The 58,504-nt window shown below is 28.8% G+C and overlaps 2 protein-coding genes across 2 annotated transcripts; one reads left to right on the top strand and one right to left on the bottom strand.

The window, feature by feature from the left end:
* The first annotated feature begins 4,991 nt into the window (after positions 1-4,991).
* LOC107457086 (uncharacterized) lies at positions 4,992-20,764 on the top strand. The gene is made up of 5 exons (XM_016075147.5): positions 4,992-5,160; positions 7,356-7,503; positions 10,284-10,426; positions 16,382-16,499; positions 20,075-20,764. The coding sequence occupies exons 1-5, from the start codon at positions 5,121-5,123 to the stop codon at positions 20,490-20,492; spliced, it is 867 nt and encodes a 288-aa protein (XP_015930633.1). The 5' UTR covers positions 4,992-5,120; the 3' UTR covers positions 20,493-20,764.
* A 2,228-nt stretch (positions 20,765-22,992) lies between these two features.
* LOC107457093 (uncharacterized) lies at positions 22,993-38,783 on the bottom strand. Its single transcript, XM_016075154.4, has 5 exons — positions 38,424-38,783; positions 31,933-32,059; positions 29,828-29,970; positions 26,134-26,257; positions 22,993-23,274 (listed from the first exon to the last, which is right to left on the bottom strand). The coding sequence occupies exons 1-5, from the start codon at positions 38,446-38,448 to the stop codon at positions 23,049-23,051; spliced, it is 645 nt and encodes a 214-aa protein (XP_015930640.1). The 5' UTR covers positions 38,449-38,783; the 3' UTR covers positions 22,993-23,048.
* Between the last annotated feature and the right edge of the window lie 19,721 nt (positions 38,784-58,504).

Here is a 58,504-nt window from a genome sequence, read left to right as displayed (position 1 = left end):
ATAGGAATATTTAGAAAGGTCACGAATAGGTGTATTTAGGAAAAAAATTTAGCAAACCGTGGTCTTCCCAGAAAATATTTTATGCGTACAAAGTTCTTCTTTATTAGATTAAAATGCTTTTTTAGATATATTCTTTGTCTACGAAATTCATTTAGAATAAAGATGGATTTTCTAGAAATAACTATAAACTTACATCAATATCGCTCTTTATTATATTAAAATGCATGAAATTTTATAGACTATACAAGAAGGCTAAACTCCCTGCTCGCTGACGCTCTCCAACCCGATGATTGCTTCGCAATAATTGTTGTTTCTCGGAATAAAACATTTAAAATTATTCAAGTAAAAATATATGTACTAAAAAGAGAACACTTGAGCCACCACTTCCCACGTCCAAATATTCCCCTTATGATTAAGATCTATCATTGAACAAAAATCATCTTTCTAACCAATCAGTTGTTTTTGAAATAACACTTAAAAGTAAAAACATTGTTGCGAAGTCAAACTTTGAATTTTATACCAATATTGGACTACGACTCACAAGAAGAAGAAACAGGTTGTTTTAGACAAGAGCACATTTATTTACTGGACGAGGACATTTTACATAGGAAGACACATAGGAAGAATAACTGTTTTTAGACATCGTTTTTCTTTTGACTTATCGATTGTTTGTTCTATATTCCTTACATTTTTGTATTATGTAGCCAATTTATTACAACTAAAATATTTCTTGTTTTCTTATGAAATATCGCTTATGCGAACCCGCAACATCCTCCCCACCAACAAGTAAATTTTAAACTTTAAGTTTTTTTTTTGTAACAACAATTTCTGATTATAAAGATATTTTTAACTCTTAATGTCCTAATGTAAAAATGTTTTATAGTTCACAAGTCCAGTTTATTTAGTATTTTTATCTCTCTTCCATAACCAGTAATATTCGCCCGTATTCCTTCTGAAACAGGGACTGCTGATTTCGGTTTGTAGAAATCTGTTTCTTTTGGCGAAATTTCCAAGGGAAACAGCTCTGGTAAGGGTCTTATTTTTTCTCCATGGATTGTTTTAAATTTCGCAACTCTCAATATGCCATCTTTGCCGGGATATAACTCTAAGACAAATGCTGAAGGCCAATTTATTCGCGATCGCAACGCTCGAGTACGCCGTCTAGCGGGAGCCTGTAAATATCGGACATTAATTTATCACGTTTTCATTTAGTTCCATCAAAGTCATTGACTGAATCAGACGCCATTTTTTAGCAGCAAATAAGAAACAAAATTTCCCTCAGGAAAAGGCCGAAGAACTTGAAAAAAATCTCCAGAATATTAGTAAATCTTTCAGGAACAGAACACGCCAAACATTTGAAGAAAAATTCCTCAATAATTTTTAATTTCTATTATCAACAAACTTGCAACTGATGACTTCCGATTTCGGATACTGTTACAGATGTGTGTATTAAGGTAAAATGCATTTCTTCTGTCTTCAATTCATTACGAATTAAAGTGAAGTCAACATTGCTTTCGTCATTCCAGTGAATAAATATGAATTCAAAACATACAGAATTGTAATAGTTATAGCATATTCTTCTTCGTTATAGAATAGTATATATTTCTGTATCCATATAATTCGGAAAACAACAATAAAAAATTATCCAAGTTACTTGAAATAGTGCCATTTGTGCTGATTCTTAATTAATTTAAATCGTTTTCTTGGTAAGTTTTTTTTTAATTTTGAAAGAATAAGTTCAACTAGAATTCAGCTATTCTGTTTTTAGCTACATATTCAAATTCATATCAATTATAAAATTTTGCTGTGTAGTATGTTATCTAAAAGTAATGAAGGTATAAACTATGTATCTATTATTTGAGAATAAAGTTTTCGAACAAGGAACTTATCATTTTGGACTTCTCCGGGAATCATAAATCAGGTAAGTGCAATGATTTTTACAATAAAAAATTTGCTTGTAAATATTTTTTTTTCATTTGATGATGGCTCTCTACAGAATGGTTTTTTACGTCTGATTAAGAACTATAAGAATAATAAAAAAAGAAACAATATGAAAGTTTTTATTTCAATGTTAATAATTCTTAAAATCGTTTTTTTATCCTAAGAATTCTTTATTTTCCGTTTTTTAGTTTATAATTTTTTGATAAAAATTGTTCTCAAAATACTTTTGAAAAATTAAATGGTATAACATTATGTGTTTATGTATACTTCTTGTATATTCCAATGTTTGAAATAATATGATTCAGAAAAGTATGGAATAAAAATTCGGTACTTACGACGTATTAACGCCACCGCCGCTACAGATTTGGCGGTTTTTAAGTGCCGCCAATCTACACTTAAAATTTTTGCGACAGTTCATAAAATAAAACACTTTATTTAAAATCAAAATAGTTAATTGGATTTCGGTGGAAAATGAGCCGATATAGAGTTTAGCATAGATTCAAAACAATCATATCGCCATATGAACTCTGATGAATAAGATTCCAAATGAAATAACATTTCCAAAACGTACGTTTGCCAAGATAAAGTTTTATGTTGTGGGAATTGGTACATTTTCGTTTTTTCGGTAAAATATTTCCCTCCTGAAAAAATAAAATTGCATCTTGTTTTGTTTTTGGCAAATCCCAAAGACGAATTTTCGCAGCACTAAAAATGGCGACAAAAAAAGAATTGTTTTTTTGTTTTTGTTTCGTCAGCATTCTTTATTTTACGTTTCTTAGTTTCTAAATAATGATTTTTATTGAAACTTGAAATTTTTTGATAAAAATTGTTGTCAAAAAACGTTGTTTACAAAATTAAATTTCATAAAATTATGAGACTTATGTATACTTTTTGTTCATTTTAATTTTTGAACTAATATGATTCTTAAAACTATAGAATGTAAAGTTTAAATGGGCCTTTCATGTTATATCATTAAATTTAGTAATACTATTTCTCGGGCATTAGGTTTTAACTCTTATAAGAATATACATATTTTTTTCTGTTAATGTACAAATATTTTTCCGATGTGTTTTGGATATTCCTTCTCTAATAAAAAGAGATACCATTTTGTTTTCGGTTGTACAAGAAAGAAGATCAAGCATTTTTCTTTTTTAAATTTAATAAGCCACATTAAAGAAGGAACGTTGCAATGCTACACGCTACATTAACGACGTCTCCAGAGTAACTGAATGACGGTTCATATGGAAATCGCAGGTAAGCGTCTCATACAACAACGCCCCCTATAGTTCGTTGCGATCGCGAATTCTTTTGACATTATCATTATTTCTTGCTTTCTTATGAAATATCGCTTATGCGAACCCGCAACAAACATATTGTTTTAACAAATTTAGTAGGTTCACAACTGTTATTTAATATTTTTGCTTAACAAACGGACGGATATATTTTAAATATTATTTTTTAATTGCTCCATCACTTTGTGAATGAAGCTGAAAGTAAAGTTCTAAATTGTGTAACGAATCTCTTTAACCGCATTCATAACAGTATATGAATGCAATTTGTATCAAGAAATAATAATTGTAAAATGGCTTATAAGATAATAAATAAATAACTTTTATCTTAATATGTAACGTAGAATTACTTTATTCTAATAATAATAATAAAAAAATATATCCTTTTAAACTCGTAATTTAGAAAACAAACAAAATTAAAAAACATGATAATAACAGTTCAGGTAAATGCCTTTAAATTAGAGATACTAAAATATTTATAGGAAAACAATATCTTTTTAGCTTTTACCAATTTTATGCTGATGACAACCAAATCAATATGAAAATTAATGTGGGTAAACTGGGTCCTATCATGTGATTTTCCGGTGAATAAAAATGCACCGATAACAATAGAAAACTGCGTTAGACCATTATGTTTTTATATTACATAAAAATATTCTTATGAATATGCATTGGTTTTTTTTTAGCAAATGATCTAAACTATAGTGAGTCCCATAACAAAATCTTTCTTTATTAGAATAAAATTGCCAGCATTTTTTGAATGAAATAATTATAGATTTTCTTTATTTAGTCTCATGCTTTCCCTTTTTTTGTATTTTGGCACTTAAATTGGTAAAAAATTGAAAAAAAGAATCATGATGAACAATAAAAATGAATAATTGTTAAAAAATTTTAAGAGAAGTCTTTTTGACAGACTTGTTAACATAGACTTTTTTTATTGATTTATTTAGCAACTCGTTTTCTCAATGTGGTTAATTCAAATTCGTTTTCTCGTTTTCTTTTATTATAATTTTTTTTATATATTTTTATTATAATTTTCAAAATCCTTTAAGTTTTATATAGTGCATTAAAACATCTTCTGTTTTATTACTTTTTTTTTTGCTTATTTTTTGTGCATTTATTAACTCGCTTTCATTTCTGTAAAAGTGGATATTTGCAATCGATGTATCAAAACTTTTTAAACTCGCTAAAGTACTTAAATCCCAATTGAAGTTTTGAAACTGTTGACATATTTTCCTAAATAATGCGAGCAAAATGTATCACCATTATTAAGTTAATAATCGCCATTATTATTAACATGTTTCTGACACAAACATAAACTAAAAATATTAAAATAAAATGAAAAATTTAAAATACGAACTTATCTAGTTGATTTAAGAGAGGTAAATTATCTCATTTTTGTCAGACATGAAATAAAACAAGGAGGAGTAACAATTTTATAATAAACACCTAGCGCACTCCAAAACTTGCCCTTCGTCTAATTTTTTCTTTTATATCAAAAAAAAAATTTATTTCATATCCCAAGTCTACATAAACGCAGTTTTAAAAGTTTTTATTTCATAAAATTCTTTTCACTTTTATGGGCACTTTATTAAAATAAAGAAAAAATACTGGATTCATAAATAAATCCTTTTAACAGAAAACAAGTTTCGGATATCGATACTTGGTCTAATTAAAATAAATATCTGACGCACACAGTAAAAGTTAGTAATGAAGTTACCATTTTAAGAAAATTTCTCTTCAGAAATCGGAAATAGTGTCAACGGAAGATTGTCATCCGGTGATGTTGTTCCAGTCTGAATCACTAAAAACAGTTGTGTCATTCTTTTGAAGAAAAATGATAGCCAATATATTTTTGTCTAGATTTATTCACAACGAAATTGCTAAACCATGATTGCTGTATGGAATATGATACTTTTTCTATTGTATGGTAAGTTAAATCTCATTTTTTAGCCCTACAAACTTTATATTTGTTTTCTTTTCCATGCGTTTTTATTAGATCTAATTCTGTATTTAGGAATTTTACATCTTAAAATTTCTCAGAAATAATCTTCTGAAAATCCATGATTGAAATGGAATTTTTTAGAACAATTGCTTTATTTGGCAAAAACGTCTTAGTAAAAACAACGAATGGATATATCAAGCCTGAAAAGTAAATTCATGCATTATTTTCTGACAGGGAAGTTTAAATTTGTGTAAAATATTAAAATAACTCATATTTCTATTGAACAAAAGTTCTAATTTGTAACATCGAAAACAAAAACTCCATTATCAAGAAAAACTCATTTAAATGTTCTGTTTTCGGACTATGACCTCTGAATAACTTAAGTTTATTTAAACTGTTTTAGCCTATAGTAGGCTATGACGCATTTGAAAAAGAAGTATGTCTAAGATGACTATAGCATATATGACTATAATATAGCTATGAAAAATGCAGAAAAAAGAAAGTAATTGAGTTATCGAATTTGTCAGCTGTTTATATTTTAGTGGCAACCTTCTACGGAAAAATTTTCAAGTTTTCAAAACAACATGATTATAAGGGAGCGAGGTTAAAGTGTGCGCCACCCAGTGAGGTGGCCTAGGTTTGAATCCCAGCGCTGGTGTGTCGATATGAATTCTGCAGCCGGTTTACGCTGACCCCAGTGCTGACGTAAAAGTTTTTGAGGTTTTCCTTTCCATATTGGGTTGTGTTAAAAATTACATGGCTACAGAGTTAAACATTGGTTGTCATAAACTCAGAATTGGGTCAGCAGTTTAAAGCTCGTTATAAATATATATTGATCTAAGTTCTTCGCACATATACACCTGAAATATTTCTCAAGTGCTAACTAGTAAGGGAGAGGAGATCGATGCTGTTAATTTTTTTTATTGTAGTAGTAGTACTTTATTTATGTTGCGCTACAGCTGCACCATGGGCTATTGGCGACGATCTTCAAAACTTTCATGTGGATGATTCGAAGATATACCATCACATTTTTTTTGCCTTCAGCACGTAGAATAACCCGAACGATCTACCACGAAATCAGGCATTAAAGTTTTTGATCAGCAACAGAAATTACTTTAAAATGTATACTTTAAATTGTAAGAAAGTATTTTTGACCTGATGAAATAATTTGCCATTTGTCTCGAAATTGTTGAGCTTTAACCTCTATGACCACCCTGGCCAGCAACGGAATGTTGAGGGAATGCTTTACGTCATGCAAAAATTAATATCATATAATATTTCTACTCAAAAAAAGTGACATTTCAGAAGGACTTTCAACCAATTTAGGAATAGTTTCTGAAGTGATGCTTTATATTTTCATTAACATTTTTATACATTTCGAAATAGAAACATTTGTATTTAAAGTTACTGTGTTTTCTATTTTTGGCTGGTGATTTCTTAAAAAATTCAAAATTGAAACCATCTGCATTTAAGCTCAATCTAATGTTACCTTGTCTAATATTAATCCTATGCAGAATTCGAAAATTTGAAAAGTCGCAATAAAATATTCAAACAAATATACGTTTCTAGGAGCCCTCATTCAGGTATAGATTTACTACCATATTAAATTTCATAACTGTAAGTACCCCCATGTATCCTTAAGACATCACGCAATCAAACAAATACTCACGCTTGTCATTTGCTATATGCAGAGATGTAAAAGTGCTCTTTAATAACCATCCTTAATGTACATATTTTAGGAATACTTGTCAAAAATAAAATAACAGTATACACACATTAAAGGTAGGAAAGTATTATTTAACCGAGAAAGTACTAAAAGGAGGAAAACCTAATAAAACATTGAAGAAGGCATGATGGAAATCATCACAATCAGTTGGTTACTAAGATAAAAATTAAAAGGATTTCTAATTAATATTGTTTATTCCACCTTATAGTTTCTTTCATAATCGGTTAAACTTTAGCCTTCATCGTTAATTGCAGACTAACCGATTCCGAACCTGGCATTCTTCTTCGAACATCATGACACTATTTCAGAAGGACACTCTATGTAGCATTAAAAGTTCAATTTTTGAAAGAAAAAAATCCATCTACTTCTAAATTAATATATTTAAGTTCGTCCTACTAACTTTACTCTCTCATCCTTACCAAAACTGGTACTTATAATTTATCCTATATTTCAGACGCAGTTTCTAGTGAATGGGCAACTATCAAAGAAAAGGAAGGAACAGAAAAAGCTATACAATGTTATTCAGACATGCTTATTAATGGCGATATATCCCACTTGTTTTTAGACGTCACGAGTCCTGAAAAGATCGATGCCTTTTGTGGGTAAGCACTGTTAACTAATCTAAGCCAACTAACCTGATGGAATCATGTAACAATTTAAAATATTTCGCAAATCATCCTTAGACAAAATGCATGCTCTTCTAACTATAAAGCGCAATAATGTATGATTTCTATAATTTAACGGAAAAAAATATAATAAAATCGAAGCATGGTAAAAGTCCTTTATAACGACAATGGCAAGGTTCGAATCCCTTCGGATGTTGGTCGGATGCAGGGCTAAAGAGTATAGAAGGGCTGGTTCACTCCTTTGAAGTAGCTCTCGCCGCGCCGATCCTCCGATTTTCTCTAGTGACGTCACTTTGGCGCAAAGCTCACACTTTTACTTCAAGAAAGGAGCGTTCGGCCTTACTAGCTCTAACTAATATTGGAGCATTTCTTTTTGCGAGATATTCTAAGACATTTGTTATTTTCTATAATGACTTTCCTCAGTTTCTGCAGTGGATTTACAAGAATTTAAAACTATTATCGAAATGCCAGTTTGCGCGATTGCAAATTGAAGACAAAGGAAAAAAGTATAATTTTCCGCGTGTTCCTTAAAGTAAATGAACTATGTAAGGAATGGATTCCGAAATGACACAGTTAATATAAAACAGCAATACGTTTATTCTGTCGTTAAGATTTTCTATAAAAATTCATTATCTAAATAGAAACCGCCTCGTTACTTCAAAAAGAAAGGCAGGTGAAAAAAATTAAAAAATGAATAAAGTCAAAGAAAATTAAAATATAAATAAAAAGTATAAATAAAATACATAGTATATAGTTGGAATTCTCCTAATTTCATAGCATATTTTTTATTGCAGTTAATCTAAATATGTATGATTTTGTTTAAAAATTATATTCTCTTAAATTTAAATATCTATAAATTATATCATCGTAAATTTAAATATCTATAAACGATTGTAAAATATCTAATGTCATTATGAACCTAAATTATTATTTTGTTTCAGCAATTAGCGTTTAAGGTTGATGTTTCCTAATGATTAAGTATGAACAAATTGCTATTAACGGCACATTTTAAAATCAGGGATTCTAAATTTAACTCAATTTATTGTTATAAAAGAATATGTAGATAAAAAAAGTGTCGATATATGCTTTCATTTTTCTTAATAATTAAAATTAAAACTGAACTTTTTAAAATAAAGTATTTATAGTGTCATTTTCACCAACTAGTAAAACATTTTTAGAAGTTTAAAATTGTATTTTTTTTAATATTATGGCCAAGAAAGTTTTTTTGAACTATGTTTATGAACGGAAATAATATGTTAATTACGTAAAGTTTGAAAGCTAATAACCAGAAAAAGTCTGAACTTATTTTTACAAAGAGAAAGATACAAAGTTATCATAATATCTTTGCTTGCGATCTCCGAGATCTGTGGACACAGTGACGTCATGAGGAGGGAAATCGTAGCTTCAGCTCTAAGAGCGGAGTGAACTAGCCCTTCTATTCTCTTTAGCCCAGGGTCGGATGGCTTCCTGCACGCCGACCACAGGGCTGACGTAAAATATCGTCAGTGGTAGAGGGATCATGGATTAGAATATCTTTGCTGTCTGGTTAACAGCGTGGAATTTTCAACTAGTTTTTCTCTCCATGTAAAGCAAATGCGAGTCAGTTCCATCAGAAAATCCACCACTAAGGCTAGTTTATTCCAATGCATGATCCAGGAGTTTCCTTGTCTACTGAGTTGGATTCAAAATTACACGACTGCAAAATTGAACATTGATAGTTGTAATATCAGAAATGGGTTGACTGTTCAACGCAAGTTATGAAATAAAAATTCACAATAGCAGATTAAATTGTCGTTATAGCGAGTTTGTCGTTGTAAGAAAATACTCATATTTATTCTTAAATAGCAATTTAAAAAAACTAAAAGTGAAATAGGCATATTTACCTCTTTTTCTTTTATTTCAAATAACCATTTTGATTTAAAATACATAAGTAGAATGGACTTTTCGCCTACAAATTGTTGACTGAACTTAGACATGTATATTAAGAATGGCAGAAATGCCCGTGACAGGAATATTTGAACAAGTTTTTGCAAAAATAAAATAAACTACAATTTCTGTCTTTCATCGATTACCATGAATATGGATTTGAATAGTGAGTTGTGAAATAGGAAAATCGGGGATGGGGGGCATATTTTCTTTGTTCATGATAACACACGATCAACAAAGAGTACATTCTTTCGAAAGTGCAGGATTTCTATAAATAATGGGGAAAAAAACATTTATTTTGTTCAGAAGATAACTTAGCCGGTGGTTATACAAACATTGCCTTATAAATATAAAGTGATAAATTATTAATTTTTCGCTTTTCTGTATTGATAGCAGAATAAACAGATATGCATTCCATTTGAACCTTTTTCATTTATAATATTGTTCATTTAAACCATAGAAAAAATTATTTCTCTAATAACAGTTTTGTCGTAATAGTGGAAGGAAAACAATTTTTAACTCGTCATAAACATACTACATTTGTACCTTTAAGATTGGCCTTTTGACGGTGATCCCGGAATTTGTTGTAATAACGGACTCCTTATATGGAGCTTTTACTATAATTTTCCCCCCTCTCCGAGAAAATCTTTACGCGAATTAAAAATAATAGTAGTATGATTCTCAACTCAAAACAAGTCCAGTAGAAACAAGCAGTAGTATGAGTTATTTTTCAAGACCCCCGAAGTGGATATGGACCCAGATTTTAATTAAAAAACTTGTTCTTTTTTCTAGTTTGTAGTTAATTTAAATATTCGTTGTTGCTTTTACAGACGAATATCACGGTTGAGGAAGTGCATTGCTGAAAACGAACATCATTTATCTGTTCCCCAAAATACCCAATACCTTCAAAAAGTAAGAGGAGTGGAAACATTTTATCTCAATGTTTGTCCACCAGGAACGGAAATCACAACCCGTAAGTATTATTATACGTTCTTAAACTTACTATTTGAATGAATTAAAACATTCATCTACCGAAGAGAAAATTCAAATTCAAAGCACGAAGTCACTTATTCTCCACTGTGAAAAATACATTTTGATATGCATGATAGAAAAATAAATTGGTAAAAAGTAACGGGTATTTTGCCAAGAGGATTATTAAAATCTTAATATATTGTAACGAACTATTTCATTGAATCCGGAAAAGCTTTTGCATTTTGTTTGTTTGATTTTTAAAGAAAAATGATTTGCTTTGAAATATTTTTTAAAAGAAATGTTTATGCAGAGTTGAATGTAGACATTTAATTCAGCAAATTTATTTCACTTGACGAAATAAAGTTTAAATGAATTTTAAAACTAATGTAAATTATTTTTCATTTCTAAATTTATGTTATCTAATGCGAAATGCATATTAGACGTTAGATTTGTATTGAACAAGTCAAAAAGATTGATCAGAATCACAATTTTTTTTCATATCGATCGGTCGAATTTATTTAAAGCATCCGACGAGGCAATATCGACGAAATATTGACTGAATATAGACAATATCGACGAAAGTTTGATTTTTTTTCTTAAGTTCTTTATATAAATGTGTAAAATATATGCTAATTACTTATTTTTTCGATTTAAAAAATCATGTGAACTGCATTCTGTTGTCTGCATTTGAATTTCTGTTCATTATCTTTCTAAATCTCTTTAAATGGAGAATGTGTGTTAAGATTTCTATATATTTTATTCATATAAAAAATAATAGTTATATAAAAAAAAAATTTAATATGAAAGAAAATAATACTTTAAATTCGTTTTCAGAACAACGTTAATTTTACTAAAATCTCTTTATGATAATCCACATTGCCAAAAAAAAATTTATTATAGAATTCTTTGAAACATTGTATATAGATTTTTTAAAACGTTAACTCTGTTCTCAACTATAAGCTAAGGTCTAAGTGCGAATTTATTATTTTTATTGTGCTTTAATTAAGAATGTTTAGAATTCTTTAAAACAATTAAATATTGAACAACATATTTAGTTCTATTTAAGTGTACACTTGAAATTTTTTAAAGATTTTAGTTCTAAGCCCTGGCAACAATATTATATCGAGAATTTTTTTTTATTGATACTGATGCATTGCAATTTATTGTAGTGCTTCTAGCGTAACATTAAAAAATCTGTAGTTTTTATGCTAAATTCATCCTTATTTTTTAAAAAAAAAATAGTTTATAAATTTTTAAAGTTCACTTACATTTATAGTTTTGATCCCTCCTGTTTACCAAAAATAAAATAAAAATTTAAGGCTGTTATCAAGAAAAAAACTGCGTCAGACTCAGTTCTAAATCTCTATAAACATAATATTTATTAGTTAATTTCGCAACTTAAAAATGAGATATATTCTCTACTCTAACTATCTATTATAACAGCATTATTTAAAATTTTAAAACAAAATTATTATTTTTTTACCAAATTTAAATGTCATATTTTTTTCCATCATCTTCAGAATTTTTTCTCTATGAAAACTGATATTTTATTTGTTCTTCATTTTCTTTCATAAAAACTTTATACTAGATCTTTAAATAAATAGTTTCTTTCCATTTTAATATCTTCAGATAAATTTAGCTTCTTTCCATTTTATATTTGCTGATTTTTATAGTAAGCAACATTAAATTTTGATTTTTGAAAAAAAATTCTTTCCTTTAACTTGAATATGTACAGTAATTTTAGAGTTCCTATGTTTTAAAATTAAGTTTTAAAAATGTTTTCAAATGTTCTTGAATTTAATCCATTATAATACAAAAATTCCTGCACATTTTAGAAATCTTCAAATTAATCAGAAAAATTTAATGATTCGAATAGCTTTTACTAGACTGCAAAAATCATGAAGCGCTCCTTTAACGATTAAAGCAAGAATTTATCTAACTCAGATAAAAAAATAATTATATCTCAGGCAATATATTTTTTATCAAATATCCAAAAATATTTCATTAATCTAAAATGTTTTTACTGTTAAGTAAATTACAGAGAAAAAACCCATTAAGGTTGCGGCCTACGCCACAATCACCCATTTGGCATCATTAAACAACATATTATGGGAGTTAATTCAATTAAATCCTTGAACGTAAAAGTGTAAAATTATTTAAATAAGTGTCATTAAAATGTTCTTTACGATCAATATCTTAATTTATTCTTTTTCCGGAAAAATGTTATGATACTATAGCATGATTAAACTAACAGAAACTTGAATTGATTATCAATTCTTTTAGGTGTCCGTTAAATTCGAAGACATTCCCAAAAAAATTTTATTCTTAGAAACACAAATTCCATTTATTTTTCATAATTTTCACATTAACTTTAAAGTCTATAACATCTAAAGGTTATTCAAGATTCTCTTTAAATGTTGAAATCTTTATTTTTCTATTTTTCTTCATGGTTGCCAAATTAATTGAAATATTTTCACGGATATTGCAGCAATTTTTCTATGCCATTGTTCCAGCAGCTCCCCGTCCGACTGAGAATTGAAAAAATTTATTACAGAGCATATGTAAATAAAGGGAAAATAATTTACAATTCATAAAAATATAAATAAATTATTTTAATTGATGAAAACTAAAATTTTGAAAATCGGATTAAAGATTCCCGATGAAAGGAAATTCAAAAATACTTTTTCAGTGTTTCTATTGCAGGAATTATTTAAGAAAATTTCGCTCAAATTTTAAGATTTGTACTTATACAATTTAAGATGTATTAGTTCTTATTCCTAACAATCTAGCATTTTTTTTCAATTATTAATGAATTAAACAACAAATAATGACAAACAATAATTAAAAAACAATTTTTATAGTGGAATTCAGTGAACGAGTATTATAAATAAGTGCAAAGCCTTTTTAAATCCCGGAATTAATTCCGAAGATACGAACTCCAAAAAAAAATTAGGGAGATTTAACTTTCTAATTCCCCCCTGACTATTGAAACTATATTTTCCAGATTGTAATAACCCCCATCAAAAAATTCAAAATATTTATTAAAAGCAACTAAGTTTTAATTATTTCGTAACTAAATTTATCTAATATTATACTTTGCACTAACTATTTAACATAGATTAGTTTTACATCGAATGTATCAGTTTCGAATATATGTTATTATTGTATATAATGCAATAATTGCATGTATATAATAATTGTATGTATATAATAATTGTATCTATATAATAATTGTATGTATATTAATAATATATTACACACAACAATAATAAGTTCGAACGGTAAAATATTATTGATGGTATTTTCTGTATTTAACTTAATTCACCATATTTTCACCTTTGATAATATTAAATCTTTTAATCGATTTTTGAATCTCGTAATTAAAATAATATTAGTTCTCTATGCAAAAAATAAGTATTAAGATAATAAATGCTTGCGATCGATTTTTTTATGTCACGCAATTTAAAATAACACAATTGCGCTTTCCTCGAGGAATTTTTTTAAATTCTTCAGTACTTTAATGTCAGTTTCGCGTTCAATTCTTTCTTTTGAGCTTGTTCCAACAAAGGTCAGGTAAAATAGCTTTCCTCATAAATAATAATGAATATCATTTTTTTTCTCTTAAACATCGCTTATTTTCTTATTCTTTTGAAAAAGTTGCATAAGCTATTTATGGACTAATATCATTTCCATCCACTTTCAAATAATAACTTTCGATCTTTATTAAAGTTGCTCAAGTAGTAATATATACAAAGATCAATAGAGTAATGCTGTCTTAATTTACTATAAAAATGTAAAAAAAAAAAAATAAATTCTGCTGAGCATCGTGAAGTTTGCCCTCAAAAAATAGGGGTGTAAAATTTTTAAAAAATATTCGTATAAGTTCTTGCCCTGAAAAAAATATTAGATTTATACAAACTTTTATTGTTAGGATTATATATATATATATATATATATATATATATATATATATATATATATATATATATATATATATATATATATATATATATATATATATATATATATATATATATATATATATATATATATATATATATATATATATATATATATATATATATATATATATATATATATATATATATATATATATATATATATATATATATGCTTTTTACGTTTTACTAGACCAAAAGAGAATGCTTTAACCCAGATATATTTAGCAGCTTGACGTAATGAACATAAACTGCGCAGTGGGGGTTATACAAAAGATGTCATTGAGTTTGAACAAACCCCCTTATCCATCGTTGATACTGACTTAACATGAAACACCCAGTTTCGAAACCCCGGTTTGGCAATATAAACCATGAGTTGAAAAGTTTAGTCTTCATTATTTTTTGACTATTTGTTTCGATACTAAGGGTTTTTTAATCCGCTGTTAACTTCCACTCTGGTGGTAGATTCATAACCTTATTAACAGTGCTTGTTTTCAATTTTCGTTGCTATTCTTGAAACATTTTTTTGAAGAAAAAAAAAAGATTATATTGAGTAATTAAATTTGAATTACTCTTTTACTGGGCAAGTGAAAAATATGTTAAGTTTCGTTTTTCTAACTGACTTGTATTGATGAGGGATGAGTTTTATTATTATGAATTTATATATTTTATTATTATGAATATCATAAAGCCGCACACAAATGTAGAAATATTACTGAAATTCAATTAGAAATACTTTTATTTCAAACTGTTATTTAATACTTTTATTTTACACAACGATCTAGCTAACATTATTCGCATTTTTAATCTTTTATTTTTTAAAACATATTAACGATCACTCAAACTATTGAGAAAAATTTTCTTTTTAATAAACTTTAAATGAAATTGTGTCAAATAAACTTCTCAGATAAGCGTATATCTACACATTCCTTTATTCAGAAGAAGTTCTGATTTTTTTTTTCATTTTCAAGGACTAACATCACTTAATTCTGTGCAGAATTCTGAAAATATATTTCAATATGATATAATTTTTAATATGATATGATATATATAATTGTCTCACAAAAATACAAACTTCAAGAATGAAAGAAAGAAAAAAGCAAAATTAGTTGATATTTGGAATATATTTGAAATCGAACGCCTCTATCAAAACATGAAATACTATGAACTTTAATTTAAAATTTTCTGAAATTTATTGAACTTCAAAATTCATAAATTATTTTTGCTGTTTCTTTTATTAAAACGTAACATTATGCGTTTACTTTACTCGAAGTAAATTTTATTCTAATATCAAAATGTTAAAGCATGTTACAAATGCATAAAACTTAATTTGAAGTTTAAAAATTTTATGTCATAGAATAAAATGAGATATTAGTCTATGGAAACTTCAAATACTGATTTTTAAACATCACTTTGTTACTCGACAAAATCCTAACATAGAAAGAGTTCAAGGATAAGATAGATGAATTAGAAAAAAATTCCGTCAAATTCCCGACACAATTTCCTGATGAAAGAATCACTTTAAAGTGCTTTGCGTTTTTAAAGGATGTTTTATTTTAATTGGCGTTATAAATATTCTTATGTGATTACTGTTATAATTATTTTTATAGGATTAATGAGATGAATATTTTTTTTGGATTGTTGTGATAATTGTGATAAATATTCTTATGGGATTATTGTAATAAACATTCTTATGTGATTGATGTTATAAATATTTCTATGTGATTGATGTGATAAATATTCTTATAAGATTGAAATTATAAATCTTATATATTGATGTGATAGTGAGAGCGAAGTGATAAATAAGGCACTTGATGTGATGAATATTTTTACGTGATTGATGTGCTAAATACTTTTATGTGATTGATATGAAAAATACTATAATATAACTGATACGATAGAAAGGTATTCAATATTCTTACTAAACTTTGATGAGTTTTAAGTAATTTTTATTTCAATTGCATGTTAAAGAGGATTATTTATATTTCATTCTTTAGAATACAAAGGAAATTCCCCATGTTTTCAATTAATAAAGAAAGAAATTTTGTTCTGTGGATCAGATTTACCTGACGTATCAAGTTACGCAATGCAATACGAAGAAACAACTCGATGCTGGTATGTGATAACCAATTTGGAAAATAATGAACTAAATAGCTTGAATTGCATTGTTAATTCTAAACTTTTTTTTTAAGATAGTATCATTAGCGCTTTTGTCAATATATTATTTATGAAAACAAAAGATCAGTATAAAAATCTTCTCAGACCTAAAGTTAAATTCAAAGTAATCAAAGAATAAATTTTTAATGAAGTATATTTTCCAATATTTTCGAATGCGAAGATAATGTAAATGGGAACAATTATTCATCATAAAATGAAAATGATATTTTCTAAAAAGTTTGGAAGTATGCGTAACAACTTTAAAAAAAACAAAACATATTATTTCTACTTACAGAAATAATATTCTTACTATTAAAATAACTATTGAATTTCAGGTGGTTGAAGTATTTTGATAATTAAATTAACACATTAATATGCGTAGAAATAAAATTAAAAAGAATAAATAATAAAACAATAAAAATGATTGAATCATTTTATTGTTAAAATGATTCAATTAATCATTTTCATGAAAAATTATTATTTAATCATTAAAATGATTCAACTATTTCTTTCATGAGAAAGTTAATGTGAAATATTATCACTTTACCAATCATAAAGAAAACTATCTGAGAAAAAATCCAAGAAAAGTAGCAATTTTTTAACAATTCGCTGAAAAGAGTATCGTGAATTTAAATTTAATTTACAATTTAACGAGAAAAAAAATTTCAAATTATTATGTGAAGAAGAAAGGATTTCTACAATTAGAACAGATTTTGAATGCAATATATGAAATGCTTCTTATAATTAAAAAATCTGCATCTTCTAGATGCACAGATTTGGTGGAGGAAATTAAGAGTCGCAACGTATTTAACTATACTACACAAAACAAAATTTAAATCTTTTTTTGTTTGCTGTTCCCGATCTTTACGCTGATTCATTAGCGTCTGAAAAACTTGAATATCATTTTACAATCACTCATGAGCGAAACTTTACTTCATGTTTTTTTTTTAGAATGAATTTAAAAAGAGCCGTGATGCCTCAGGTAATAGAACGTCCTCCTTCCAATTAGGTAAAACGGATTCGAATCCCAGCGATGGCTGGTTGATACGAATTTCGCAGCTGACTCACACCGACTACAGTGCTGACGTAAAATATCCTCTGTGGCAGACGGGTCTTTGGTTAGAGTCCCTTTGTCGTTAGGCTAACTGTGGGAGGTTTTCGTGGTTTTCCTCGCTGCAACGCAAATGTGGGTAACTTCCATCAAAAATTGTCCACGAAGGTAAATTTCTCCCAAAACTTTATCCAGGCGTTCTCTTGTCTTCTGAATTGGGTTCAAAAGTACAAGACTGTGGAGGTGAACATTGGTAGTCGTAAACATGTATGGCAACGTTACTTTTAAAAAGTAACGAGTAAAAGTACAAGTATTTTTAAAAAAAGTAACGAGTAAAAAGTAAAAAGTTCTTACTTTAAAAAGTAACGAGTAAAAAGTACAAGTAAAAGTACAAGTACTGAACAAAAAAAGTAACGATTTAAAAGTACATTTCTAGAAAATCGAAAATTCAAAGTAACCTAAAATTTTATTGAATAATATTCTTATGTTCTTTAATGTTTTTGCAAAATTGTTGTTATTTATTTAATTATTTTTAATTTTGAAAGTTATGGATATTAATTTATTTTTAAATTCGGAAGAATATTATAATATAATTTTATAATATAATCGTATAATATAATTTTAAAATTAAATATAATTTTAATATCAAACTTTTTATGGATTTGCACGAAAAAGAAATTTTATCTATTGATTTCAATTTTTAGTTTATTATTTTTATTAATTTAAATTACCAATGATTTAAAATTGTTTTACTCTTAAGAAACGCGTTTTAAAAGCACAAACATAAACAAAGCAAACACGGGGTTTCAGATAGCTTTGAGATCTTTGAGCTAGTAAAAAATATTTGAATGTGCAGTATAAGTTGAAACTGTTGAAACAGAAGGTATTTAAACACGAAGTTAGCTGTGAAGGCATATATATTGCACATTAATTTTATAAATTAAAATAACATAAGCACTTTTTTTTTTTTAGAAAGTTTACCGAGTTTTAGAAAAAAGTAACGATTTCATTCGATATTTCCGTTACAAATACTTGTACTTTTCCCTAAAAAAGTAACGAAAGTACGAGTAAAAGTAGTAAATTTTAAAAGTAACGAAGTACAAGTAAAAGTACGTACTTTTTACTTGTACCGACGGTACAAGTAACGAAAGTAAAAGTACTGCCATATATGGTCGTAAACCTAAAATTGCGTCGGTTGTTCTGCGATGGTTATAAAATAAAAATAAAATTATTTAAAAAAGTTGCATTAAAAAAAGGCATGGAACAATCTATCTTTTTGTATCGATACAATTTCATTTACATATTTTTTTAACCCTAAATTCATTTTTATGTTTACATAAATAAAAAAACCCGCATTTCAATATAAATGCACAGTACAATATCTGATACAGCTGTTATGAATAAGAAAATATTGCAATGAAACTCAATTTACAGTTTTCTAATATCATCTCTAACATGTAATTCTCAATAGTAGCTGAAAAAGCGAATAAGCACATATTGTTGATGATTAAAAAAATTTAAGTAATGATGAGTCACGTTTTTTAGTTGTTTCAGAGACTATCTTGGGTAAATTAAACACTATGCTTTCAATAAAAACACTGAGATTTTTATGTATTGTACTGATAATTAGTGGGAATTTGATGAACTATTAAAATAAAATATTCAAAACTTGCTTTACAAGTTTAATGTAAAAATCTCAGGAAAAGATAAGGCTTATCACTATATTGACCCTTAAATCTTCAAATAAAATTACTTTTTTTCGCTTAACAATAAAATAATTTTGATATTTAAACTGTTTATTACTTTTTTAGATTCCTTGCTATTTTATAAATGCATTTTATTTCGTTTTTAAAATGGAGTTGAACAGCCAACCTATAGGACTATCAATGTTCAACTCAGTGGTCTTATAATTTTGATCCCTACCCAAAAAACAAATGAACTCCTGAATTAAGCATTGTAACAAAACTAGCCTTCGTGGAGGACTTTTTGATGGAACTAATCCACATATGCGTTACATGGAGAGGAAAGCAACGAGAATCTTTCATGGTTAACTCGATTCCAACCCATGATCTGTCTACCGTTCAGGATATTTTTCGTCAGCACTGTGGTCCGTGCGAGTTAGGATGTAGAATTCGTATCAACCAGCCACCGCTGGAATTCGAACCTGAGTAACCTCATTGGAAGGTTAATTCCCTGAGCCATCGTGGCTCCTATAAACGCATTTTTAATTATTTAAATATAAGTCATAAAATAGTTTTACTTGTCTTATGTGCAGTGCGTTAAAAAGTCTCATCACTATACTATCGCACGCTTTTCAAATAGAACTGCTTTTTTTCGATTAAAAATAAAGTAGTTTTTGTATTGAAATTTTATTAAAATATTGTTTTTATCCCCTTATTTGTTTCTTTGCCATTATTCTATAAGCGCATTTGTAATTATTTAAATGTGAAACATTAAATGCTTTTGCTTGTTTTATTTGTAGTGCGTTAAAAAGTCACAGAGAATGCATGTACAAAGCTGTTTCTGGATATTGCGGAACAGATGCTGGAGACGTTACCACAAAGATTCTTGTGAAGTTCTTCCACCCACAACTTAAAGGCTGTGACAAAGTTTATCCCCGCTGCCAAGAACACGGATTCACAGACTCATCAGATGTCCGGCAAACGTATAATCCATATGGTCCAGATGATATCGGACCAAGAACACCAAACAGACGATTCTACGGCAATCACCCAGAACCACGTGAAACAGAATCTGAAGGCAGTTGGAAAGATCACGAAACAGTTGATAGGAAAAAATGTAAATCAAATGGAAATTCCGTTTATGGAATAACGAGCAGCATTTCAAGTTTTTGTGTCATTTTTTTACAATTATTGTGTACTAGATACTATTGGTTTTAGTAACGTAATTTTGGGTATTGTTATCATCTTACTCATCAAAGCATAAAAAGGACAAAGAATTTCATATTTTTCATATAAAACTATATTCATTTACATTGTATTAGAAGACAATATTTTATTATCATGTTGATATTGTAATAAAATATTCATGAGAAACTTGCGGAAAAACCATAAAGGCAACAAAAAAAACTTCATAATCCTTCACTTTGTAAAAAATTATGTTGTCATATGTTGAGATAAAACGAAATAAATTTATATTCTTGTAAGATAAACTCCAGTATGCATCATTATCTCTAGCATGCAGAAATATTTGTAAATATTGAACTTGTGTGCAAAAAAAAACTCAAGACTTAACCATAGCCGCAGCAGTCGGTTGTGAGACTGTTAAAAATGGTTTAAATTGAAATTTCGCACTCAGCTGCAAGATTGTGACAATATGGCCAGCATTTCATAAACGCTGTTTTTACTTCCCAGACAAGCCGATAGCTATCGATCTGAGTCCCACGGTAGACTGATCGCAAAGACACGGTTCCCAGTAGAATCCCGAAGTCAAGCATCACTGGCTGTGGTCAGTAAGTGGGTGGGTGACCACTTGGATCAATTTGCTCAAGGTCCGAGAGCGGGCAATATTGTTTCTCATTAAACCGTTCTGCCGTAAAGTGCTAGACTTCAAGCGTAGGTCGTCATTACCGAAGCAAAAAAAAAAAATTACTGGTTAAATGTTACAAGTAAAGTACAAGTGTAAAATATTTGCATACTATTACTGATGCAAATGTTCAATTAACTATAGTAAGAAGTATTGAAATAAAACTATTGTATGCACTTAAAATCAAAGTAGAAACAGTGAATGTTATAAATCTGCACTTTCGAGAAAAACCAACAAAAACTGCCAATTATTGAAAGATCACCTTAATTGCTTCCAAATTGTTGGATTCTCTTCTTTAGGCAGTCTGAAAAATTACTCTAATTTACGACTGATATTCCAAAACCAACAAAGACTTATTTTCGTAAAAAGGTTGCATACCTCGTTTTAACAGACTGCTTCAGTTAAAGGAAAAGGTACTTATTTGTTATGAACAACCTTAAACATCTGCTATTATTGACGCAAATGATGCTCAGTTTAGGTATTAAGCAAAACTAGATGTTTGTGGTTGTATTATGGTAATGGTTGCAGTTTTAAATATACTAATATAGGGTCAATGTTATAATAGTTACTTAGTACCAGTTAAAACAGCATCAATACTATAAACTGTTTTAATATAAATAATGAGAAAAGAACTTTTGACGGTCTCTCGAAAGAGATACGTGCAAGAGAAAAGTCTACGATTGCGACTAAGTCACAAGTTAATCTAGAGCCAAATAAATACAGTTAATCTTTATCTTCACACTAGTGCTGTTAGGTGCTGGTTATTTTTCATCACGCACGAAAAACAAATTCAGCTAGTAATTAATATTTAATAAAGTTTTTTTTTTTTTAACTCCGAATTCGATATAGCTTATATTACTATTTTGTCAATAACTGTAGTTCTACATCTCAGTAAAATAGAAGCGACACAAACGGAAAATGATTAAGGCAGAAGTGCAAAGTACTTTTTCAAAAGGTAAACATTGTTTATACGCAAGACATTAAGAAAAGCATGTTTGATGCCCCAAGACTAAGTTTGAAGAGTATAAAATTAAATTCTTGAAATGTTTAACTCTATTGACGTTTTTATCACCATAGTTTAAGTCTTAATATATTTAAAAGACAAAACTGCAGAATGCAGGTTCTCTACAAAGCAAAAACAATGCTTTCTTCACACAATTTAATGTTTTTATTTATAGAAATTAAAATTTAATGAACTTCATGGTTACATTCGAGAATGTATTTTTAAAGAACGAAGTTCTTTCGGAGCATATCTATTAAATGGGTAACAGCAATATTTCAGCAGCAAGAGTTTTCAAAAATTTAAGACCGTGTTTAAAACTGAAATTTATCATCTGATGACTAAGCTGAAACATTTATCGCAGACTTAAAAATCATGACATTTAAAATTCACACAGTATGAGTATAATACCATCGGTTAAAAGGTTTGGGAATTTTATACCTACAGACCAAGTTCTTAAAAAATATGTACACACATATAGCACTTAACAATTATAGTCTAAATTTTACAACCCACTAAATACACTGAAAATATATCATTGGATTTAAAACATACTTAAAGACCTTGCCAAAATATTTAATATTTGTCAAATAAATATTTAATATTGTTGCTAAGAAATTTATATCATTACAATTTAAAGTGAACGTTTATACACCTACCGGCATTCTCTAAAAATTTTAAAATTCTCCAAACATATTCCCTATTGGGCACTTTTTTTAAAACCTTAAATTTGAACCACAACCTGAAACTTAAAATTTTTAAGGATCAATCTTTGAGAAATTACTGAAAATTCTAGGGGGATTTACTGCGGTGAATGTTTGAATTCACTAAATTTATGAAAATCAGACTAGATATTAAAATTGTATATTTTTAACTAACAAATATAAAAAACTTCAGTGAATTACAAAAACTACAAAAACCTTGAAAGGGAATTCATACAAAAAACAATGAGTAACATGAAAGCAGATGACGCCAGCGTCACAGCAGAGTTGCAAGTGCCGAACACATTCTTACACGCTAATTCCAGAGCTGCCCCATTCACTTTCATAACTTCATCCTGCAAAACTTGAGAAGCTGTCTGCCCGCAGACATTTTCCACACTTTGGACGGCACAATTCCGTAGCTCCTTATAATCACTGCAAGGAAAGATTAAAATGTTATCAACATCGAATGTCTTGGTCAAAGAAAGGTTTTAAAACTGGTTCTACAAAATAATTTTTAGAGATAGAGCAAGAAATATTTAAAAGCTTGCCTTTGAAACTTATAAAAGTGGCCTTTAGTATTTTGCTTTTATCAAACTTGAAACAATTAAAAACTTGAAACATTTAGAGTCCGTACATTCAAGAAATATTTTGTAGATTAAGATTTAGGAGGGTAACCTTATGTAGTCGCATGTGCTTGCAGACACGCCACTATAAATCTAAAATCCTACATGTACTATAGGTAAATGGGGAACAACCCCTTGCCATGCTATTTCAGAAACTTCTGGACTGATGCAATTATAAAATATACTTCGGTATTTAATTCTCAATTTGTAGCAAGCTAATCCTCCAGATTAAGATTGAAAAACTAAGAACGTATATTTTAAGTTTCACATTCCCGAATGCTTAATTTAGGTGAGACTATATTTCAATTATCTATGTACTTATGAAATTTGATTTAAACATTTTATTCAATTTTTATACATCACGATTTGATTAATACACATGTCAATGCCACTTGAGAACTACATTTGGCACACATAGGATTTATGGATGATTATAAATTTCAATGTTTAGAAAACTTAAAAACCATTCTAAAATTAAGGTAAAAAATTTAAATATAAAGGAAAAATTAAAAACCTGAGCAATTTATATTCTATACCTGTTTGTTAAAACTTCTCCCCTGTCGTAATCACTGAACATATTTACTCATGTTAAAAAGTGGTTACTTAAGTATAATTAAAAAATAGTGAGAACAGTACAGAACAAACTTTTAATCTTCAATTCCTGCCCAACTTATAGCTCAGTTTGTTTCATAGTAAATAGTGTTTTACATAGTTCTTTAAGATTTTGCAATGCCTTAAAAATTAGGAGTCTAGGCTTAACGAAACCTAGACTCCAAATAAATTCAAATTCGATGACAAGTATTTCGGTTTAGTTTAAGCAGTACAAATTAGAAGATTAAGATAATTTGTGATAGTAACACAGCACAATTGTTTTAAATAAGCCATTGGTTAAAAATATGATTTATTTAAAGTAATATGACTTACATAGTTATCGGAAAGTAAATATGACATTAAAATTTATTAAAACATGCTTAACTAAAAACTTAAGCCTTAATGCATATACCATATACTTAATATGAAAAATTGTATCTAAATAAAATATTGAAAATTTATTTAAAAAGTTAGATATTAGTTAAATAACACTTCAAAAATGACAAGAGTAAAACAACTTAATAGATTAAAAACTACTCTTATCGAAACATTTCAAGATTTACAAATTGAAATTCTGCTTTAACAAGCATTTCACCTAACATACAAAATTTTAAATTTCAAGTAAATACGTCGTTCAGGTATCTTTTAATCGCATGGATGTCATACACTATGTTTCGTTTCCATCAAATCGAAAAAGTTAACTATTTCTAACAAAACAAAATGTTAAATGAATCTAACTCGTTCAGCGAAAAGGAATCTTTAAACACTCATTCGTATTCTTAAAGAGTGTTCTAAAACATTTAAACTATACAAGAACTAAGCAACAGTTTACCGAATCCTTCTAAGTGGAGTAGAAGTGCATTAAAATTTCAGCTCTGGAGCAGATAAACTTATTTTTCTTTTCTACCTTAATTGCAGTCAATTATAGGAAATTAAAGTTTGAGCTTAGAATTTTTAAAACTACTTCACGAACACACTGAAAATACTAAGTTTAAAATAATCATTCTGAAACTCAAATTTACTTTGTCAAAGTAATGTAATACTGCACCGGTTTTCAGTTTGTTTTAGAGAACTTTATTACGGTTTCTTCCAATTGAGGGTAACATTTTCCCCCGAAAGAGATTTACTAGTTCAGATTTCAAAAAAAAAAATATTTTCCAGTTTTTAAGCAAACTTATATTTAAAAAGTAATCTCTCATTTGCTTTAAGATAGAGCAAACGAACAAATTGCGGAAATGACTAGACACATTAAAAGAATTAGATTGAATTTAGAACAATGGTGGAAGAATCTAAAGGGACTGAACTGCAGTAAACTCAGCTCTTAATTCAGTTATAACTTAACCACAAAAATGAGATGAAACAGGAAAACTTTCAGAATATACATAAGTATTCAGACTTAATTTTTAACTACTTTGAAATCTATGAAAGTGCACGTTTTTTTAATAGCACAGTAAAATAAATTTAAACTTAATTTTCAGAAACGTATTGTTACATCAGTACAAATCAAACCAAAAGCAAATCTCAAATCTTCACTTTACAGTAATTTCTCGCACTGTAGCCTTAATTTTAACAATTGTTCGATTCCGAAAATAAAATGCTATGCAAATTTTAAATGTATTTCCTATAAGCAAACTAATGAATTGGTAAACTTTGTCAATTTTCAAGCTTTAGTTAAAGCAAAAACTTATTTAACGTGAATAAAAATTAGGGAAATTTAAAAGCGGGCAGTAAGAGCATAATTGTTTTGAGTACATTGGGATTTTTTAAAGTGAATAGAAATCTGACGTCATTGAATCTGTATCATCGAATCTCCTATCATGAGTCCCAATGCACAAATGCAGATATGTGATTCGAACGCACGTATGAAAATTCACGCAAATAAAGATCTCATTTCCACATACATAGGGTCTTGCGCATAGGTTTTGAGAAATATTGTTTATGGATATTGTGCTGTTTAAAATTTATACACGCTAAGGTGCGAAATATCTAAAGACTTGTCTATTATACGACGAAGGGCTTATACAATCACTGGTGTAGAAGTGATTCAATCTCTAGATCTGTAATTTAGATTTCTTACCAGCATTCCGCTTTCCATTTTGATTCATCATCGCTCAATACAACTGCCGGCTGAAGGGTGCGATTGTAGCATTGTATGAAGCTCATTGAAGCATTCTGAAAGCAATCTTCAAACAGTTTGACATCTGAAATAAAAAACGTAAATTTAAAGACCGAATTTAAACAGTAAAGCACATTTTTATAAGTAACGAACAACTTCAAAAATTACAAAACCTGTCAATGCTCTTTAAACACTTAACATGTAGGCTAAAATAAAACTCAAATTTCATTGCAGTGAGATAAGATTCAAAAACTTGGAAGGCTTATTCACATTTTTAATGAGAATTTTCACACAATAGAATATATTAATCTCTCCTTTTATATCATTAATATTAGGTGTTACAATAATTTCCTCCCCCATTAGTAATTGAATATCAGAGCTTTAGATACTTTTATAACAGATGTGATTTATAAAATCAAAAGGATTTCTAAATAAACACTAATTTAAGTACTAATTAACACTTCGAGATTCATCATTGATACTACTAACGTACACCGTACTACCTTTGCAAAAATAAGTTTACTAGATTCGATTGTCTAGTATTTTATCAAATTGTCCCCGTTGTCGTTATAAGCATTTATGATCCAAATTTTAGCAGTTTTTACTTTAAATTCAAAAGTTGTCATAATCTTCGCTAACTTTGATTAAAACATTATCCTTAACGAAATCAAATAAGACAATAATGGAGAGTTTGAAATTTTACAATTATTCCCAAAGGTACACACATAATGTACACATAATTCAGGTAAATACAAGTCTTAAAATAGTAATTTCACATAAACCAATTGTAAAAATCTGATATTTGTATGATTTCTGGCTTTTGCACAAGAAAATGAAAAATTCTAAGTTCGATTTTTGAAAGATTTGTTTCAGAGTAACATTTTTAAACAGCTCTAACTTTAGAACCATTTGACCTAGAAAGCATAAATTTTATAATTGTTTAGTTTTCAAATTATATTTTAAATAACATGTATACGTTACTCTACAAAATTTTAATAAATAATCTATTGAAGTTTCAGTATTTCAAATTACTTTGAAACACTTGTCAAATTTCAAGATAATACCATGGAATAGTTAAGAATATTTTTTTCTAATTTAACACTAATAGAAATCACGTGTTACATAAAAAATGAAATTTTAAGAAAAATTTTGGTAAAACGCAGCACGTTTCTATTTTTACAGCACGATTTGCCTAATGTTCAAATACTTTTCTCTTAATGATATCCTAGAATGCCGCTTTGGAATATGGCACACTCATTGCTAAAAAAGGAGTTTAATGTTCAAAATCGGTTTATTCAAATGTATTAAGTTTTAAAGTTTTGTTAAAAAGATTCAGCCACGTTATATTCTACAAATTGCCATTAAAAATGTAACAAAATTTCATAAAATTTAGTTCCAGATTAATTAGCTCTCAAGTCAAAAAGCCGGCAAAATATTATTTAACAATTTGTTTAACAATTTTTCAGTAAGTGGTCCAAGAATAATTTTTATTCTATCGTACCTTCAAACCTTCCTACTGATCTTTAATTCTTACTTCTTAGCTTTCGTTCCAAAAATATGTAACGTTAAGTTGAACACTTAAAACAGCAGTGGCATCAATACAGAGTTTGTAAGAGATAACCTCTACGGTTTTACTAACTTACAGCTGTATTTAGTCAGATTCATTCTCAGCTATTTTTCCCTTTCAACATCTTACTCAATTGAGTAAGTTGTTAAAGATTCAGCAGAGAAAGTAATGAGATGACCAAAGGACCGTTTAAATAATACGTAAGTGGCTTACGAAGGGAGGGTGTTTGTGATTTGCTTGTTTTTGCTGACAAAGGGTATGAGAAATACAATACGTTAACACCTTAAAAATCACTAAATTTCAATAACTTTTCAAAAACAAAGTTTGAAAACATTTACTTAGGGAAAAATCAAAAATGGAGAAAAGTTTAAGTATGAGAAGAAAAAGTTAAATTTCTTCGAAGAATCAGATTTAAAAATATTTGAGTATACAATGAAAACAAGATTTCTACAAGAATATTCTACTCAATTTATAAAATGAAACAAACTTAGTTCAAATCTTTTACAAGTTACAAATCTACACATCTTTTTATTAAAATATAGTCATAAAACTAGATTACAGTTAAAAAAAACCATTGAGTATAAGCTGCTTCATGCAAGCTTGGAGATTAGGTGGTTTGCTGACAGGAGCGGGAGTCCCTAATTTACCAAACAAGATTACGGAATATTTGAACGGCTAAACAAAAATATGGGACTTACTGCAACTGCTCATACTAAGACGCAGGTCTGATAAGACTTTCAGAAGCATTAAAATAAATATGAAACAATAAAATGGGTAATGAAGGGGCTATAAGCAAAGTCCCATATCAGAAAACGAGAAAACTGCGCTACTTTTGAGATCAAATACAAAAGGTGTGAGATTAATAAATTTAAAATTTTAAAAATCTTAAATATCAGAGTAAAAGTACCCGTAAAAAGGAAAAATAGCGCCATTGAAATAAGTTTAATCTCTAGTTAAAATTATATGCAGCACCATGACTCGAGTGCCTTCAACCAAATTACTAATTGAGTTAGTAAGTTAAACTCCCGTTAATTACAACATATGGAAACTCAAACAAGTAGTGTATATATATAAAATAACAAGCAGAAACGTTAAGAATTTTTGCATTACCGGTGTATTCCAGTGAACAAATCTAGAATTTGATACTGTAAGGTTTCAAAGGATAAATATGGTCCAATAGCTGGACGAGATTATATTGCACCGAACTTAAATGATGTTATGTACTCCCTACACGAAGTAAAATTAAAGTGCTAGAAACTATGTCTATGTAAAAACTTAACAAGAAAACTAAAATTACTAAGACAGCACACTCAAATGAAAAACTTATTTACCTAAATTAGAGGACAATTTTACAGACTGCGTTAAACAGCAGATCAAATTCTGTGTTTCAGACTATCAGTGTTAAACTCCAACGCCTTGTAATTTTCAAGCCAACCCAGAAAACAAATAAACTCCTGGATCAAAAATTGGAGTAAACTAGATTTCGGGGAAAACTTGAACTAACCGGCATTTAGATTACATTGCGGGAAAAACCCACGAAAAACTCCCACGTTTAGACAGATTGCAATGGGATTCTGACCCATAATCCGTCATTTACTAATGATAGTTTCACTTCAACACTGGATTGTGAGAGCCGGTACTTTAACTCGGGTCAACTAGCCACCGATGAGATTCGAACCCGAGACATCACCGGAAAAGCTCTATCCCTGAGCCGCCAAATAGGACAAAGGAAATGTTTTGAACGATTGAGCTCGTTGAATAGAAATAGAGTCTTTAATTAGACAATCTAAAATCAAATTTGAAAACAATCCAGAAAATTTTTGAGGAGAATTTTAATATGTTCTACAAGCCAGTAAAAACCATGACAATGGAAATCAAATTACGATCGTGTGCTGTAAAAGGTCCCAGAACAGAAAATAGATTACAATTCAAACCGTGAACAGGCAATGAAAAATTAAATAGCACGAAAACTAAATCAAAATTTCGAATAGTCATAAATCTAAGTCGAAGATCCTATAAAACTTAGTTCGGAAAAAGAAAAGAAAAAAGTTTAACATTTATTATAAATAAACAGTAAACAGAACTCACTTGTCTTGAATTCTGATTCTGGCCGACAGATGTCTGAAAGGAACACTTTTGTTCTGTTGATCGATTGTTCCAATTCTTCATTCGCGGGAGACACACATTGATCGGCAAAATCAGACAAACATTTGTGTGTGTCATCTCGTATCCTAAACAAAAAGAAACAACCAATGAAATAATGTCTACAGTTTATAAAAAAAAACTTTGCATTGTTCGAAAAATCAATAAACACTTTGATTGTTCACAATATGAAACGCTATATCAGTACAACCATAAGCATCGATTAAACTTCTACAGTTACTATCTCTAGTGTTACCAATAACTAAGCATCTAAAATAATGTACTTAGTAGTTGAAATACAACTGACGTGGACTTATTTTTTTATACTGTCTCTATATTTTAAACTAGTACATTTATCGTCTATTATAGAAAGTCTAATTAAAAGAAACTAAGGTTTAGAAATTTAAAAGAGCTCTTACTCCTTTCTATTGGTAAAATTAATTTATTACTTCACAAACCATTGTGTAACAAACTATTCATTTTGTACTTAACATAGATTATATGCATAAATATTTTTAGATGGCCTTCAAGTTAGACTACATATATATGCACTCACTAATTTTAGAACTGCCCATGAAGTGCGAAGATTTTGGAACATGTGCTTATGAGATATCGAAATAAAACTTAGTTTTTCTATAGCTTACAGTTATTGGGGAAATCTTAATTGATAGTTATGCTGAATAATCGAATTTTTACCAAAACTGAAGTCTGAAATTTGGATAACAAGCTCTTTATAAGAAAATAAAAGTTTCATCGAAGATAGCGGGCTATTGAAAGTCATTTTAAAAAAGTTATCACATGTAAAGAGAATAAAACCAAAAAGTTTGATCCTTACATTTTGTAATTATCTGGGTAATTAGAAATATTTACCCTAATTAACAGAAAGATTGGCATGATAAATATCGCAATCACTCAGTTTAAATCTGAATTAAAATCAATTTAAATACTGAATTCTATACGTAATGACAAGACTGAATTAAAAATATATTTATATATTTAAATATGTATTTTAAAAAAATCATTCTTAAAAAATTTATTAGAGTCAAATTTCATTGATAAGTTTAAGACATATAAGGAATATGGATGCAAATTATTGCATAGGGGCATTGCATTGCAAATTATTGCATTTGCATTCATTAAAGGGAATTAAATAGATTGGATTCTTTTAAAAAAATTAAGTATAAAATATTTTTATACATTATGATTAATACATTGTAAAAGATTTGATAGATTTAAGTCTTATTTCATTTATAATGAACGTTTTTACTAAGAAATTTGAAATTATGCATGCAAAATTATATTTCAAAATTTAACTTACTGAATGGTCATTATTGAATAGCATTCTTACTGAATTGCATTCTTACATAGAGACATTTGACAGGAGGGTAAGAAGGATGACATTGTGATCAAAATGTTTAAAAATAATGATATTTAATCACAGTTCTTAATATTCACCGAGGTATTTGAAAAAGGCTCATATTTTCAGCTACTTAAAATAAACTTATGGTTTACAGGAAAAAAATTGAAACATTTGTTTCATTTTCATTTGTGCTTAGTAGGTCTTATTTCAATTTCATGCAGTTGTGTTGCACGACTAAAAATTTTTAAAAATTAGAAGTAATTTAAAATTTTATGCAAGGGAACTTTCGTTATGCTTTAAAACAAGACTACCAGAAAGAAAAACTAAGTTAAACAAAATTGTAGTCTTACTTATTTCATTAATATTCACAGTGTCATTGAAACAAAAACTAGTAATGAGTGGCTTTCACGAAGCAGTTTTTCCTACCATGTGTCTTTACAAACATTACAAATAAGAAAAATGTGCCTCATTGGTGGAAATTTTAAAGAAATGTGCACGTAAAATTCTAGTGCACTGAAATACGTAGATAAGTACTTTAACAAATAGAAATCTAATTATTAATGATGCACCCTTAGTAGCATCACAAGAAAATTAAGTTTTTCTTCGCAAAATATAGCTTTACATTTTCCAAAACGCCAACTTATCAGGAATAAATAAATTAGTTTTCAGGAACAAAGTGTAAAATACATACGTGCAAGCTGCAGACACTTTTTGTTCCGTCAATTGAATACCATTTGGACTGACAAAAGGCAAAAATTCTGTAAGGCAGCACTTGACACCATCTGGACTGCAGTCGCCCAAAACAGACACTAAAAATGCTGGGGGAAAAAGATTTTTAAATACAGCGCAGTGCTATTTTTCAGCAAGGCTTACAATAGAAACAGAAGATCAAAACAAAAATTTCAATAATCAATAAATTTATAAATAAAAATCGTTAAGTCTCTGGGTCTCGCTAGAAGATTATCACCTATGGTTCCATTTTCAAAAAATTTGGAACTGGTCAGAATGACCAATAGATTTGTACAACTAATACTTAAGAGTAACTTAAAATGGCATTTTACACGAATTTATGTACCCCATCTTGTGTCATCCAAATATCAACTACTATTTATCTCCATTTGGTTTTCACGAGAAATAAAATATAGCTTTCTGAAATATAGTATAGAACGAGAAATATAGTAAGGAGAATTAAAATATAGCTTTTCTTCGCCTATTTTGTAAGAACACAAGTTTCAAAGTTTCGTACACAAGAAGTGAACTCTACAAAATTTTAGAAGCTTTACTAGTGCAGAATACCAGGATACATAGAACAGTAATGCCGGCCGGATAACGAAAATTCTGATGAAAAATTCTGCTTCAGACACCTTAAATTAATTTAGAGTCTAAGATTAAAATTTTACTTGTGGATCCATATTAAGATTCAATATATCCAAAACATTTTTAAAATCCTATTTTCATTTAAGATATTTCATAATAAATCCATTATTAGTGAGAAAAACTTTACACCATAAAAATAAATTTTAATGAAAAAATTCTACAATTTGTCAAATATTTTTTAAACTTGAAGAAAGTAGAAATATAATCATTCAAGATTTGACAGGATATATACATTTTATTGGTGCTATTTTTAATGAACTAATTTAAACTTAAAAGTAGCAAAATTATGCTCTTAAATTAAAAAAAAGTAACTGATAGATGTTTTGCATTAATTTCAGCAAAAAATCTGTTGATTCTACGATACTATTAAACAAGTTTTAGATTTATGAAATTTTTTTTACTTAGTTTTAAATTCCTTACGAATTAATTGTTCTATAAAAAGGGAACTAATCTGCCAGTCAAATGCATTAACGCTTCTCTAAGTTTAATAGTTTTACGTTAGCGATATGGCGAAAGGTAACAATATGAGAACAAAACATTGAAAGAAAATTAAGGAAAGCCTCTAAGTAAACTTAAAAGGTCTCCGAAAAGGACCTTCAAAAAATTAAAACAGTAAAAAAAAAAAAAAAAATATGTATGCTTTGTCCTAATCCGACGCTTTTTTCTAAATTAAAATCCACTTCATTTAAATATTCTTCCACTTAATTTAAATGTAAACAGATTAGAAATAAAACAATTTTCGCACTTAGGTTTTGCATTTTTACTTTGTTTCATTCATGTTTATGAAATTAGCAAAAGCATTAAAAATTACTATTTTATACTTCTAATAAACAAGTCTAAAAACTTACGACTGGGTAGTAATTAGAAAAATAGGAATACATTAACTTATTTAATAACCATGACATACATCAAAACAATTCTTAACGTTAGAGCCATATGAATTCTATTTTCCAAATAGCTACGTTTTTGCTGTAAATAACTGGTTCAAATGCAAGTTTTTTTAGCATATAATCTAAGAAAAATTAGATTTAGTTTCTTGGTTAAATAAAATTATACGTGAATAAGATATTTACTAAGACTTTCATTCAAATATTAAAAGGTAGAGCAAGAGTTCAATTTAAAGTTTAAAAAATTACGTGTTCAAATGTAATAAATATTGTTTCTTCAGCTTTATTAATAACTAGTCTACGTACATTTACTAATCACTTGAGATAAATATTAGCACCTAGCACAACCCCAAAGTAAAATTTAAGAATTTGATCCCATTAAAAAATCTTAATTAACGTAGTCCACTATTTGATATCCGCAAGAGAAGTCATACGTCGGTGGATTCAGTGGCCAATCAGATTTGACTCACTTGCAAGCATCCATTTGAGTCTGATCCAAAAATTTATTCAGCGTGATAATAAAACAGCGCTAATAGTTACAACTAAGGCCCGGATTTTGATGACATTTGCAGTTTTTTGCATTTTTGGACATTCTTTGTCCTTTAGGGCATTTTTTGAGATTTATAGGACATTTTCTTTAAATTTTGGGGCATATTTTGCATTTTAAAGCATTTTTTAAATTCTTTGTTAATTTTTTCTAATTTATTATTTTTTATTACACTGGCTGCCAAACAAAGAAGAAAATTTTTAAGATATTAGCAGGTGAAGTAACATCTTTTCAAATTGAAGAATTGTCAGTAAGTGTGACCGTCCTTTTCAAGTACGCACCAATAACATCAGTAGACGTTGAAAGAAGCTTCTCCTGGTATAAAAATTTGCTTTCAGACAAGAGACGCTCGTTTACATTTCAAAATATTAAAAAAAAATTTATAATCCACTGTAATTCTGATATTTAGTAATATTATGAGATTGAAGTTACATTCATTTAAGTTTCTATACAAAATAAAAATGTTTTGGAGTCAATATATTTTCCTTTTTTTTGTTATTTTCGGATATAAAACATATTTGTCAAACTTTAATGAACGTAGAGCAAGTATTGCATTGCTTTATATTTTTTGAAACGACTCATAATAATTTTAAAGAGTAAAACATTGTTTTAGTTCAATATTTTTACTTCTATTTAAGTCATGTCATAAGGCATTTTTAGCGCAATTTTCGCATTTTAAGGGCATTTTTTGCACTTTTTAAGGGCAGTAATTGAGATTTTTTAGGTCATCAAAATCCGGGCTCTAGTTATAACATTAATAGGTCATATACAACTACGTGATTGAGCACAATCCTGTGAGGTCGGCAGTATACTTTAGTTGCTAGTATCCATTTTTAGCATCATTAATTATAGCACAAATTAAAGTAAACGAAAAATTATGAGTTTATAACACATTTTGTAAGAGACTTAGATTAGTACGATGATCTGTCACACGTTTTATAGCTTCAGTTCTTGATTTAGGTTCATTTGAAAGTAGATTATGTTCATGAAAAGAAAAGACCCATTTTTAGACAAAATTGAAACATTTACATTAAGATTTTCCTTTCACGCAAAATTCTATTTTAAGTTTAGGTAAAATTCAAATACCAATACTCAAATACTCTGCCAAAATACCAATACAATAAGCAGTTTTTGAAAAAACGTATACCGAAAGTAAACATTTTAATTTTCAGAACACTGTAAATAAAAAATTTTCATTTGCGTTAAAACTTTAGATATTTTATGTTTATAGCAGTAATTCAAAAACCTAAACCATACAATATATTCAGAAATCTGATCCATCAAATTAAAATTTAAAAATTGTGAAAGTTTATTTGATACTTTGACAGGTAACCTTAATTTTTTTACAGTTCTCGGGAGGATTTAAGAATCCAATTTAAGAATTTTAATTTAGCTTTCTTTTCGAGATAGAACTTAAATTCTGAGATTGAATGCGATTTATTGTAAGGTACCTAATTTAAAGTAGCCACTCGGTGACAAGACATTTTTTAAATTTAGTGCTTTAAACACTCAATTGGTTGACAGATATTAAAAAAATCTGGCGCCACTACAAAAATAACTACTTAATTCCAGCGCCAATTCCCTTTTTAATCAAGACACTTCCAAAGTTCTCAGTCTTTATTTTAAAAAAGGTAAAGAATTAAATTTACGAATTATAAATTTATTTTCTGTACATTTATTAAGTCAAGAATTTCTTATTCTAATCGAAAGTTTAAGAAATTACCTCCATTTCACGTAAATTAACTTAATTTTAACGAGTTTACGCATTCTTTTGCATATCTAATAAGTTATTCCAAGACTCAAAATTTAGAAAAATTACAATTTAGTTTAAAAGTACCCAATATATGCGACACCTTTATAACTGGAGCAGACCAGTCAACCCCGATTTGGGGGTTTAAGACTACAAATTTATACTTCATAGTCTTAATTTTCCCGATGGGAATCTTAAATCGAGCATTTGTATAAACTAGCCTTCGTCGACGACATTTAGATTAAAGTAACCTGCATTTGCGTTACAAAGAGAAAACCACAAAACCTCGCACGATTAGCCTGACGGTACAGAGATTCTTAGCTATGACATGATCCCATCTGCCACGGATGATATTTTATTTGTATTGCGGTCGGTGTAAGCCGAAACAATTCGTAGCCATAGCTAGGATTCGAACCTGGTTCACGCCATTGGAAAACGAACACTATTCCAAGAACCAATTTGCAACTGAAGATAATTTTAAAAAAAAAAATCTAAAAACGGGCTGGTCACTTGAAGACTGAGAAAACAGGTGCAGTCTAGTGGCAGTAGGGAGAGTATGAAATCAAGGAATTTGTGTTTAGTTTAAAGTAAAAAGCGAAATGTCGAACGCCTTATTGTGAATTAACTTTTAAGGTATACAATTTTTCCGCGCAGAATCTTTAATGGTATTATACAGAATTAAACAAACTCTAAGAGTAAGCTACTTAAAAATCATAAATTTAATTTCTAGAGATCCTTTCGACCAATTACTCGAAAATTTTGTTTTCAGCAATTAAAGTAACATCTTTTTTAAAACAATGTAAAAATTGTGTAATAGGTAGTTTTTTTATTTCATAAAATATGAGTAATTTTACTATAATTTCGTTCTAAATTTATTTTTAAAAAGAGCGTTCCAATGTTAGAAACTTTAATTCTTAACATTTAGTTTAGAGAATCTTTAAGAATGAAGGTGTGATGGTGGGGGAAAGTTTAAGGAGTTACGTGTCTAACCCGTTAGTCAAATCATGACTCATCCCTGAAAAGGTTCTGTGAAGGTTTTCGCTCCTGCGCTTTCTTTATGATTGGGGATTAACTTTTTATTTTATTTTATTAGAACTTATTTTTAAGCCGTTCACGAGTATAAAAATCTAAATTAAATATACGATTCTTTACCTAAAATTAAATCTGAATCGAATATGAGGTGTAACACTTCAATTGAAGATCATAAAGCCCGGGGAAAAAATAAAGTAATTATGATTTCAAAAAGTTCCCATTTTGTACCCAATCAGTGCAAATCTTATCAGACCTAATCGTAGAATGTAAGAAAGTTTTAAAATCAAATTTTAAATAAAAAAATTTGAAAGTTTAATTTAAAAAATTTTTGTAAAAATATCAAAAAACGAATAGTTTATGGGCATCCTTCTCAATAGAAACTCAAAATTTAGAATAATTTTAGAGTTTTGTAATCAAGAAATAATTTTTGCATTAAAATTAAGATTCCATCATGCAACTCAAAACACTTAATAGTTCACTTTTGACTTCCGTTTTCATTGAAATACGCAATTTAAATTTTACACAATTAAAAATCATTTTATAAATGAAAAATAAAGCACTCGATTTGGTATTTAGTAGGGATGTACAGGGTACTCCGCAATTACCGTTGAATGAGCGCACAATCCCCGAACTTATTTAAAATTTTATAACTTAAAACTTATGAGTTTCATAAAATGAATTCCTAAAAACTTTTGAATAGATGAATCCTGAGGGCAAAGGAAGGTTACATGGCTGAAAACCTGTATACAATTAGTGAACAATTCCTACGTTAGAATCAAATTTAGTGATTTTTACTAGCATTATTAATTAAAAAGCTGCAGGATCAAAAACTCGAATCTTTAAAATTATTTTTTCTTTTAATTCGCATCGGCATTCGTAGGATAAGATATGTTCTGAACACAGAAAAGTCAGGAATTGCAGAACTACCAATTTAAGTAAGAATTTTTCTTGGTAGCTTGCATTTTGCAATCTGTTATTGGAATGAAGATTTGATTAAACAAATTCCTATTAACACCCATGCTTAAAATTTGGTAAGCACAGAATGAAAATAGGAAGGAAAAAAACACGTATGGTAATCAAATGCAAAATCTTACTTTAACATTACATGCAAAAACTCTAACTTTTACGAAGAAAAAACTTTCCTCAATAAATATATATGTTTAAAATTTAGAACTTGTAAAATTAGAAAAAGTTTGCAATTTATACATATCATTAAAGAATAAATTTTAAAGAACTAAAATTAGTACAGAAATAATGAAAATAAAAAGTTTAAATATTATATCCTGTTTTTTTAAGTTTGAGGTCTAAAAATAAGGCACTTGTACAATTAAAATAACATTAAAAAAAAGGATGACAAATAGTTCTGTAGAATAAGGTGCAATAGTTACTTTTGAAGAAATTCTAAAGACGCATTTCAATACTTTCATAAAGAATTTTTGGAACAAAAAGATAAAAGTTGAGTTATCATAAGTCACAAGTAATTAAACAACTTTAAAACTGGTTTTTAGTAGCCTTGGTGTAACCAATTCTTTTCTCACCATTATCTTCATACATACAAAACTCTATAAAAGCAAACATAAAAATCTTACTTGATAAAACTATCAGCAACTCCATTTTAAATCGAACACTTATCAACACCCCTCACGTTCTTATAAAGCACAAAGAAACGCCCAAGGAACTGTCCATCTATTTGACTGCACGTTCCTCACGCTTTTGAAGGTAAGTTCACGAGAAGAAAGAAGTCATCACCTAGATAGCGGAAAATACGTCACTTATGACGTCACTTCCGTTCTGTCAATCGTTAGAATGAAGGAATGAAGCCTTGCGAAAGTTGGGTAATTCCAAAAAATTGATATTTTGCGAAATGACAACTAGTTTCGTTTTTTTATTAATTCCTATCTGTAAAAAAAGTAAGTAATAATATAGGCCGCAGGGGGCATATTCCAGACAATGAATTTCCCTTCATATTTATTAATTATTCCCTGCGACAGGGATTTCGGGAAAAACTGGTTTTAGTTTTGAAGTGTCTCATCAGCTGACGGAAGTGATTCTTTGCTTTTTTCTTTCTCCTCTTGTTAATTCTTTTTAATACGCGCTTCTAAGTCGTTTGTGATGTTTATGTAATAAAAAACGAGAATTTTTTTAAAATTGAATAATTTTAATATGCCCCAGCAATGCCTTATTTTTATATTTATTTTGAAAGCCGAATTTTATGCTTTCCAGCGGGAAATGAAAATTTAAAAATATTAACTTTTTTATAACTTAGAAACTATTTACCAAATTCTTTCCCATTTTGTATTTTGTCATTCACAATTAGATGGTTTAAAATACCGAAATAAAATCGCACACCTTTCAATTCGTTAAACGTTTCAAAAATTACTAAATAATTACCAAAAAATATTTTTTTACGTGAAATTATCTTGAGATTAACGAGTTTTATGATTGATGCAAAAATTTTCGATCCGTTTTAAAAAGTTTCTTAAATCTAACGAAATACAAGAAAAGTAAAATTAACATTATGTGGTCGAAACTTCTTTACATTCTCTTGACTTAACAGTTGAAATGAAACCATAGTTCCAATATTGCTATTAATCATTTGCGAACGGCCCTACATTTTTATGCCTAAATTAAGCGCTAGCTTGTAATTCGCTGATGGTAACATGTCGTTGTTGTTGTTAATTTCCGTCGCACTAGAGCGGCACAATGGGCTATTGGCGACGGTCTGGGAAACATCCCGGAGGATGATCCGAAGACATGCCATCACAATTTTGATCCTCTGTGGAGGGGGTGGCACCCCCGCTTCGGTAGCACGACGACCTGCGAGCGAAGTCGGGCACTTTACGGTAGCACAGTTTAACGAGGACCAATACCGCACACCCTCGGTCCCTACGCAGACTGATCCAAGTGGTCACCCACTCACATACTGTCCATAGCCGGTGATGCTTGACTTATGTGATCTGCTGGGAACCGTGTCTTAACGATCAGTCCACTGCGGGATGATGGTAATAGGAAATCGTTAAATGACGACTTACGAACTTGTATCCTACAGTGTTGTAATTCTATATATGTATTAGTCACTCGATTACGTGAAAAACAAAAGTAAGTTTCTTCAGATTCTGATTTCCTATTATGTCAGGTTCAAATGTGAAGGATTCGTATTTAATTACTTAAAAGAACACTATAAAACCATTATCAATTCGTTGTTCAGCGAAATAATTGCATCAAAACAAACATTAAGAAATGGGGCATATTCAATTTGCTGTACTATCCTTTACCAACAACTGATAGTCATTGGTGGTAGATGGCTCGATTTTTTCAGTAATCTGTTGTACAGTCGCTTTTCTGATATTCTGAATCATGTGCTGTTTATCTTTCGAACTGATGTAGAACAAATCGTTTTTATGGCTTTTTAAATTGCACATACAGATTCTCTCAAGGAATACAGCTTTCGCCTTCCAATGAGCTGACCCAGGTTATCCAACGCCATCACAAAGATACCGCACCGACCACAGTGCTGACGGGAAAATGTCATCAGTTTATATATCATGGGTTAGAATCCCCTTTTTTACGGAAAAACGGTGGTAGGTTCCATGGTTTTACTCTCCCTGTAACGCAATTACAATGTATCAGAAAGCCCACCAACAAAAAGTTCCGTATGAAAACCCAGTGCTCGATCCAGGAGTTCTCATGTATATTGGGTTGAGCTCAAAATTATAGCAATTTTATAAATCAGACAAAATTGAGCTCACAAGTCCAAAGACTTATTAAAAGGATTGTTTTTTTTCCCTTGATTTAATACGCAAGTACAAAGTTTTGTGTAAATGTATATAAAATTTGTATTGAGGTAGGTAGGTATTTTAATTACGCCACACTAAAGCTGCACTATGGGCTATTCGTGACGGTCTGGGAAACATCCTTGGGGAGGATGCGAAGACATGCCACCACAATTTTGATCCTCTGCAGAAGGGATGGCTCCTCCGCTTTGGTAGCCCGACGACGTGCGCCGAAGTTAAGCCCTTTACGGTAGAACAGTTTAATGAGGATCGATACGTAACACCCTCCGTCCATACGCAGGCTGATCAAAATGGTCACCCACCCGCTTACTGACCGCAGCTAGTGATGCTTGACTTCACTGTTCTACTGGGAACCGAGTTTTTACGATCTACGTAACAAAATTTGTATTGAAATATCTCTGTGAAATACTTCGTTGGATTTTCTTTTCCATCTGGTTTTTCTTCAAACAAGCGCTTTTATGCTACTCACCTAAAAGCTCTGAGTATTTTTTGGAGAACCTGTGAGATACTTTCTGTGAAATTTGTTGTCGAACATTTCACCCATTTAGATGACACTTTAATGTCTGAGATGTAATGTAACGCTCAATTTATACTCCACGCCAAAGAGGCGGCATCGAGGCTTCAATTGCAATTTATACGCTAAATAGATTGTATTTTTAGTAGCGTTTTATCATTGAACTGAAATACGTCAAACCATGGACAAAGTAATCGAATTAATAACCTTTCGCGTCTAACAAGGATCCTTGTGAGCTTTGCTCTTCACATACATGAATGTTTAAACTTTCTAGCCTGATCATGTTACTTGGTAAATATAGATCCTCCTTGGACGAGCGTTATGCCCGACAAACGCTCTGTAACGTGGAGATAACGGGCTCGAATCGCGCCGAATAGATGTATCTTCAAACTGTCCTTCTCAGAATTGCAAAGACTTATAAGCCGTACTTATGTAATTGGGTGCACAAACCTGCTTCTATGTGTACCAATAAATAAATAAATCTCGAGATCTCCCTGGCCAAGTGGTATCACCCGATAACGCAGTGTGAAGCATGGAGGTGGTGGGTTCGAATCCCGCCGTAACCCTGGTCCTCCTCTAAATTGCTCTATCTGTCCTTCTACTAGACAAAGGTTTATAAGCCTAAATTGAACAAACAAGCCTGCAAATATATGTAATTTCAATAAAGCAATAAATAAATAAATCAACCTTGGTAATTATTTAAAAAATGTGGGACTTTCATGAAAGTAAATTTTAATTACTTAATTATTTTTTAATTGATTCTTCTAATAAATCATAAGACACTTTGAATAACATTAACGCTATTGCAACAAGTTCTCGAGTCGCATATTTTATAAAATTGCACACAATTGCACTTCCTTTAAACGGGAAGAAAAAGAAACAATTTCGAATATTCCTTACAATTATTGTTTTTTACAAAAATGTATAATCTTTATTATTTGTATAACTACTTTGTAAGACTTGTGTCATTCGTTCAAAAAGTACTACGTGAATGTGTGAGGGGAAATAAAAAGCTCGATTGCTATTCCATCAATCACAATTAATGTCTCTTGAGGTTTCAGTTTATTAAAACAACATGCTTTTTTATTATAATTACGAAAAAACAAGCAATGCTTTCTTTTTATATTTAAAATCGGAATTAAAAACAGAAAAATATTCAAATTCTCTTTTCACGCATCAGTCGTTTCGCCACGGATAAATGATGCTTCCTCTTTTGCGAATAAATTATATAATACTTTGAGTAATATTAACGCTAACGCAACAAGTCCTTTTGTCACACATTTCATTTGAAAAAAAAATTACATAATTACACCTGTTTTTTTTTTTTTTTTTTCCTATCTTTTGTTTAAAAAAAAAAGTTATGGAATTTTTGAGAATTTCTTGATAGAGCATAAATTTGTTTTAAAACTAACACAAATGAAATAAACTCTTATTTTTTTTCGATTTCCCTCAAAAATTAAATAATTAGTCCATTATATTTACAAAGCTTTACTTTTTATAGATAGTAAATAAACTTTAAAAACATTGTATTGATAACAATTGTTTTCTTGTGAGTGTTATCGCGTTTGTGCGTTTCTTTATCTGCAGTAGTAAAAAATATAAACTTTAATCAGGCTGTCTCTGGCTAGAAGAACTCACTATTCTTATCTAACCTTCGTTTGAGTAGAGAGTTTAGTTAAAATAATTGAAAATAATTATTATAAATAAATGTCAGGTTTTCCAGTTTTAAGTACTATGTTGTTGTTGTTGTCGTAGGTCATTAAGGCAAGGAGTGCAATTGCTCTTGTTTTCCAGTGGCGCCATCTATAGTCAAAAATTTGACTTCCCCTACACCCGTTAATAGATCCGACAGATTTAACGCGCACCAGTCACTATTTACTATACTTCGTCCTGCTGGATTAGAACTCCTGGTCTCACGAATGAAGTCCAGCGCCCTGCAAACCAGGCTATCCCGGCCCCTACGTACTAAATAAGAATATAAAATACTTTCATATTATTCGGCTTTATATTGGTTTTATTTATAGTAAACTGTCTTTAGTTTACTTTTTTTTATATTAAAAAAAGTAAACTAGAAAGTAAAAGTTAAGAAAAAGTAGGAAAAAAGTTAAAGTAAACTACATAGTATGCTACTATGTAATTTAGTTGATGAGAAAAATAATTTTTTAAGCATCAAGAGGGATTTAGTTGTAGAGAAAATTGAACTTAGATTCGCATTCTGTTTCTGTAGAAGTTTGCCTTTATTTGCGCATTATTGGATTAAGGTTTGTAATTTTTTCTTCATGAAATGTTATCTTAATTATTTTTCAATTAACAATTAATAGTACTAACTTTTTCAATTAATAGTTCCACAAAGTTTAAACATTTTAAAAGACTCTAAAAATAATAAAATTCTCTGCGAATCCTTTATAAATGACTAGTGAACAATTTTCTTTTATCTAGGTTAAGTCATTCCCTTAAGAAGTTCTTTATTTTTTAGGAAAGCTCGATATCTAAAAAAATAGCTTTAAAAACTAGTTTTTGCGCCTTTCGCATATTCAGTACAATTTTATCAAGAAGTTTTGAAGTAATATAGTATATTCGATACGTATATTTTATCTCAATTTATTTTATATAAATTTTTAACCACGCTGTAGATAGTAACACAGTTAGTTTGACCTAACTCATCTTACACATTAATAAATCTTCATTTCTTTTCGATTAAGTAGTTTGCTTTAAATGAGGTCAATAGATTATAAAACAAACAAACACAAAAAACAATACTTTTTGAACACAATCACTCTCAAAGTTATTTAATTCTAATGAGTCTAAATTACCACAATTAAACTAGCTGACTTCAAATCCCACGCAATTTTATGAACGCACACGTATTGTTGGTTTTCACGTTTTTCTTTAAAATGTTAACAGATTGTACTCAAGGGGACATTTAGAGTAATCCTTCAAAATATATTTTGTTCACCTGCACAAAACGCTTTGTATTTTCTTTTAATTAGAAATGGAGCATTCAGTTTAAAATATTTCGATGGAAAAGTTTGTAAATATCTCCAAGGGCACATTAATATAAAACTTGCTGTTAATTACACCCCAGGGTGTGAAATGAATGTTAATAACAACAAGGATACTCTCCATAATGAAATTAGTTTCTCAGTTTACTATCATGAAAAAAAAGTTGATTAAAATGCATTTCAAATTTTTTGAAACAATTTTAGTTTAAGAGATATTAGCCACTGTTCATGTGTATCATTTGAATCTTTGCCAAAAAATAAGTACATTTATAAGGGGTCGCAAAAAAGAATGCAAAAGGCTAAGAGGAACGAAAGTGCAATCGAAATCGTATGACTGGTTATCGAAGCAGGCGAGTTAAAAGCATCAAAAACTGTTTGGTTGCTGAATGAAACTTTAAAGGCAGTTGTTTATCACATTTTAACTCGTGCTTGTTTGTGTGATTTTTCCAGCAATCAAGCATATTTTGATGTTTTCAATCTCGACTTCCTTAAACGTCTTACGTCAGGCTGCGATTGTTTTTTTCCCCTTGCTCTATAATATAATTGCTAAATAATCGTTTATACCTTCAATTTACACTTTATTTACTTCAGTTTCTTTTTTTTGTGCTTTTATTAATTTTCTCTGGTTTAGATTCAAGTTAATTAAATATTACTACTATGTCTATTAGTTAAAATAGTCTATAATAAATATTATTAAAACTATTTAAAATAGACTATTATATATAATAGTCTGTTTATAATAATCGTATCTTGATTATCTTATTACTCTCATATCTTTAAAAGTTACAATTTGCAGTATATAAAAAATATCTACACATTTTTCAACTAAATTTTGGCATCTATTATCCAAATTCTGGGAACCCTTGACATACCTATTCTATGTAAAACTCGACAATAATAATAATAATAATAATAATAATGTTACCAGGTGTTAAAATTGGTTGAAATAAAAATTTTCGGATTTGCATCTGACGCACATAACTAAATTATTCATACCTAACTAGTTAAATCACAATAAAAATATATTTAAATTGTTTTGGCTGTCGCGAAATGATTTGAATTCTGTTTGAAGTTTTAAGTAAACTGACTTTACATTTTACACTTATGGAACTAATAGAGAAACAAATAAATTGAACCATAGTATCACTTTTGCCAAGGAAAAACACAGAACACACAATTTAAATACCTTAAGCTTGAAATAAAGCAATAATTTTAAACTACACATATTACTTTTCTGCAAAGAATTATTTTGACTTTAAAACGAAAAATGCTTTAAATTCTTTAAAAAATATTAAAATTGCCAATTTGGCGAGATTTTTCCACTTAGAAGAAAATTATCTAAATTAATAAATAATTCTCAATATTTGTAAATTTTTAAGAGTTAGGATTATGCAACAATGGAATAACTTTTTTAACAGTTAAAAAATTGGTTGACAAATGCTTTTTGTTTTCAAAGAACTATAGATTTTATTAATATTGCCGTTTTGCTCCATTTTCACAATAAGCATATAGAACGCTATCCAAAGATAGGTTAAACTTGATCTGAAAAATTATGAGCAATTGTTGCAAAATCACGGGTTATGAAAACAGTAAAAAAAACAGGACGTTGTTTATGGGATGACCAAGTTTTCGAGAAAATTTGAGCGATATTCTGGCTCAACGCATTCTAAAATTCTTATTGGTGAATGCATTTACTACAGTGAAATTTATAACATTAATATTAAAATAATATTTCACAAAATTTTTTGAATCATTATGAAATTCGATAAAGGATTCTTCAGGTTTAAACATTAATACCAATGTTTCATAGCAACAGTTCCGAATTTCTTTCAGGTACGGAACCCTAAATGATGAAACTTCTTTTGGAGGAACCCTGACTTTTAAAAAAAGCTCATAAACAGCTGCGTACATAATAACCAAAAAACACTACTATTAGTTGAGGAGGTAGTGTGCTAACTAATAACAAGTAGGGTGTTAACTAAGAGAAAGCAATACTATTAGTTAACACACAATTAGTTTACGAACATTTAATGTGAAAAAAGAAATTTCTTCATTTTTCATTGTTTTATCAATAGCTATCTTAACATTCGGTTTCATGATAGGTACTTTAAGACTGTTGCAATTTTTTGTCTAGTAGCTTTTGTCCAATGCATAAAACTAATTGAATAAAATAAGCAGCATTATCGCCTTTGAAAAATAGCTCTTTTAAACTAAAGTATGAGAATGATTATTGGAGAAAAATAATTCTTTATTCTTGAAATTGGTTATTTTATTTTGATTTTTAAAAGTCGATGAGAAATACTGATGCAATCATACGTAAAAGCTTATCATTATAGTTATTCACTCAAATTATTGATAAAAAAAAACTAATTTCAAAATTGCTATTTTTATGTGGCACTTTACTTAAATAATTTCATAAAAATAACTATTAAATAAAAAATCGATTATAGGTTAGATATAGACAGGCTTCAAAAATAATTAGTGATTAAAAAAATTCCTGAATCATGGAGTCCCTGCAACCTTTCCATGGAACCCTAGAGTTTAACGGAACATTTTTTGGAAACTACTGTTTTAAGAAAAAAGAGAAAAATTAATTGCTAGTAAAATTTGTTTTGTTCATATCTTTTTTTGTGTTATCAGATGTATCATAAAAGTTTAAAAAGAAACTGTAGATAAGTTTCGCCTTAAAAATGTAGAAGTATACCATCTATGCAAGTTTTTTCTTAAAAAAGAAAATATATTTACTTCGAATTGCGTGCTTAATGCGTGTGTATATTGAATTGTTGGTTCGAATAATATTATTCAAATAATTCGCAATAATTTAGTAAGAAATAGTCACACGTTATTAAAGACTGGCAAGAAAAACGATTAAATTCAAGGTCACAGATTGCTGAAAGCGATAGTGATAATTTAAAATTTATTTAATTGAAACATGTTCAAAGAAAAATAACTGCCAGTCTATAACATAATTTAAATATTAGAATGCTTCATTCGTGAAGAAAGTTAATCAATAGAATAATCTGATTAAAAATTATAAAGCATTTAATGTAACTGCGTGAAAATGTTTGGTAGAAAATCATCACTGATTTATTTAACAATACACGCTTAAATGGAACTAAAAGGTACTCGCTTGACTGAGAATTTAAATTCGAAAATCAAGTTCAGCCCTTTTTTCAAATACTAACGGAATTTATTTCATATCATATAGCAATTTTTATATGATTAATTCATTTTTAATGCTGATTTTTGATTGGTAAAAGCAATTTACTATTATACGCATTTACATTAAAATTAATTATATGTTTTTTTTTTATCTAATTTCATTATAGTTTACAAATGATAAAGTAATTATATAAAACATTTTCGTTCAGACAAGTGAAACTGTCTAAATCAAATAGAATATCTATTATCGAAATAAATTTAGATTACCTATAAAGTAAGCAAAGCATTCTAAATAAATTATAAATTTACAATCGCACTAAATTATAATATATTACCTAAATATAATATATAAGGAATACAATTTATAACTAATTGTATTTATTATTAAATAATTAAGATTTTTTTACTTAATTACAGCTGTTATATGAAGTTTTAGATGTTAATTGTTTTAACAGCACCTCAACATTTCTACAAAAAATTAAAGCTCAAGGAATAAAGCTCTCGCCTCATAATAAAGTGGGCTAAGTCAGTATCCCATTGATGGCTGTTCGATATGAATTCTGTTCCCGTCTCACTCCAATCACAGTGCTGAAATGAAAAATGTTCGGTTTTAGACTGATCACGGGCTAGACGCCTCTTTCTGTTGGGCTAACCATGTAAGGTTTCCGTGGTTTTTCTCTACATATAACTCGGATGCAGGTGAGAAAAAGCCATCAAAATAGCCTTCACGAAGGCTAATTTGTCCCAATACTTGCTTCAGGAGTTCCGGGTTCCTTTATTTTCTGGATTGGTTTAAAAATTACAAGGGCATGGAGCTGTTCTACGCCGATTATAAAATTAAACAAAGTTTTCCTTCAAAAAATAAATCTGACCCACATAAAACTTGCATGTACTCTTCCCTGAGCCATGGTGGCTCAGGGAATACAGCATTGACCACCTAATGAGTTGACCGAGTTAGAATTCCAGCGTTGTCTGGTTGATACGAATTTTGCTTCCGAACTCACAATGCTTACGTAAAATATTCTCAGTAGTGGAGGGATCATGGATAAAAATTCTCTTGCCATCGAGTTAATCGTGAAAGGTTTTCGTGGTTTTCCTTCGCATCTAACACAAATGCGAGTTAATCCTCTCAAAAAAGTCCTCCACGAAAGCTAGTTTGTTCTAAAGCTTGATCAAGGGATTCTCTTGTCTTCTGGGTTTAAAATTTCAAGACTACGGATTTAAGCAGTGATTGTTGTAAGCTCAGAATTAGGTCGGCTGTTTAACACCGTTTATAAAATTAATTTATAAATGGAAGAAGCACAACTTTCTCTTAGTAAAGAGTAAGAATGACCAGAAGGGGTTAAGAAATTTAAATAATGCTATGCTGACAAATGAGGTACTGTTTTCATGAGTCAAATGAGACCAAACTCGAAATGATAGGTTGAATACTTTTGCAGTTATATTGGTTTTATATATAAAAAGAACAACTTTTGACATACCTATTCGCGTGTCCGATATTTTTATCTAAGCTAGTGAAATTTACTATGCTCTTATTGATCAAATTCATGTCAATAACAAGCAGTAGTTCAAAAATTATTATTTCGAAAGGAAATTATTTACTCTCTAAATTTATAGTGGAAATATAGCTTCCTTTTTAAGCTAAGTAAAAGAAAAACATAGTTTTTTTTTTTCAAAAACAAAATACTAAGTGAAGCAAATATTTTACGAACAAAAAGCATAGCGATAGTTTTCTTAAAATAGCTGAAACCATTAAAAAGAAAATATGCTTGATAAAATGACAATACCGCATATCTGAACGCCTATCAATACAGAGATGACTTTATTATAAGCTGAGCACAAAATAGATTAAGATCAATTTATGGAACAGTCATTTATCATTAACCTCAATAATCTGATCATCAGAAACATCTAATAAGTAAAAAAATATATATATCTACAGATATTTTTACGCGCTAGACATTTCATCCCTTGTTTCGATCGATATGTCACCCAAAAGAGGGATAATATACGTTTTTTTTAACATCGCATGTAACTTTTGTCATAAAATTATTTGATTCGAAGTAAAGAAATGCTGTTTTCTTATTTAAATTCTGCAAAGATGTGCATTTTCTATCAAATAGCTAAAAGAATTTATTTTATCACGGACTAAAATAATTATTCTTTCAGCTTAGTTATTTGATCTTAAATTGAATAAGGATATTATTGTTTAATTCTAGCGGCATAAGTTATCAGTCTCTAACTGTCATAAATTGGCCACTGGCAAAATCATCATATCAAAGGGTGCTGAATATAATTAATTTTTATTTTAATAAAATGGACTTTGAAAAACTTGTTTTGCTTACTACTGCACAGTCGTATATTTAAAGTCTTGTATAGAGATGTCCGAGTCAGTGGCTGAACTATCAGTGTTCCAGTACCATTCTATCAATTTCTGATAGCACTATTTCCATTGGGCAGTTCGTATTCTTATTTCAATAGAAAAGTATTTCTATTGGTTGCACCTGTAACTGATTGATCATTGATGGATTTCCAGTGGACATCTAAGTGAAGTTTATTAAGTATAGGATAAGTATATGATAAGCTTAACTGTTATGATATGTTAAATATCAATTGCAGCGATGTACGATTGGGAGGAGCAAAAATGACTTAAGAAAATATTGGCAAGTAAAATTTATGAAAAGGTGGTTTAGGTTAAAATCTCTGAGAACGCTAAGTGAAGCCTAGTTCTTACAGAATCTCTTGTAAGATTTAAGTTTAAATAAATGTATTTTTGACTTTCTAATCGAAAATATAACTGATATATTTAAAAATAATTCTTTCTTCTTTATTACAAATATTATATACTTTAAAAAAAAAATTTTTTTTCTCATTAGCAATTGAATCATTCACTGTACATATCGTTTAATTCCACATTTCTGAAGTAAGTTATTTTCAATTGGGTTCCTGCAACAGACGCAATCATAGGTAAATCGTGTCATTTGCAGATTTAAAAGTCAGTGGATTCGACACGAGCGCGATGACGTTCACAGGTATTCAATTAAATATGATTTAAATCAGATGGTTAGGCATAATCACTTCTCTTCTTCTGGAGATGCAGGAACCCAATTTCACGGTATTTATTTTTTAAACTTTAAAAAAGTATGTTTAAAATAATATGTATTCATCAGATCAAAAAACTGGGCAATTACTCACTAGGGAAAGTCAATCTAAATGTGTAGAAAAAATCCCATGAACATTGGTGGAAAATTACTCAAAATATCGTTAAATTTTAAGTTAATGACACTTACTTGTCTATGATATTAGTTTATGTTGCTAGTTTATGTTATTAGTTAGCTTACGCAATTAGTTTAGTCTGCTAAATCAACTTAAAGTTTTGTTTTAAATTTTCAAGGACTGTTTCGACAGAAATATCGAAAGTTGATTTTTTTTTCGGAGATAGTCTTGTTAATTCAATAAAAAATCTTCTGAATGCAGTTTCTTACACTCCCAGCTGTTGTCCCCTTACTTACACTTTTCGAATCCCGTTGTCATCTTTGACATTAACATCTATCATTTATTATTTATCGCTGATAAAAAAAAATCATATTTGTAGGAGTTCTCTATCTCTTATTAATGATGACGACGTGTATTGCTACCATTTTCATTTGATAATCCATACATTTTGTGCATCTATCTTACTTTATTTCTATTCTTCTATTAATCAAATTTAATAATTTCCAAATTTAGCATTTTCATGCAAAATAAATAATAATAATTTTCTATCAATGCTAACAATAGTATATAGCCACAAATATTTAGTATTTTTTCCTTTTATATTATGAAAATGCTAAAAGTGAAGTACATAAGTAGAAAAATGTCTGTGTGTATTCATATATTCATTATGCATATGCACTCATAATCATGTATGTTTGATTTGTATGAGTATTTTCATTTTTTATTATGAAAGCTTTAAATATATTTGTTTTGATCACCTTCCTACACAAATATGCGCTGATTTGTCTGCTCATATGTTTTACTTGTAAATATATGCTGACTTGTTGAATTTCGTTCAGTTTAATATATATATATATATATATATATATATATATATATATATATATATATATATATATATATATATATATATATATATATATATATATATATATATATATATATTAACTGATATATATATATATATATATATATATATATATATATATATATATATATATATATATATATATATATTAGGATGTAAAATAACGTGAATGGAAGTTGAATTAAGAATAATACAAACACGTGATACTTGAATTTTTATTCCTTATGTAATCCGAAAATTCATTCAGAAAAGAATAACTGACTGAAAATGAGCGATATTACAATACAAGTTTATTTCGATTCATTAGTTTATTCTTTACAAAAAGAACAATGCTCATGAAAGAAGTTTTGAAATTGTAATGAAATGCTACGTCTATATTCTTAAATACTACTCATTATTATTTGTATTAATTTGTTTATTCATTGCAAAAATAGCAATATTTTCATAAAAGAAGTTAGAAAAACAGAATCAAATGCTGTGCCCATTTTCTTAAATACTCATTATCATTTGCATTCATTTGTTTACTCTTTACAAAAAGAACATTACTCATAAAATAAGTTTGAAAAACAGAATCAAATACTGTGTCCATTGTCTTAAATACTTAATTTGAGCTGTGTCCATGCTCTCAAACACGCGTTTTGAGTTGTGTCCAGATTTAAAAACTCACCGACTATTCATGATTTTTTTAAAAACGAAATATAATTCTACTTACACAGCCAACCGGAATATAACTACAGGACTAACCGGAATACTTAACTTAATAACTTAACCGGAATATAACTACATCTTTCAAAAATGATGATACCCACGTATTCCGTTTTTGACGTAAGTTCCGTTTTTGACATTATTTACTCATTTTGATTCCATTAAAAAAAGGCTGTTTTTTCCTTTTTTTAAATATTTTTTATTTTTTCTTCTAACTACCAATTTTCTTAGGAAGAAGAAAAAAACAAGTAAATAGCATTATAAATATGAATAATAGATGGAGTTATACAGGTTATTGTCATTAAGTATAATAATAGTTCTTTCAGCTCCTATTATTATCGATTTATTTATGACAATTGTGTGCCAATGAAGCAACCGTAATAAATACCTGATCATGAAATCTTTTATTTGAATAAGTACTTCGTTAAAAAAAATGAGTGCCATACATTTTCCTACAGCATAATGCTTCCGTTTCAAATAAAATAAAACTTTCGCATGTTTTTCAAAAGAGGTGCTAACCACATGCTAAGAACAGCTGTCGTTATGCTGTTCTAAAGATGTTTGAGGAGTTTGGGTATAGAAGTGATAGAAGTTATGGTGATTATAACGGAAGTGATATCCCCTAATGTTTTCCTTTTTGGTCAGACGAAAATTATTTTTATCTCTTTTTTGTTTCACGTGAAAAAACAAAGTCTTAAAAACTTTTACTTTATTTCAATATTGTCTTCTGATTAATTTTATGGTCTGTAAGTTTGTTTACCTTCAACTATCATTACCAAAAAACCCCCCACATCTGTTAAAAATTATGTGACCCGACCCGTATATTTCGTTTGTGGTGTGATAATATTGTTTTATTTCTCCTTTTTCATTCATTGTAAGAACGTAGTTTTTCTCTTAAACTTTATTTATTATTTTCTAGCAAATGATGATTCATTTTATCGAAAAGTAAATGGCAAGTAAAACGCATGATGCATAAAAATAATGGAGAGCTCCATCTGTATTATTGGGAATAAGAGTACACGTAATTCCTTTAATTATCATTTTATTTTTGACCAATGTGCACAAGTGAAGTGATTTAATGAAAGAAATAGTTGTTACCGAATTTATTTGATTATTGTACAAAAAAAAAATGAATACTATAAATGTTCCTGCCAGCAGAGAATTTTCCTCTAGAGCAGTAGCTCTAGTTTGAAATGAAGTAAAAACTTTTGAATGTTTTGCAAAAGTGATGAAAATCACACGCTATGAAAATACATCACTATACGGGAAAATAAATTCTTTGTTTAACAATCATAATTAGTATTATATTTATGTGTATTCTGGAAAGATATTTAATATCACACTATTCCTCAGATAAATTCGATTAATTGTCAGCTTTCAGTCATTATGTCACTTAATAGAGAATAATTTGCATTAAAAAGTGCATTAAAAAGTACACTTGGTTAAGAAAAATATTCCATAAAAACTGTGGTGTAAAATCTCTCAGAATTCAATGCTGAACAACCCTGAAAATTGTGTAAAGGAAAACTTTTTTCCATGTAAACTACAAATCGAGATTACGTAACTTAAATAGTATTTGAAAGCTCCTAACACGTAAAATGCAAAAAAGTTTGTGCCAAGACCACGCACCTTCATACATTTAATATTTTCATTTCCGAAAATTTCAATATTATCGCGCTTTGCCCATCGTCTGTAATTGTTAAGAATCGATAATGGATTTTCGAATGTTTTTGGTTGTCTTCAATACCTTTAATCTAAAGACACTAAAATTTGTAGTTAAATTATATGTATACATTCTTTTAGTTGTCTCATAAGAATAGTTACACTTCAATTTGTAAGTCTCTGTAAATTGTAGGACGTAATTTTAAGCTGTATAATTTCTATCAGTTTCTGCCCTATTAAGCATAATTCAAATTCGTGTTAATATACTTTTTGTGCTACATGCATGTTTGATTAAGAAACTAATTATATTTGAAGAATCAGTGTATGTATGCAATCTTAATTACTGATTCTTAATTTACACTGCAAAAAATTTTGATGTATAATGCCAACAGTTTTGGTGTTGAGGTAAACTTGTGTGCGCAAGGTCAGTAAAATCATACACATCAAAGTTTCATTTTATATAAATGTAAACAGCGCGTTGCCAACACAACACAATTTTAATTACCATCCTGACTTTCTATATTTTTTGATATTAAGGAAATAATGGATGTGAATAGTTTTCTTCATTAATAATGTATTTAATAACTGAAATCTATCTTGCTTATAACTATATATTATTGACTTGTAAATAACTGTAGATATTAAATGTTATAGAATCGTAAGTTTACATTGTATTTATTCATTCAAAGTCGCATTCTGCAGGAAAACTAAGCACCTTCCCTTACAAACTAAGAACATTTTTAAATACATAACTGTAGTTATTGTACAAAAAAGTACATAAAATTTGCAAAATAACAATTGTTGAAAGAAATATATTGCTAAAAATGCTTTTTTTTAAAGCATGTTTTTGAAATAAAGCCATAAAATGATTCCAACGTGCAGGAAAATTTAGATTATCAGTAAACAAACAAGGAAATGAGAAAGTAAATAAAAACTTTAAGTGAAAAGGTAAATAAAAAAAATGTGATTTCATGTACTGTAAAAAATTTTAGTTTCCCGCTGAAAATAGTGGCTGTTAAATGTCATGGATCTAAATTCGTTGTAGTCGCCATGTAAAAGATAGGTCGCCAATTCAGCAATTGTTTCTTATAACGTTTTGTTTTTATGATTATTACTTATTCTTTCTCGATGAGGATGATCTATGGTGAGCGTTTTATAATAAAATTATGGATATCGTCCTACGTTCAGGACATTCTATAGTGAACGTGATGCAATAAAATATTTGTTAATTTCAAGGTCAACTTTTTAATCTTCGTAAACAGTGGCAACTACATTCCAATTTTTTTTATCTTAATCTTTCTTTTCATTGTAAATCACCATGTTGCAACTGCTTAGACCATGGTGCATCTCCAATGTATTCTTACTTCACTTCTTGAATATACCTTTGGGTTGGATCGTAATAAAACTTTGATTATGTTACTCCATTTTTTTAAAAAAATAATAAAATGATTTTTTTTTTAAATTTTAAATTCAATATTACCCTTAAAGCATTTAAAATTATTAATACTTCGCTCCAATAAATTTTGGTAGAAATCATAAATCCTTTTATTAATGCATGTTCCATTTAAAGAAGTTTCACACGCTCAGAATGTTTCTTAAGAAGTTGAGTTAGTTATAAAATTCCAAACTATTTTAATGGATCTAATATTAATTTTTGGTTGCCGCGAACTTGCCCGAATCGAATTTGCACATGGCAAAAATATTAATCTAGGTAGCAAAATAATTTTTACAAAAATATATTACTTTTTTATTTGTATTAAATTTAATTACATTTGTAGAATAACGTTGATTTTGATCAAGTGTCTGAAAAATACATCTATTTTTTTGTATAAATAAATATTACTACTAATTCTTTTAATTCGATTCAAAATATTTCAATAAATGTTTTTAAAAACGTTAGCTTCCTTTTGGTTTTATTAATGGTACGTTAAAAAGCATTATTTTTGAAGTTATAATCAGTGTGAGCTGACGACTAAAATATATAATTTTATTTTTTTAAATTCTCTAATTTTTAATTTTTTTTTAATTTTTAATAAATTTTTATGCTTTTTTTTATTTCAAATCCTTTCATCTTCTTTTTCGTTTTTTTTTTTTCTTTGCTGATTTTTTATGTTTTTATCTTTTAGAGCTTTTAACTTATCTTAGAACTTTGCTTATCGTTTTAGAACTTTCAAGTTTAATTAGTTTAAAACAAAATGATTGTTTGAACCGGAATCGCTTTATAAATATTTTGTTTCAGATTAAATAGATATAGTTCTATATAAAACCAAAATTACATAATAAAGGATATATTTACAATCCCTAACTGTAAAACATAATCTTCATCTGTCGCAAAACAGGTACTCTTACTACGCAATTACTTTCAATGTCCTGATTTCCTACATTGAATGTTGTAATCTTAAAATTGTTGTTATAGTAATTAGAGTTAATCAATAACGGAAGTTTCCGTTATCACTTACTTAGTTCCCCGTAATATCTTTGCAATATTACTTTCAAATTATTGTGATAAATGTATCATATGATTTCTCCATCACATTTCTAATTTGAAATCGTGTAATGGGAGGGGGGCTTATTGAGAAATAGTTTTTAATACCCTGCTCTTGATAATATAGATTGATAAAAACCTGAAATAGATTCTAATAACCTTTGTAGTTGATAATTCTACATTTTTAGTCAGTATTATATAACTTACAGTTACTTCCGTTTTTTTGTCTAACCGTTGAATTCACAGCCAAAAAAAAGCGCCAGTTAGGAGCGTTTTGCATTTTAAAGTAGCGTTTTAGCTCAACTTAAAATTTCTTTATAATATTCGAAATTTAAAAATCTAAATATTAATTCGATTCAAGCATGTAATTTTCAAACTTTTAACTTTTGATCAAAGTATGAATTTAAGGAAATTAGGAACATATTTTTGAGAACTTTTTTGCAGTGGCAAGCATTGATTATATTTTTTTTTGTAACATTTTACTAAACGTAAAAAAAGCGAATATTAACAAACTTTCTTTAAGTTATTAATAAAAAAAAATTAAAATTTTAAAAATATATATTATGTTTAAAATATTTGAAATAATTTAAAATACTGAAGTTTTTTTTGGTACTGGAATTTAATTTTATCAATTACAAATTGCAATTAAGAAAGAAAAAACAAACATTTTATTCTTGTAAAAGAGCAAGATCAAAAATATATTTCATATTTTCAAATATTTTGAATTTTTTTCCTGACCATTGAAATAAGTTTAACTTTACAATAAAAGGCTATGCGTTTAAACAGGGAAATGAAATAAGTTTAATAAATTATGTGATTTTACTTGAAAAATATTTAAAAATATTAAATATTAATGTTTTTAAGACATTAAATATAATAACAAAAGCAGGTTTTAATCTTGTTCGAAGTTAAGGCTGTTCCCGAGTCATACATTGATTGGAAACTAGTTGCCTTAATTACCATATATTAAAAACAAGTCACAATTCTCAATTGCTCACTATTATTTTATGAGAATAAGAAAAGAAAGAACTTATTGTACGAAAAAAGTTCCAAAAATGAAGCTTTAAGTTTCATTTAGTCTTGCTTTTTTTACTTGTATATTGTTATTAGACAAGCATTGTTTATTTTTTGCAATTTTTGCCGCATTTTTGACATAATCACCAAATTTGTCAAAGGATTTTTTTTTTATGGCTGTGACTGTTCTTGAAAGCACGAGTGATTCTAGATTCCCGAAATATTCCTACCCCTTCTTTCATCTCATCAAAAATTTAAAAATAGAACATTTTTCGACCAAATATTTGTTTATTCATTTATTTTAAGCAATGAACAGATGGCTGTCACTAAGAGTCAAGTTAAAATTACACGTGTGTTATGATGTTCTACTAAAATTGTGAAGGCAGCGAAAGTTTGATGCATGACGTAATAATATTTACGACCTTGATCATGTTCAACATTCCGCATCTCCGATTTTAAGATGACCATCGGAGTAATATCATTATTTTTAAAGTGTCTGTTAGCGTTCCATCTGGGATAAAATTGACCTACAGTCTAACAATCACGAGATGAGTTTTTTGTGAGGTTGAGAACGAGACCTTAGGTGTAGCGACATATTTAACTATACGCTTTAGTTATATTTAGCTATGTTAGCGTAGTTAACTTTATGTTTAGCAACACTGTTTAACCATATTAGCATAAAATGTTTTTTGGATTTTAGCTATTTTTAACTACGTGTGCTTAGTTTAGTTTATGCTTAGCACCATTATGTTCAACAAAATAAACTTAAAAGGTCTATCGGAGTAATATTTTCATCAACTGTGTTTAAAGTGTCTGAGCGTTCTATCTGCATAAAATCGACCTACTGCCTGGCAATCACGAGTTGAGCTTTCAATGCGGTAAAGGACGGAAGCTCATCTCGTGATTGCATGACAGTATTCCGATTTTGAGCAATGTTGCTTGAACAGCAAGGATAAAAGAGAGGTTTCATGCTTTATCTTATTCTAACCTAAGGGTCAAGTTAATACTGTACGTGTGAGCTATGATGTTATACTAAAACTATGTATAGAGCGATAATTTGATGTGTGACGTAATAATGTTTACAGCATTGCTTATGCTCAGCGATTCTATTCTATGGCCTTGAAATGCCCACCGGAGTAATATCTTTTCCTCAACAGTGTTAAAAAGTTCCTGTTAGTCTTCCATCTGTCATAAAATTGACCTACTGTTTGATAATCCGGAGAAGAGCTTTCAGTGAGGTTGAGGACA

Source organism: Parasteatoda tepidariorum, chromosome 7, assembly GCF_982258835.1.
Source record: "Parasteatoda tepidariorum strain Cologne lab strain chromosome 7, Ptep-v5.0, whole genome shotgun sequence".
NCBI lineage: Eukaryota > Metazoa > Arthropoda > Arachnida > Araneae > Theridiidae > Parasteatoda > Parasteatoda tepidariorum.
Note: the sequence above shows the minus strand (reverse complement) of the source record. Positions and strands in the feature narration are given on the sequence as shown.

Excerpts from the sequence above, each read along its gene's own strand:
- LOC107457086 (XM_016075147.5), top strand. The coding sequence starts at position 5,121 with ATGATTGCTGTATGGAATATGATACTTTTTCTATTGTATG. Across the intron at positions 10,427-16,381 it reads AGGAACGGAAATCACAACCC|AATACAAAGGAAATTCCCCA; the intron begins GTAAGTATTATT and ends TTCATTCTTTAG. Across the intron at positions 16,500-20,074 it reads GAAGAAACAACTCGATGCTG|TGCGTTAAAAAGTCACAGAG; the intron begins GTATGTGATAAC and ends TTTTATTTGTAG.
- LOC107457093 (XM_016075154.4), bottom strand. The coding sequence starts at position 38,448 with ATGGAGTTGCTGATAGTTTTATCAA. Across the intron at positions 32,060-38,423 it reads GTTGCTGATAGTTTTATCAA|CATTTTTAGTGTCTGTTTTG; the intron begins GTAAGATTTTTA and ends TTTTTCCCCCAG. Across the intron at positions 29,971-31,932 it reads AAAGTGTCTGCAGCTTGCAC|GATACGAGATGACACACACA; the intron begins GTATGTATTTTA and ends CTTTTTGTTTAG.